Raw genomic sequence first — 72,089 nt, 5'->3', positions numbered from 1 at the left:
ACGTAAACAAATTTTCACTGGATAACACAAGACTGCTCTGTTACGACATACACTCCCCCATTATTACACACTTGATCTTTAAAGACATAATCCACTCACTTACATATACACACAAACACTGTCTGGATCTGTGTGTCATATCTCTAAAATGAAATCTCCTTGAGGCTTAACACAATTGTATTTGGAGTATGTGGGACCCACAGGGCTGAAGATGAATTGACTCTTAAAGACCAAAAACGACTCCCCATCAGATCTGCCCAATGCAGACAGTGAGTCAGCTTCAGTATTGTCTGTGTCTTTGTGTCTTGAGGGCATGGAGAGATGTTTTCATGTAATGAATGAAATGAACGTGCCTTCTAGCCAGATTCAACGCTGCCCTTCATAGATATCACAATAGATAGCGTGCGCAGAGGTTTATGCTGGCTGGAGGAAAGATGCCCAACATTTGCTATTTTTTAAAGATGTAAATGAAATCTTGCATCGATCAAATAGTAAAAAAATACTACAAAAGCATTGAAATTAAATGGAGACCCATGGAGGTGTGCTTAAAGCTCGTGCTCCTTAGAAAAAACCCTTAGAAATCTCTTCTAGAGTTTCAAAAGAGACATTAACGTTGTCTCAGATCTGCCGAGATCCAAAAGACAGAGATTTCAATATACACATTAACATTTCTTGTCAGCCTTTTCAAGACCAGATTATCTGAGTTGTATTTTAATCCTTTCATTGTATGACAACACTGTCGCATCTTATAAGGACTTTTAGGAAAATGTCAAAGTTAATTCTCTGAAAAATGCACAACTGAGAACTCAATGTCTTTGTAGATATGAAAGAGCAAGCGTCATGTTTTTTACAAAGCTACAGTTTTCTAATGATACTATATATCTATCATTATCTCTATTTGAAAGCAAACTGTATTGTGTGTTATAATCACTGCATGTTCATTGCTTTGGCTGTTTGTTTCACAGAGAAGTGGAGACTTTCAGATAGCTTTAGGAGGATTATGGCTATCACATGTTTATGTGATTTATTTGCATTATATACAAAAACCTTAGTGTTGTGACATGCCATAGGTAAATTTGTAAAATATGTTTACAGGGACTCACGTTAAGTGATATAATATTGTATACATGCATACATTTGTTTTATTGAAGTATAACAATGAGGAAAACTATAACTATAAAGAAACATTTAAATAATAAAAAAAGGTTAAAACACCAGGAAGAGACTTTCTAAAATCCTCTTGAGTTGTCCATTTAGACATACCGGTAGTAGGCTCTTGAACTGACCTTTGGTCAATGTGTGAAGACTTTCATTAAATCCCTTTAAATTAGGTGCCTGAATAGCAGTGCTAAATGAAAAGCTGGTGTCAGGTGGGTCATGGACCAATGCCGGATATTGAAGGTCTTCATTTTGGCTCTAAAGGATTCACAATACTGCTCTCTTGTGTTTCATCAGAAAAGGCTGTGGACTCAAAAGGCGTCGGATGCCCAGTTTGGCTGGTGATTAAAACGCTGGTTTAAAAACTAATTATGTGAAAAGGGTTTAGACAACAAATGAACTGAGGTTAGAGAAAGTATTATAATGAGCTTTTTGGAAATTCTAATGTAAAGCTAATGGCTATAATTAAATGCACATTTTACAAATGCCATATGTGACCCTGGAACGAAACCATGTCATAAGTCATACGGGTATATTTGTAGCAATAGCCAACAATACATTGTGTGGGGAAAATGTATCAATTTCTTTAATGACAAAAATCATTATCATGTTTAATGAAGATATGTTGTAAGTTTTCTACCATAAATTTATCAAAAATGTATGTATAATTTAATAATTTAATAATATACATACATACATATATATATATATATATATATATATATATATATATATATATATATATATATATATATATATATATATATATATATATATATATATATATATATATATATATATATATATAATTTTTGGACAACTTTAAAGGCAATTTTCTCAACATTTAAATTTTTTCTCACCTTCAGATTCCATATTTTCAAATCGTTGTCTCTCAGCCAAATATTGTCCTATCCTAACAAATCATACATCAATGCAAAGTATTGCACATCAATGCAAAGAATGCAAAGCTCAATTAAAAAAAGATTACCCTAATGACTGGTTTTGTGGTCCAGGGTCATATATAACACAAAATAAGTTAATTTATGCATAACTGAATTTTGTGACATGTTGTTTCTTTAAAAAAAAAAAAAAATAAGTATGCAAGATAAAACAGATCATAATGCCAGTAGTACGACTTATTACTGGTTTATACAACCTAATCTCAGGGGAACGTGTGACTATTTTACTACTGTAGGTTTACTAGGTCACTAGTTTCGTATGAATTCATGTATTACCGGAAGCAAGTTATTTTCGTTTATAAAGTTTTAAATGTGGATATTTCTACAACAGCACCACGCGGATTACCCTCAGAAGGCCTTTGTTTATCATCGTGGAGCCGTTTTGATTTATGTTGTGAAGGATGGATGCACATTTTTTGGACTTGAAGGACGTGGAACCCATAACTTCACATTTAATTAACTGAAAGATCTAAAACATTTTCTAAAATAACTGAAAATGTGTTCGCCTGAAAAATGATGGACATATGCATCTCGGAAGGCTTTGGGGTGAGCAAATCACGGGTTTAATACATAGACCGTAAAAAAATATGGACGTAGTTTTGTGAAGATCGTTTTTGAAGCTTAAAGTGGGCGTTGCCTGCCGTTGCCATCTTGTCCGCGCGTCACCGCGAATCACTTGCGGAAAACAGAAAATGGGTAAAGAGACGGGACATGGGTGAAGCTGAGGTAAAACCACGCCCGCCTAGCGCGAGTCTAGTGACAGCAGTGGCTGTTCAACCGTCACTCAAGCGGCCACGCCCTTAATTATACAGAAGTTTAAGTCTTAATATAATTTAAACGGATGAGTTACAAAAAAATTCACCCCCCTCACAGTTGTCATGAAGGGCAAAATTAGCTATTTAGACCAAAAACACTTTTTGTACCACGCTGTAAACATATTATTTTCTACTGTAAAGTTGGCCATTTTTAACATGGGAGTCTATGGGAATTGACTCCCTTTTGGAGCCAGCCTCAAGCGGCCAGTCGATGAATTGCAGTTTAAGTCACTTCCGTATTGGCTTCATCAGAGAGATCAGAAGGTTGCCCCTCGGTTTAATATCATTTTTGAACGAACTATCCCTTTAAAAAAAATATTGTGACTGCATCCTGATATTCACTTGCCAGGCATTTTGCAGTACAAAAAAAAGATAATTTCTAAAATATGCAAAAATTTTATGCAATTAGTATTGAATTGCAAAGATTTGAAAAAAGTTATCGTTTGCACAGACAAAATTAATCTATATTGTTCCCATATTTTTATGGCATCGTCCCATTATGCTGTATAGAAAATAGCACTTACAAAACAGCATTATAAGGATATTTCTAAAACAGCATATTCTCTGTCCCAAGCTACTGTGCCTGCTGTCATGTATCAGAAAAACATATCTGATAATATGAGGGGGTAAAGAGTGTAGTCAAACCAGAGCTCTGATGTCTAATGGGTTTGATCTGTTAGCTGACGTTCCCCAAAGCTATCCTGTTGACAGGCCGTTTATCAGATAGAGACTCTGTACTGCTGACAGACAGAAGAGATGACCTGCACAAAGCACACAAAAGTCTCTGTGTCAGGTATCCATTGTGCCCGATCTGGCTGCTAGAAACCTTTCCTCCAGGACAGAAGAACAAATAGCAAAAAGGACGGCAGAAAGACACAGTATAGTGTCTCCAGACTTTCATGAGTCTTATTATAAGCATATTAAACATTGTTTAACCTTGCAAGTCTGGAAACCAGACCTGGTATTTTTTCTGGTTACTTTTTTGCTCAGTTGGTGCAGAGTCTCCTATACTACAGAAATTATCTACAGTAATAGTCAACTCTTTAAGATAATATTATGCCTAAATAATTTACTTAAACAAGTCCTTGCATGTTAGCATTCTCTAGTTCAGCTGTCTAAGTCATAGTTGTACTAAAATGCCAATTAATTAGTACATTAGTAAAGTCATTTCAGAGAAGTGTTACTTAACACATAGATGCTAGAAATTCACAAGACTGTGAACTATGAACTGAATTAAAACGTTAAACTGTTTTTTTTTTTCACATTTCTGTGTTCAGGATTATTTGGGCGGGGCTAAAACAGTGTTTCAATGACGCACTGGAGCCACCGAGCATGGCCCCGCCCCTAACACAATCACGAGCATCCTTTCAGGGGCGCGTTTCCCGAACTACGACCTGATTCGTTGCTGAACCACCATAGTGTGATGCATAAGTGGAAAAACTAACTACTTTTTCAAGACTAACTTTGTCGCACTTTCATCTTTTGAACCATGTTGGTTGAACAACATAGTTGATGATGTCACATGGGAGGTGGAGTACGAATTAATTTATTTAAATCAATTTAATGTCAGATTGTTGCTGTAAATAACGTAAATTGCATCGGAAGACTGATTTTGTTGTCATCATTTAGTCCTCTGTTGTTTTAGTTCAAGATATGTCATTAATTTCATTCAAGCTGCGGTTGGCAACTATTTTGATCATATTTTTTTATCATATTCATTGAAACCAACACTATGCTCCGATAGAACAACATAAATTAGACTGTTTAAGAAAAAAAGCCGCACTTCTAGCTCCACCTAGAGCCTGTTATTTGTTTTGCAAAAATCCACCGCTCCCGGTTCATTTGGTCCAATCAGCGCAGGCCGGTTCATTTGGTTTAATCAGCACAGGGCTGTGTAAAATCTGCCTGTCAATCACAGTACCTGCACCCTCGCGCGCGTTACAATATCACGTGGATCCGCCTGGAGTTCACAAGTGTGATGGATAGAACGCAGCGTGATGGCGGAGAAAACATTCACTAATAAACTTCCGATCCTCGGTTAACAACTGGTAGGTTTGACCACTTTGTTTTTGTTGCAGCAGTTTGTGAAGCCTGGGCTGTCTACAGAGACCGCGTTTTTTTACAGTGTGTTCAGGGGACAGGCAGCTAGCAGATAGTGAGGAGATGTTTACTGTATAAAACAAAAAATGTTTTATGGCTTAAAACGCGTGAATTCGCTTAAAGCACCTTTAAAAGAGATGGCAGCTTTCCCACGAGTGGGTGTGGTTTCAGCACAGACAGTGGACATGCCCCCAGCATTTGTGAGAAGAGACTCCTGCCTGTTTTTCAAAGAATTGATTACTTATTTCATTTTTGTGGCAGTTTTAGTCATTCAGATTGGCTGGGTGGTTAATATCACATTTTTCTGTGGTGTCACAAACTGAAAAAATCAATGAAGAATGAATTTTTAACGTGCAAAAATTAGTTTTGCGTAACTTATTTTTTGTGTTCTTGCCATGCAAATTTGAAAACTAGATTTTTAATTTCTCTATAAACGTTCAATCATTGTAGGACAAATATTAAATTGATAAACCGTGAGATGAGTATATTACACCCGCTACTGTCTCTCAAAGAACTCGCTAGACCGGACCCAACGAGTTTTACAAAATTAAATTGTTGTCATTCTATGATTGATTATGATTATAATAATGACATCAACGATTTGAACTCAAATGTCTTCAAATGTAAAAAGAAAGACATGTTATGGCCTTGTATACGAAACGGGTTTGTTCACTTAAATAAATACAATGCATTACATTTAATAAAAAATACAATCACGTTCAAATGTATTACTCAGTTTCTTTACTGAATAGTTATGTTGCATACTGTAAGTAACCTGCTATTCTTTACAATACTTTATAATCTGATAAAGTAGAAAATCAGTAGAAAGAAAGGTTTACGTCATACACACTGGACTAAACTAATGCACCCCACTAGAATTTCAAAGAAAGCTCTAGATGTGCCCTACAGCCAATGTACTGCTTTCTTTATGAGAGATTTGGCTAAAGTTGTCTGTGAAGAAGCACAATTTGGTTGTCTAGTCACAATCTGAGATTGCAAAGACCAAGCCATACGCTTGTACAAACAAAGCTAATGGGAATCTATCACAACACAAATGCACTCTAAGACCTATAAGCTGGACAAATGTCAAAGTCAACAACCTTGGTGCTCTGATGTATTGTGTGAGGCTGTGGTTATTTATTCTTATTTATAGCTGTGGGTTTGACATCAGAATCTCTATAAATCAGTCAAAGCAGTCAGTTGACATTCTTAATGCTTTTAGCATTTGTTTGTTTTGTATGGGTGTTACCTTGTAAAACGCACAGTGAAAAACCACACTTTTCCCTTACAGCATTCTTAACATATGTTATAAACAAAAAATGTCCTTATACATGTTTTCATGGCCTGGCACGTTGACATTTTAAAAGATGGTTTGAATTTCAAAGCAGCCGACAGTAACTTTTGATCACATAATTTGACCTATACATTTGGACCTATATACGACTGCATGGTAAACCACATTTCAAACATACAGTAGGGGGTTGTATCTGATTTGCTTTTAATGTTGTAGCTTCCACTTTTTGGTAAAGCTTTCTATCCCGTCAACGCTTTGCTTTTCAGCATCAATGAGTTGAGATACTGAATTTTGGTTTAGTGTTTCAGTTTTTCCCAGAGGTTCAGGGCTGGGCCATTTGCAGCCATACTGTACTAAGTAAACCGTCTTTAATGACGTCTTTCTTGTGCATACGAGCATTGTCATGTTGGAAGAAGATATGTACTGCTGCCTATACAGTTAAAATGTTTGCCAAAGGAGATGCATGGATGTATGTTTAGTTTCATTGACCTGTCAGCACTGGGTGTAGGTGAAACATCCAAACCCTTTAATTAGAATTGGGGTGTTCACATAGTTTTGGCCAGGTATTATATAGGTCTATACACTTTATAAATGCTGGGTAATTGTGACCCTTTCTGTGAAACTAGGCTAAAGTTTCAAAGTCTAATTCTGAGATAACGAGTATCAAAGTTTGATTACAACCATTAATTTCACAAATATTAAAATTTTTGACACAGCCTTACTCAGTCAATTTTTTAAAAATCAAGGTAATATTTTTAAAGAATGTTTTTAACATTATTTAGGACTTTATGATTTAATTAATCTAAAAAAATAAATGGTTTTCACAAGCAAGGTCACAAATATTGAACAGAACACACAGCAGGTTTAAAAATTACTCAACTGCTGGGTTACTACAACCAATGGTTAGGTAAAAAACAACCTAAAAAACTTAGACAAGTTAAAGCAGAAATTCATTCATCTTATTTGCAATATCACCTTCGCCAGTTCATGAGAGAATGTGCATGTCCCATTCTTGAGAGAACGATTCACTTGAGTCAAATCGTTTTTAATGAATCATTCAGAGCAGTTCTGCATGGTTACTTCTGACTCGGTTCAGTAATGCAGGCGCAGTTGATCAGATTTGAGGATTTTTTTAATCCAAGCTAATGAAAAAATACATCCAGATGTTTATTAACAAGTGATAGTCTATTTCTATCATGAGAAACCAATGCTTCTGTTTTTATTTCTGGTAGTAATCTTAACTGAAAATATTGATAAATAATTATAATGCAATACAATACAATACAATACAAACTGAAGCGACAATGGTAAGAAAATAGGACAAAACAAATACATGACAGTGACACGTAAACAGAAATGCGTGACCTGTTCACGCAAAAAGGCAGAAAACTGTGTCAGTGTCAGGCTTGAGACTCACAAATTTACGTGACTTTAGGTACATCATTTTGTGATACTGGGTTGTAATATAATATAATATAATATAATATAATATAATATAATATAATATAATATAATATAATATAATATAATATAATATAATATAATATAATATAATATAATATAATATTTTCAGTACTCCTTAAATACATGTTATATTCTGACACAGACTACTAACATTCTTTAGTCTTTAAAATTAAACTCATACAGGTTTTGAAAAAAAAAGATTAAATGAGACATTTTTTCATTTTTTTTGTTAAATTACTACAGAACTTCAACAAATTTTGAATTTTTAAACTTCGACATTTACACTAAATGCACAGGCACATGTATGTGATGTCTATAAACAATCAGCTATTGCTAAATGATCTCAGAAGGGGTCATGCACTCCCACAGATACTGTGATGTTATTGCTGTTATCTGAGGAGGGGGACATAAACCTTTTTTACAGGATACTAAGAAGAGATTTATACAGAAAAGTGCAATATCCTGTGCAAACCATGTGTATGGTAGATAATGTGATAGTATGATGCAGATAACATGAGAGTCTCCACAAGAAAAAAATGCAAATAAAGGTTATTCTATAAAATAAACAAAAACAATTTATATTTCCAAGTCATAAATTAAAAATATCAAAACAAGGAAGGTCTGATGCCCCGTTCAGACTGTCAGCAACTATAGTAGTAGCAGAGCGACATGATCTCATTCATTTCAATAAAAGCTTGCCTTCTTCCGGCAACATAAGCGAAAGTGATTATTGGTGACCGGATGAGGTGTGTCCAGTGATGCGATAACGTTAAGAAAAGTTTAACACAAAATGAGATTTTAGACAAATAGCATAAAAATAGATGATTATGTCAAGCACAATGACACTATAACCTTATCATAACTTTGATAAATCATTTACATTGATTTATGTTTGGCAGATGTGCAAGCGACTTACTGTGCATCACAAGGTGCATGCATTTGATCAAACCCACAATCTTTTGTGCTGCTATGCAATGCTGTAAAGCTATAGCTTTATACGGTCTCTCTATTCAGGCTATTCTTTCACAAACAAATGGCTAGATTTTGATATTTTGACCTTTTTGTAAAACTGAAATATGGTCTTCACCCCTCCATACTTCCTTGATATTATTTATCTTAACATATATAAGTATAAAGCTCTTAGTAGGGCGACTGCAGTTGTGCTTTGGGTGACAAATTACCAAGTGACAAGAAGCCGATGTTAGCTGGAAGATGGAATTTCACATATGTTACCTAAAACCATGTCATTAAGCTAATGCTTCTTGTAAAGAAGTCCTTTATCATGTATAGAGCGTTGCAGACATAAATCTTCGCTGTTATGATTGACCTGTGAACGTTTCACGCACCAAATTGTAGTTTAAACTGTCTGTGCTGTGTCTTTTCTTCATGGTTAAAGCCCTCACAGCATCTGTTCTTTCTTCTTCACTTCCTCCCAGTGGAAATCTTGGGGTCTTCCTGTGTGGTGGTGTCACCGTCAGCGGGGGTTTACTGTATGTGCTTCATTAAGTTCTGCCAGGGAGAGACAGATGAATGACATGCTTTCCGCTATCCATATCAAAATCTCAGCAAGAGTCTTGACTGCGTTTTAGCATAAAGAAACTTAAATTAACTCAAAGCAAACAGATTGGCCACAGGTTTGCAGGATGTTTTGGTACCCATGCATCTCGGATTGTGCTCATGTTATCCAAACTTGAAGGTTGTTAAAGCGGCATTTGGCTTTTTTGAAACACACATTTAGATTTTTATTACTGAGTTCTTACTAAACATTTTCGGTTTCTACCCATGATTGGGTAAAACCCAAACCCAACTATTGATAGAAAATTAAATAGAAAATGTCAATATTTAACCCAGTCATGGTTTGAAAGAAGCCAATATTTTTTATGTATGCACTAATCCGTCCATCTATCACATAACACATGGGTCTTTAACAGGGGGTCCGGGGACCCTTGGGGGTCCATGGCAGGGGATAATGAATGCAAAATATTATACATAAAAAATTAAATATGGCATAAAACAAAAATGCATTAATAGGCCAATAAGAATTTTTTTAAAAACTTAATTAAAATGAAGAGCATTCCTACAATAAAACATATTCAGTTCAATTAACTCATTCCCCACCAGCCTTTTTTTAAGTTGCCCCCCAGCATTTCTTTGTGATTTTCACAAAAGTTTCACAAAAATGCCTTTCAGGAAAATTTTCTTATAAATATATAAACATACAAATATATTAAATGAAAGAACAGACCCTCTGCTTTCAAACAAACGACAAACAAACAAAACGGGAGAAAAGCGTTTCATCCTATCTATATTTTTTCTCCGCTTATAAAATCTTAAATATATTTTTTTATCAAAAAGCTGAAATAATTGCATTTTTGTGAAGGAATTTTGTTAGAGATCAGATTCAGAACGATTATCAAAACATACAGGGACGTGCACAGGGGGGTTGCTCAGGTTGCCCGGGCAACTGCCCATATGCCCTTCTCGACTCAAGTTGCCCTTCCGAGATGGAACATTTTTTTTTTACTTTTACTTCGTTTACACTATGCAGCGTTCCTTCGTTACTGTATTTTAATTAATTACGAAATTTGTATTTTATTTTTAAATTGCTATTTCTGGCGCATTCGCGAATTAATGACTCGTTTGAGTCGATTCCTTACAAAGTTTTGCAAATAAACGAGTCTTTTGAATCGACTCTTTACAAAGCGAATGGGCCAAACGTTTAAATTGGTTCGCGAATCAGTTTGAATGAATTGTTCAGATCGCTGCAAAAACGGAATCGTCCGAAGCTGTTTTACTCGTAACCTATGTAGAAACACGCAGAATATAACCAGTGTTGGGTGACGTGGAAATGAATTTACCAATCTTTTAACTAAAAGCAAAACTTCACACATGTACCCACGCGACCTGTTCGTCGTCAGTCACAGTTAAACGCGTGCAACCTCCAGAAGCATTGTAGCACAGATTGAAGAAAATCCATCGATGATTGACGTCTGATTCGCTGTATACTGTACTGTATGATGTAAGTGATTCTCACAAAACACACGTGACATGACAACGTAAGAAAACATGAGTTTTGTCTAAAATCAGTTTTATGTAAGTGTAAACTGTCAATGTCCTCAGACCATCTTAGGAGATTTCTAACTTTATACATATGCAAAACTGTTATCAGTTTACTTGTCTGATATTTCAGCTATAAGCTACATCATCATTGAGACTAGAGTTAATTTGTTAATTTGAAATGCCTGTCTATTCTGTGTTTGTATTCTTTTTTCTGTACTGTTTGTGTATGTTGCAGTTTTACACATACTGTAGAAGTGCCCTTCATAAGTATTCTTCTGTTTGTTGTGGAGTCAAGAAATGTCTAAACATTAAAAGATGAACATGAGACAAAAGTACAGAATCTGTCACATCATTATTTTTTAATGGTCACTGAGCTGTGTCCTGATTGTTTACACATGAAAAGCATAAAATGTGTAGGATCAGTTTGATTCACGTATGTGCATTTGTGTACAACATACATAAGTCAGCATTTAATGCTGTTGTTCTTTGTTGTTAAAGCATGTGTGTGTTGAAACATAAACAAAGGTTAATAAAATGTGACATTCTAAACTTCTGACATATTGATACTTATCTTACCAATTTCTGGTCTCCACAGCAAACAGAAAAATCTTGTCTTTACAGTTCTGATACTTATGGAGGGCACTGTATTGTGTGTGTGTGTGTGTGTGTGTGTGTGTGTGTGTGTGTGTTTGCGCGTGTATATCTAGATTTATTTTTTCATGAGTAACTAGTAACTCGCTACTTGAGTATTATTTTCATTGCATACTTTTTACTTCTACTTGAGTAATTATTTATTTAGTTACTTGTACTTTTACTTGAGTAAAGTTTTTGGCTACTCTTTCCACCTCTGTTAAAATCTTCATGAATCTAGGCTGAGTTTGCCACGTTTAAGCCTAAATAATCAGACAGATAGCAGCTAGCTACAGCTTGCAGACAAGCAGCCTAGGCTACAATTTTTTTGGTAGGCATTAGGCAAACATGTTTTTGATTTTAATAAAGACCCTGTTATTCTCAATCCTTCATATAGGCCGTGTTTAAAAAAATATTTAGGGGGGGGGGGGTGCCCTTTATTTAGGTCAGAGCAACTGCCCCTAAAAATTCCTGTGCACGTCCCTGAAAACATACACAGAGTTTAAAATTTTTAGATTATTTTTTGCTTCAGTTTTTTTTTAATAAATTGTATAAATTGGGTAAATGCAATAATCGCGGTATTACAGATAACCATATAAATTTATCAAGAACACGTTTTGCAAAAGTTTTCTCTTAATGGACACGATAACTCGTGAATGTCGGGGAAATAGTTATGCCAAAAAAATATTTTAATATCTTTAATATCTGTAACGTAACCATCATAAAAGTAAATCCAGTCTTAATTTGTTACATGTACTGGGGGTCCCGCTCCCCCTGTCTATCCTTGGCCCGAAAAAGGTTAAAGACCTCTGACATAGCATGTGCGCTTTAACATAGAAGTACCGTATTTGCATTAACTTCCAACTAGTTTTCATTCTTAATTTTGACCTGTTTTTGAATTAAATCAACTCAGTCCATAGAAAGCCTATAACTGAGACATTGATGTATAATTTAATTCTTGTGTCAGAAACCACTGATTTCATTATTTTAAGCGAGCATGCTCAGGCCATGCTTAAAGAGAATGCAATGTAGGGGCAAAGGTCAATCCCGCAAAACCAAACTGGACCCCACAGTAGACCCTGGTCTCAGAGATCTGAGAGTTTTGTGCATATTTACCACATGACCTCAAGAAGTCTGACAGTGCAAACAAATGTCACAAATACTTATTGGGTCGCTCTTTCAGAGATACTGAACAGTGGGGAAGCTGAAGATGACACGCGTGTCACATTTTCTGTATGACATCACAGCGGTGGCGTCTCTCTGGCCATCTGACTCCAAAATCCACATTGTGCTGTGAAAGACTCCAGAAATGCGCTCCAGGAGGGAGGGAAGCGGATGGTCATACAAACTCCATACACTTCAGTTCAGATGTTTTCTCATGGCCCTAAAACTGCTCTCAATGGGATCTCTTTATGTCGGTCTGGTTTGTCATCTGTAAATACTATTTTGCATGCCTTTGTCAACAGAGAAGCCAAGCCATCTGTGGGAAGCTGCGCGACATGATTTACTTCTTTTGTTACTCTGAGTACGTGGTTAGTTCAAGCGTGGGAATTCCCCATTGAGTGGGATTTACTTTCTTTTTTTTAAGGGTGAAATAATACATGAGCCAAAATTAGAGAACTACAGATTTTTTTGACAACTACATTGACATGGACAGAATACACTTATATTGTTGTTACAAATAACAATATATAGTCAAGATCCGTAATTGTCTGTGTTCTGTACAATGATAAACTTTTTAAAATGCTTCTTTACAGACTATAGATCACATTGCACACTCTTAAAAATAAAGGTGCTTCATGATGCCACAGAAGAACCGTTTTGTCTGAATGGTTCTTTGAGGAACCAAAAATGGTTCTTCTGTGGCATCTCTGTGAAGGACTTTTAAGCACCTTTATTTTTTAAGAGAGCAGAACACACCAAAAAATTTTACTTCTGTGCTTTCTTCAAATTTAAGACAGAGTTTTAAAAGTTCTTGACATGGTTTTTGCCACAAACCTTGAACCAAGCATGTTTATTTATTTTCGTTTGTAAGTAAAGTCATGAGCCGAAGAAGGGTGAAGTATATTCGATATATAAGGGTTCATGTATAGCCCAGATCCTGTTCACATTAAAGCATTCTTAGCATTTTGCGTCTAAAACCGTGCAGGAAACTATCGGTTGGTTTTTGTCACATGACCTGTGGTGCACTTGCGGCATTCTGAAAGTTGAGATGTTTTTAACTCGATGTGGTGCGGACGCGCCTGAAAACAAAAACGAGTCCAACTGTGTCGTGACTGCGTTGCTTCCATTATGAGCGTGCATACGCGCGCCAACACATGAAATAACTTGAGCGCGCAAAATACGCGAAATGTAAATCGTTCCTTAGTTGACATATCTGGCTGAATTTTACGTGTGAACTTAAAGGACCATAGTCTAGTTTTTAGTGGCATCTAGTGGTGATATTGTGAATTGCAACCAATGGCTCAGTCCACAGCTCACACATGTCTTTCGAAACACATTGTGAAGCTATGATAGCCACCACAGGACAAACACGTCATCATCTTATGTACACACCAAACCCAGGGCATCGTGTTACTCGTTCTAGATTACTCGCGGGATTTAACTTCGTGTCATGCTAAGTTTTCGCTCGAGGTCAATATTTTCAACTTGGGCGAAGACGCGTTTTAGGCGAATAGCGTGTGTTTTTGGGGCAATCGCGCCGCCCATATCGTGTCATTCGCATTGCCCCTCGTCTGGTGAGAACCCACAGTAGACAACATAGTGACAAAATGCGCTCTATAGAAACGTTTGTCAGTTTACAGCTAGTGTAGAAACATAGCGAAGAAACCTAACAAAACTTTTAAAGGGCCGCTAACCTAGGTGTTTTCAGCAATTAAAAAAAGTCCCTGGTATCCCCAGAATGTGTCTGTAAAGTTTCAGGTCAAAATACACCACAAATCTTTCATTATATGATGTTGAACATGGCCATTTGTAGCTGCATTAAAAAGCGCGCTGTTTTTGTCTGTGTTTTTTAAGCTTCTGTTCCCATCCCCGTATGCAATGAGCGCTTACACATGTGCTTTGCACAACATCAAAACATGTGTCTCTGGCAGAAGGTTATTACGCCATCATAAGGCGGAGTCTGTGACCGGTTATGGGTGGGGCGTAACCAATGTGACATCACATTGATAGGGGATCCCCAACAGCCTGTTTTGTGTTACTGTTGCAGTTTAAAGGAGATTATACAAAGAAGAAAAGTTGGAGAATGTTTCTGCACTTTTTAAAAAAGTGAAATTTTAAGTTAAAAAAAACCTTAAATTTTCTAGGTGTTACCGATTAAAGTTGCATCTTTTCACTTTTTACAGTGTTATCCTTTATAGCCATTTGTGTTAAAATTTTAAAACCGGGTTTGCAGCATTTACAAAAGGATCAAAATCTCCAGAGTAGTGTGTATGCCAGTAGTGCACTAAAGAAAATGCACTAATGCAAACGTAATCTCAGGCTGTTGGGATATTGTTAAATAAACTAGCAAAGCATTTAATCACCAGGTGTGTTTTTAACAGCTGATTTAGTCATCATTAGTGAACTGTGGGACGGTCAGAGGTCAAAGGTCAGAGATGCTCTTCGAGGTCAAGCATGTCTGCAGGAAGGTAAAACTAAGTTCACTCTAATCATGTTATTTGCTTTTTGTCCTCAAGTGTAAATGACGACCACAAAGAACCTTTTATAGTCCAATTCAAAGAACTCGGGAAAGATGAAAACCATGCAAAAAATGTGGAGTATTTTCAGACTCATTTCTAATTATCTGCTTCGTGGTATGGAAAGTGTTAAATTCCTTTTGTCCTGGGAAACGTGCACCATGTCAATGTGTGTGGAAAAGCGAAAGCAACGTTTGTTTATGGGTGTTCCCTTTATGTGGTTTCATGGGTTGATTTTAATTAAACGCATTAAGTTTAAACTTGTTTTTAAAAGGTCATTACTGCCTGAACAAGAACAAGTGTCCCAGATCAAACCTTTCAATTGTTAAAAATTAATAGGCTTAACTTTAAACACAAATCTTTATTGTGTAATAATTTGCCGTATATATTACAATTATTGTTGGCATCTTATACAAACTATTAAATGCTCTAATTTATAATTACCTTTAGATAAAAGTGTCTGTTTAAATGAATAATTGTAATGTCAATTTATAATATAATCTACATTAATCTAGCAGACTCATTTATAACTATTGCATATGCACAGGGCTTAAAAGATGCGTAAGCCACTTCCTGCACAAAAGGTGGGATTTATAAAGTGAAAACTGTGAGCAATTCTCAGGTTTCTGGCCTACTTCAATTTTAGTAGGGATTCTACGCATACTTTTATAAATGAGGCCCCTGATCCGTACTGGATCCGTTTTGGACCTGCCGACTTTGGCCCAGATCCGGTGCGGAATAGCAGCCATTATAATAAACTATAACACACTGTAGTTTATTTTGTAAGCGCACAAGTCCAAAAGTGTTCATGCAGTGAGAAACACCCACATAGAGGCACAATGTCAACACCATTACTTTATTATTTTAAATCTTCCTGCATACAAAGCCCCTCTGTCTTTATGTATCTGCCTGTGGATCTTTGTTTTGGTTTTAAACCAGTATGTTATGCATCTGGCGCAGGTACATTTCCTCTGGAGTTATGCTTGAGTCAACTGATAGTGACCCAATGTCAGATTATTGTGAGAAAGCGATGAATACGCAAACATCTTTTAAGTGTAGTGAAAATAAATAGCGTTTTTAGGGAATTCCCTCTGAAAGCTGCGTGAAATATCATCGGGTTATAAGTCTTTGAAGATCCAAACTACTATGAAACCTTTAAGCAACTTTAATATCATAATTCATTGTTTGCATTTCTTTTCTCTAAGCAAGGTTGATTTTATTACTTCATAGCACACCTGTGGGAACTTGCCGCTGGCTGTCACCTGCCTAAAAATCACGGTACCGTATACAGTATTGTTTTCTGCAACCGTAGCTTTGTAGAGAGATTAAAATGAGTAGTTGCATTATTGTTTCCAAATATTTATTAACTCTATATATTTTTGTTCATTTTTTACAATTCTTTGTTTCTGTATTTTGTGCGATCATATTGTACACTAAAAAAAATGTGTCCCACAAAATGCTGAAATTTAATACGAATCTATTGTGAGAGAAAACAAACTTACTCTCATGTAAGGCACTGGGGCTGCAGCAATTGTTTGGAGGCGAGATACTATGGGTTTATGCCCAGGGGCTTATCCGTTCACTTTTTATGGAGGTAAAGATAATTAAAGGAGTTCCAGCAACACCCATACATTCTCATGTTGTCTCTTTAGAAGTGACACCAGAAGTAATGTGCGGATACCTCTGTGTGTGATAAAAAATAGGCTATAGGCAAAGATAATAACCCATACAGTATATGTTCAGCTGTAAAAGCTTTTCTGACAGTGGGTGTGGTATTGAATCTAGTCGGTCACTGGAAAGGCGTTGAACATTATCTTGTCTTTAAAGGGGACAGAGAATGAAAAAACCATTTTTACCTAGTCTTTGTTGAATAATGGTAGTCCACCCATATTCGCAAACATACAAAAAGTGCTAGACATGCTAAACATCTCAGTCTCATAGAAATTCCTCTTTTAGAAATGTCAGCCAGAAAACGGCCCAATCTGAAAAACTGATGCTTATGACATCACAGGCATCTCACTGCCCCTCCACTTTAAAATAATTGGCTACATTTTTTGAGTGGCAGCAAAGTCAGCCAATCAGTAATGAGATTGCTAGTTAAGCCAGTAGGGGGAGCCAAATAGGTGCAAAACCACTTGTTTAAAATCCCCCACCCTAAAAGAGCTATCTGAGAGAGGTTTTTAGGAAGCTTCTAAGGCATTACAGACCCAAACAAAAAATTATTTTTTGTCTACATGTCACATCACAGAACAAGGATAAATACTCTGTTCAATCATTCTATGTCACCTTTAAATGCCCTTGGTATCACCTTGAATAAGTGATGTTTATAGATGTTTACATTTATGAACAGAATGCAAAATGTTGCAAATGCAACAGGTCCCTAGCTGTCATTGGGGTGGCACCCTTTCAAAATGTACCTTTGCACCTAAATAGCTCATATTAGTACCTCAAAGGTAGATATTGGTATCAAATGTATATTATAGTTTTTATAGTGATGTAGTACTCGAGGCCGGTCTTAGACTGTTTAGGAGATTTCTGCTTTCTCGGACTTGTTTTGGACTTGTTCCTTTAAAGACTCGGTCTTGACTCCGTCTCGGACAACAGTGGGAGGAGAAGGACTCGTAATTTCAGATTGAGTGCTTGAGACCAACGCATTTTTTTAATGTTCATATAAAAAACCACATAACAATAATAATAAAACACAATGTTGACGGCAGTGTTGGGGAAAGTTACTTTTAAAAGTAATGCATTACAATATTAAGTTACTCCCAAAAAAGTAACTAATTGCGTTACTTAGTTACGTTTCATGGAAAGTAATGCCTACGTTACTTTTGCGTTACTTTTTCTTATTTGGCTGAGGCTTGATCTCTTTCGAGCCTTGCAGGTGCCTTTTACGACTACGGCTCTGGCGCTCATGCAAAGAGTACATAAATCTACGTAAATACATTCCGTTTAATGCAGTACATTGTTTTTTTTACATAGAATTAATTAAACTGAAAAGTAACTCGCATTACTTTTTTTTTTTAAAGTAACTCAAATATTAATGTGTACATTTATAAAGTAATGCGTTACTTTACTCGTTACTTCAGAAAAGTTATATTATTATGTAATGCACGTTACTTGTAATGCGCTACCCCCAACGCTGGTTGATGGGCATTATTTGAAAATGACATCCCATAGTGCAATGAACAGATACTGCCATCAGAGCCGAATAGTTATCTCTAGAAAAATAGGCAGAAGATGATGCATATGGTAGGGATTTTTTAATGATAGTAAAAGCATAGTCCATATTAAGACGTTAAGACTGCTCCTCTAAACAATTCCCAAATCTAGCTTAGTCTGTAGGCCTAACTGTTGATTATTAACTGGGGTGATATTAAATCATGAATATGAAAACGTACATGTTTTTATGGTCTTGGTCTCGACTCCTAAAGGACTCTGATGGATTAATGACATCATCGAATCACAAAATATACAGATTGGCTGTAACCACGAAACCGCAAGGGTGTCGTTTTCAGATTTAACCACTTTGGGTCTTGCTAAAAGTAGCGGATTCAGGCTCCCAAAATGCCAGATCTGTCTGGACGAAACGCCAATACAATAAAAAATTATTTGTGAATGAAAACCAAACTTTTTACTCCTGTTAGGCTAGGGTGAAGATTTGCAGAAACTCCAGTTGCAGTCGTGTAGTCAAGTTTTAGGCATGCAACGTTGTTCGAGTCTGCAATGGCTACTGATTGGCCAACATGGCTTTACGGTTAGGAATATATTGCCATCTGTTGGTTTGGCATGCTCTTGACAGTGCTTCACACTGGGTTTTTGCGTGTGAAAGCGAAAAAAATTTTAACAAAGGAGGGGAAAACTTTGTTTTTAAAAAAACCCATGTACGTGTGGACTAGAGGTCTTCTCAGGTCCAGAGAAATGTACCCGAAATTGACGGGTTACCTAGCCATTGACGGGTTAACTTGTAAATTAAAGGAACAGTATGTAAGAAATTTCTATCAATGAATCATAAAATGGGCCTGATATGTCACTAGACATTTAGAAATGATTTTCATTTCAAATACTTATATCACTGACAACAGTGGTCCGGCCAGGATATTGTCATTTAAAAGTGGAGTTGCAGCCCTCAACTGATGTTTATGTTGTCATGTTGTGTATTGGCCACCAGTTGTGTGATTGCAGTACCTGTTTTAGCCACAAGTTTTGTGATTCCAGTTTTGGCCACAATCCTACATACTGTTCCTTTAAGAGAAAACGCTTCCCTGCCAATGACGAGTTTTTCCGGCTTTCCGCAATACCGCTATTACTCTTCCGCAACTTAAACAACCTGGAAGTATTGCCCTAGGGCAAACAGCTGTATGTCCCTGTATGTTTTGAGTATCACTCTGAATCTGATCTCGATAGAAAGTCCTTCACAAAAGAGTTGAAAAAAGGACATACGCGAGAGAGTTTGTGTCTTCTTGGGTCTGTTTGGCAAAAACACATTAATTTTAAATTACCCGAGTCCACTAATATTACTCCTGAGCTGTGTCCGAGTCACATGTCAAACTTTTGGGGGCGTGCACACCAAAGCTTTTATGCCCGCGTTCGGCTCATGATTTCAATTGTTTCCGATGGAAGCTCTCCGTTTTTCAAATTAGCCAGCAGCTAGCGTTTTTTCCGCACTGAAAGCCGGCGCTTGGTGTTTTTTCAAGAGTTGAAAGAGATTCAACTTTGGCTGAAAAGTTCCGCTCATCAATGACAGTTCTCACACGACCGTCCAATCACAGTGAAGGAGGGGCGGGACAAGTATCACAACAACCAACTGGCTCACAGCTCAACAGCTACCAAAGCACTCAGCTGAAGAAAGCTGGAGCTCAGCTGAAAGAACAGCTGGCATTTGGTGTCCTCCAGGCATTTTCAAAAGTTTTGGTGTGCACACCCCCTTAGATCCGAACCCGCTCGGGTCTTAGGTTGGACCTCGGGTCGGACCTAACCCTAATTTTCTGATCTAAGTGGACCAGTAAGGACCTCTAGTGTGGACTCGTGTGTGTTGTCCCTAAAATAACACAGGTTTTGTTGTTTTTACCCCAACCGGTTTTGCAATGCTGATACATTAAAAATATTGTGTGTAAAACAATCACACTGTACAAATACAGAACTTGCAAACTTTAGTTTTTAAAGATTTTAAAATCCAAGGGATCAAATATTATCTCAAAATGGATAATTGTCCATGTTTCATGTTTCCTAGTATTACATAAAGTAATGAAAAATGTATTCTTTAACATTTCAAAGACCAAATACCGTAAGTTAAATCTGCACATGCATAGGTTTAATCGAGTCTGATTAATTTGAATGTGTAAAGTCGATTGTGTTGCCTTCAAGGGCACAACCTCTTTCAGTCACACATCTGTAGACACAGACAAAACACCCCACCGAGAAACTTCCGAAACGCGTTCATACCTGACATTCCTCTCTTGTCCCATGTCAGTGCATGCAGGGGTTGACATTTCCAGAATGAGAACCGGGTCATTGGGGTCAGCGAAAGGATTATTCCAATTCAACACAAATTTGGCAAAGGTTGAGCTCCTCATTCAACGCCAGGTTTCAGTCTCATGTTTACCGTTCTGAAAAGGGTCCAGGCAATCACCCAGTTGCCAACAGATTTGATCAGCGAGTGCTAACCACAGTGTGACTAACAGGCATTTAGATCTTTAGATCTTAGCCATTTCTTCTTAATCCTTTTTTTATTTTAAGACAGAGTGAAAATCAATCAAAACTGCTGAAGATCTCAATGACAGATGATGCATAGCTTACTTTACAAAAACAATTCTGACTACCTGATATAAATACCTAGAGGCAAGATATAGTTTAATCAGCTTTGCCCACCCAAGATGGCACCTTATTATGATATCTATTTCTTTTTCCAAACTTTTTTTTGGGATTTTTTAATTGGGCCACCTACATGTACATTTATGCATTTGCCAGATGCTTTTATATAAGGTAACTTACAGTGCATACATTTGTGTGTTCCTGGGATTTGAACCCATGACCTTTGCATTGCTAATTCTCATGTTGGTTAACATTTAAACTGAAAGCTGCAAGCATAAAACCGATCATTTGTGACAATAAACTTTGTGTGTTTTGACTTGGATCTGTTTCTGTTGTGGCTTGCATGCTGGTTCTTGATTGTGGGCAAGCACAACATCTACTTTTGGCATAAATGTTTTAATGTATGGATGAAATGTAAGAGCAGAATTAAACCAGGTCAACTTAATGGGGCAATGATTGAAGATGATTTTATCGGGAGGTCTATCAATTGTTTGCTTTAATGACCAAAGCTTACAGGCACTGTTAAGAAAAAGACGGCAGACAGAAAATAAACATAAAAAAATCTTAAAAGTAAAGGTGCTACACCAGGGGTCTTCCTATACTCTTCTTCTGCTCTTCTAATTTTATATTATATAATATAAAAGTAAAAAATATATAAGAGAAATATATAATATATAAAGTTTTACTTTTACCTATTATATATTATTATCTGTTATAAATGATTTTGTTTTGGTTACTTTTTGTTATAAGTCATATATTAAAAAACATGCATTTTCAAATAAAGTTGCACACATCCAGTATTTTGCTTTTTCAAACTCATATTTTCTTTTAAAATTTTTAAAAAACAATTGCAGCTTAACATTGCAAGAACCAGATGTTTATAGTTAAACTATGAACATTGCACAAAAAAGTGCGTGTGTAAATAATCAACACATGTATTTTTGTATAGCACTAACTGTAATGCAAAGCTCTTAAAAATCTTTTGTTTATAACTTTTTAAATTTCATAAATTGTTACATTTCAAGTATTCACAACATATAGGCAGTCTTCTCCTAATAACTTAAATTGCACTTCATGTTTTCTTTTTTAATATTTTAATGATATATAGTCTAAACCGTCTTTCCATTGTACATTACATTAGGACACAATTGTCGGGGTTCGCCCCCTAGTGGCAGTCGTAATGAAATTTCAGTTTAATTGTAAATCCTTGTCAAAATAGAAGAGAAGCTCATTCCAGCGCAAGAGCCTTTAATCTCCAAATATATTTTAGTTAATAATTTTCTTATCAGTAATCAATTGTTTTTAAATTATTAGTGAAGTAAAACAAAAAAGGATTAATAATTTTCACCTTGCACACAGTGTTTTGATTGAAACACACCGAAATACATCACTTGTAGTCACACAAGTTAATTTTTATGACCCGCAAATTATGTACCCACAGATGGTGGGAACCCATGCAGCCCCTTTTTGACTCTCCTGCCGGTTTATTGGCCATCATAATATACAGGGAAAGGCGACTTTATAGTAAACATACTGATTTTAAATCAGACAAAATGGCATAAAGATGATAGGAGTGCCGCATTCAGCCTGCCAGTTGACTAGCCATGTGCTACACGATGCCATAGAATAACCATTTTTGGCTGTATGGTCGAACCTTAACATCCGAAGATGCTTGTAAAGCACCTTTATTTTTAATGGTGAGTGTTGTTGCTTTCTGACTTACTTTGTTTGATATCGGCACATTTTCACAAATCCGTCTGCTGCATGTGAGTCAAACGTCAGCCAATGTCAATAAGACATTAGCCCCGTTTGTACTTGTGAACTTGTTTAATCGTCTATTGTGCTTCTTTTTCTGACCCTGCCCCATCCAAAGGCCTCCCTTCCAAGGTGAAAATCTCCTGTGGTGTAAACTTTGCTGTCCCACACTGTGAATGAGGTCAAAGTCTACAGCAGGGCCCCACAGTCTCAGTACACCTGTCATTACTCTCATACAGCGTCGTCTAATGAGGTGGAGCCCATCGTAATTCCTAAGGACACTTTGCTGTATCTCCACAGTGGGCCCCTGATCTCTCGGCTTTCAGAAACAAAGCGTACGGAAAGCCTCCTTCTTCGAACGGCCCTGTAACACTCATGGATTTAGGTGAAGTGTACTTGAGCAGGTCGGTCCATTGCCATTGCTGATTGGCCCCCTGTAGAACTACGGTGGTTTGGGTAGGGTGTGAATGAAAAGCAGTTCTCTTCAGTGCCTGGCCGTATTAGTGACACAGCGTCACACGGTCAGAAACACGACACAACAACGCCAAGTGACACATTCCACAAATTCGAAAAGAGTTTTATAGTGTCAGAAGTGCACTGATATTCCTTGTCAAGGATAATCCAATTGCATTGAGTGGCTTATGCTGGGTCCAAAATCAATGTAAGCTACTGTGACAGTATGTACCAAAATAGATGAAGTACTACCTACCTACTGCTTTATCATTAAAACAGTACGTTCTGTGTAGTATTTGTGGGTGCAGTAGGAATTCGGACCTACTGCATCCGCCATGTTTTCATTGTTGTGACCCATATTTGTCCTTTGATCCATGATGTAATCAAAACAACCGTGACCATAATTTATGTATGCATTGTTTAATAAGTACAATTAAAGGTGCAGTGTGTAGATTTTAGCATCTAGCGGTGAGATTGCAGCCAACGGCTCAGTCTACAGCTCACCCCTCAATTTTCGAAACGCAAAGAGAAGCTACGGTGGCTGCCACACAAACATAGTGATAAATGTGCTCTGTAAAGCAGTTTGTCCGTTTAGGGCTACTGTAGAAACATGGCGATTCAAAATGGCGACTTCCATGTAAGGGGCCCTGCAGTGTGTAGACAGGCTCTTTATAAGGTAATAAAAGCATGTCTTTATACACCACCAAAAATATAGTCATGTATATTATTAGGGCTGGGCCGATCCACTTTTTCTATTACCGATACGATTTCGATCCCTGTATTCTGAGTATCGACCGATACCGATCCCGATCCAATACTAGTATTTTTCTTGATCCATTTAGAATTGTGTGTGTATAAACACATAAATATATATACGCACACATATACACACAAAACATGTTGCACAAAATCAGGAGAATATCATGTCAAGTGAATTTTTATTTAATGAGATACAAGTTAAAAGAATGTAAGTGTTCTTAAATATTTATTAATTGTTTTTGAGTGGACATACGACTGAGCAAATAAATAGTTCAAGTATGTTTTTACTTAATTGCGCAAACTGTCACAACATGAAAGACTTTTTAATCAGATGTTTAAAATACGGCTTTTGTGTGTGTGTGTGTGTGTGTGTGTGTGTATGTATGACATATTTAATTCACGCTACTCCAGTGTATTAACTCTGCGAGCACCAAACCATTCAGTTTTTGTGACCTTAAATATCTTCATATATGCATTTGTTTTTCGCATAGGGCTGTTGAATATATTAGGAAGATTTTGAATATAGTGTATAATAACATTTCTGGTGCTTTTATAATAGTTTGACTTTTCTGTAGCATGACAGTAACAACCACAAATAACGCACAGTATCGGATTTGGATCGGCCCCGTTTTTCCGATACCCGATCCAGCAAAAAAGGTCCGGATCGACCCGATATCCGATCCAAAGTACTGGATCGGCCCACCCCTATATATTATATTGCATTTCTGTCAAGAGACCCTTCTAAAAGTTTCAGAGTGCACCTTTAAATCACAAGGAATACATTTCTTGGTACCTGCAATGCTTTAAGAGCAGTTCATAGATTTTGGATATTTTAGTTCCCTCTTTTGAATTTGGTGGCTTCTCAGCTCGCGTGGCTTCTTGGGATAGAAAAGTATCTATCGAATGCACTCAAAAACAGTCCCTCCAGAAAAACGTGATTATGCGATTGCATGATTCAAAGCATAATCAGCCAAAGTCCGCATATTTAAATACACAGCACTTTCGCCGCATAAATTGCAGATTTCTGCTCACAAAATATTCGGGGCTTGCATGATTTCATAATCCCTGCTTTTTGTATATATCTTAACACAAAGTTGAAAAATTATGCATTTACTTCACACATCCGCAGCCATTTCACCTGTTGTCATGAGAATGTTAGGAATTGACATAATTACGCGACGTAAACATCAATGAAAAGCCGCAAACAGTTTTTGCAAGTTCACACAGTTTTTGCAAGTTCTCGCAATTTTGACAAGTTCTCGCAATTTTTGCAAGTTCTTGCAATTTTTGCAAGTTCTCGCAATTTTGGAAAGTTCCCGCAATTTTTGCAAGTTCTCGAAATTTTTTCAAGTTCTCGCAATTTTGGCAAGTTCTCGCAATTTTTTATTTTAACTTCTCGCAATTTTTTCAAGTTCTCGTAATTTTTTCAAGTTCTCGCAATTTTTTCAAGTTCTCGCAATTTTTGCAAGTTCTCGCAATTTTTGCAAGTTCTCGCATTTTTTGCAAGTTCTCGCAATTCTTTTTTGAAGTTCTCGCAATTTTGGCAAGTTCCCGCAGTTTTGGCAAGTTCTCGCAATTTTTGCAAGTTCTCGCAATTTTTGCAAGTTCTCGCAATTTTTGCAAGTTCTCGCAATTTTTTCAAGTTCTCGCAATTTTGGCAAGTTCCCGCAATTTTTTCAAGTTCTCGCAATTTTGGCAAGTTCTCGCAGTTTTTGCAAGTTCTCGCTATTTTTGCAAGTTCTCGCAATTTTTTCAAGTTCTCGCAATTTTTTCAAGTTCTCGCAATTTTGGAAAGTTCCCGCAATTTTTGCAAGTTCTCGCAATTTTTTCAATTTCTCTCAATTTTGGCAAGTTCCCGCAATTTTTTCAAGTTCTCGCAATTTTGGCAAGTTCTCGCAGTTTTTGCAAGTTCTCGCTATTTTTGCAAGTTCTCGCAATTTTTGCAAGTTCTCGCAATTTTTGCAAGTTCTCGCAATTTTGGAAAGTTCCCGCAATTTTTGCAAGTTCTCGCAATTTTTTCAATTTCTCGCAATTTTGGCAAGTTCTCGCAATTGTATTGCATAAAATTGCATAAATATTCCATTGCATTTTTTAAGAAATTGTGCCATAAGATTTTGCCTGCAACAATCACAAAAAATTGCAAAAAATCTTGCTGGAAGTATTAGATTGTCCGAGGACTTAGTTCTGCCTACTGTTTTTCAAATGATGTAAATTCGGACTGCACACCTTGCATGCTGATTTCACCTACTATATAGCACAGAAGTAGGCAATTTTGGATGTAGTGTTACTATAGGACCAGTGATGGCAGGGGACTTCTTTAAGGGGCGCAAATTCAAAATATATGTTCGGGGAGTCATGTGTATTGCTTGTCATTTCAAAATATGTGTTGGTTGCATCATGTTAACCATGTGCATCATGCATCTTGTCAAAATACTAGCCTGCTGCACATGAAAGAGACGCTCGCATTCACAAAATACTCTTAAGAAACCTACTTAACAGTTAACTATAATTGCACATGAGATTAAGCAGGTATCTGGCAAACACAAGCGTCTCTTTTATCATAAACCTTTTAGATGCGTCTGCAGCAGGCTTGTATTTTGACATGACACGTGATGCACATAAGTTCACATGACACGCCGAACCTGCATCATGCGCCCTCAAAAAGAAATCACCGGCCGTCACTGTAGGACTATGAGGAAAATGACTTTTTATTAATATCCCAACAACACCTTAGCCACCACCCTGAACATCCCATTATCACAAAGCAATGTGTTGTGCAACACATTAACATTTACCTGTTTGGTTTACACTCACACACAGGCTTAAGGACACTAAAAGTTCAGTTAACATGTACTGGTTTATGGGTAGGGAAACAGTTACTGGCTAACCTTCTCATACAGGACTATTCAATACTGAGAAGCACTCATTAAAAAAGCCAATGGGAAATTTCATGAAAGAGGACCCTTAAAATTCCAGCTGACCCCCTCTGAACAACTTCATCTGCTTCACAAACTACCTGATGTGCATGGGAAAGTTGCTTTAAAACGGATAGACACAATATTGTGTGTGTGTGTGTGTGTGTGTGTGTGTGTGTGTGTGTGTGTGTGTGTGTGTGTGTGTGTGTGTGTGTGTGTGTGTGTGTGTGTGTGTGTGTGTGTGTGTTACACCCAGGGTAGCTGTTTGCTTTTTTCTGCTTTGTTTAAAATTACTTTGTGCCTGTATCTTCTAACAAGGTCACAAAACGTGATACTGTCCTTCCTCCAAAGCAAAAATGATATTGGTCTCTGTAATTTCTATTATATCCCAATTTGTAGAGATTAAATTTCTTGGCTGAAAAAGAATATGTCTGGACTCTATTCTGTGATATGGCAATTACAAACAGCAATGCAAAAAGCTATTTATAATTATGTAATACAAGTTGCACGTCCTATATTGCAAAAATAAAAATAAAAAGATTTTGGTAAGACTTTACAATAATATTGTACGTGTTAACAATTAGTTTAAAACAAATAAATGAAACCAAACACCTTGTAATCACTGTTAACCTTTACAGTAAATCCTACATCTCACAAGCTATTTTGGCAAAAACGTCATGTAACTAAATTCAAGTTTATTTTGGCTAGATGTGGGTTACTCATGGCTAGATGATAAAAGACCTAGACAGTGACATGACCCAACGGTTTTTCATGTATAAGATCTATATGCAGTTACACCCAAATGCAAATGCTCAATGAGTCATGTCAAAAGGCTTTACACATGCAGTGAAAATCTCATTCACAACAAGGCTCGGATGTTTGCCATCCTGGACACATTCCTATGGATCATTCCTCATCCACTTCCCTTGCTGTGAGTTTGTCTGCATCAAAGTAGAGTCAATAGTGGTCTTCGCCTTTAATAGTGAGTCACAATGTACATACGAGAGATGCTTTTACACAAGAAACCGTGACATATTAGCCAAGAATTGCTTTATTTTATTGCAGCTTAATGTTTCATTGTTTACATGTGATGTGTAAATCACCTGAACTTCACGTGGGTTTCATGTCACACATCATCCAGTGAAATGCGTTCATTCAAACACAGCTTTGTCATTCTGCCTCTCTCTATTCCATCTGCATGCCTGGCAAGAAATGCAATGTTTGCACACCAATCACTTTTCTTTTCTATCCCTTGAAAAGAAGCTGTCGCTGACCCCATCACGCGCTGTGCCAAGCAAACAACACCAAACAGAAAGAGTGATTTCAAAACAGCAGTGAATTTGGTTTAAACAAGTGCAAAAGTTTTTTACTTGATATGCACAAATGCATTTTTTAGTTACTTTTATTGGTGTTTGCAATTTAAAACATTTTTGAATTTGGCATAAACACAAGCCTGAATTCACTTAAAATTTGCTTTAGAAATCTCTTAAAGCGGACATATCATGAAAATCTGTTTTTTTCCATGTTTAAATGCTATATGGGGCCGCAGTGCTTTTATCAACCTAGAAAATGTAAAAAAGATCAATCCAGTAACCAAGCATGTGAAAAATTAGGTCATTGAAATTTGGCTCCATTTGTGATGTCAGAAGGGGATAATACCACCCCTTAATCTGCACTATCCAACCACGCACTGCCATATAGTGCAAAGATCAACTCACTTGCATTTAAAAGGACACACCCGGCACATTTTTCACACACACGCCTACAAAGTGGCAATTTTAACATGCTATAATAAATTCTTTTTTTGGGTATTTGGAAGTAAAACTGCATACTCTGTCTCTGTGGACACCAAAGATTTATTTGACCTCTTTAAAAAAATCTTGTGAAATGTCCTCTTTAAGCTTTGTCATTATGCGGACCCCCTTATGTATAATGCATAATTTCGCACCCCTGAAAATATAAAAACGTAAAAAAAAATTTAAACTTACAATTTTAATTAAACAAAACATATTAAACGATACAAACGACGTATTGCTGTTGGTTAGTAGCCTTACTTTGCTGAGGTTTAATTACACAGAATTTATGATAAATTCATTTATTTTATAAAATGTCATAATACGCCCCCAGTTTGAGAACCACTGCTCTAAACACATCTGAAATGTCCCATGATGTATTTTCCATCCTTAATGGGTAAAAAAAGCTAAAATAAGGGTGTACGGAGGCCATCTACAAGTACAGTCAGCGACTTTGTGACATTAATAACTTACAATTGTCCTTGTCAGGAAATAAAAAATATATAAGGAAAGTCAGTATCTGCAATGATCAGTTTAAAATTGATTACAGCTAAAACATTTCATGTGTACTCGCACCCTTAACAGTTGAGATGTTGTCCTTTGGCGCCCCCATGTGGACAGATTTTGGTATCGATAAGCACCGTTTGACAGAGTTTTTTTTAATCCCTTGGCTTGTGCTAAATAAATGAAAGTGGTTTCGCTTTGATTGCTGCAAATTTATCATTTTCCAATGATCTCGTCACTTTATTTAGGAAATAATCTTCAGCACGTTAAAAGTTTTTATTTTTATTTTGTTACCATGGGCAGCAGACGTGTAAACACTTTAATTCTCATTTATATCCCCTTTATGACCTTAAAAATTCTCTAACAGTCAACAGGAAAACATACATTATTTCCATGCTAAATCAAACAGATCTTCTATGATAAATACAAAAATACACCTTACGCTTTCTTTTCTAAATCCACCGCTAGACCTTACTAGACCTGTAAATGCAATGGTGCAATAAATGGAGAATGCTTATTGGCTGAGCTCTTGCTGTGTGTTTTCTCATTCGCTATTTGAAAATCAAGGCGCTTTCTGATTGGATAAAAATGTCAGCGCTTAGTCAACGCAGAAACGTGATTGGTTCATTAAGTAGGTTAGTGGTCCGCTTAGTTATGCCAGCCACAGGAAAGTAGGTCATAGCGAGTAATAACTAATACTAGTGCCGTCCACATACGACTGATCATACATGTGCTTTTCTGCCTTCTCCATGTAAGTATATTATTAATGTGTTTGCTAAACGTGTTCAGTTGTGTAATGTTTATTTTATATCTTAAAACGATGCACTGCTTTTTTATATTGTCACCTCTAGTGAAGTCCTTTAACTTTTAATAAAGCGGTAGACTAGTAATGACTATTTTCAGTATTATTTTATTATGTAGCTATTTCTATGCAACCCAAGCTGTCATACAGATTACAAGTCTCTGTGTCACTACTGATGACATTTGTACAAGTCAACATGTTTAAACTCTTGGTCTGATCGCATTAAAGTCTGTCTCTCAAATAATGATAGAGCGCTTTTATCTATAACTGTATGCACAACATGTCCCGGTGCGGTGTTTCAGGATACTGTATTTGGGGCATCATGGGGTATTCAGCATTTTTGGACATGGGAGATTTAGTATTTTGGGGCATCATAGGGACATTTAGTATTTATGGGCATCAAAGGGAGATTCAGTATGTCTGGCAGGGGCATTCGGTATTTTTCGTATTCAGCATTTCTGGGTATCAGGGTATTTTTGAGCATCTTTAGGGCATTCAGAAAATTTAGGCATAACAGAGGTATTCTGTATTTTTTTGGACAGCAGCATCATAGGGGTATTCAGCATTTTTGAGCATCATAGAGGCATTCAGTTTTTAGGGCATTCTTGGGGCATTCGATATGTTGGGGCAAAATAGGGTTATTCAACATTTTTGGTGGTCGTAGAGGTGTTCAGTATTTTTGGGCATCATAAGGGCATTCAGCACATTTTAGCATCACAGAGGTATTCAGTATTTTGGGGTATCATATGGGTATGCAGCAGTTTTGGGTTTCATAGGGGTATTCAGCACATTTGGGCATCACAGAGGCATTCAGTATTTTTGGACATTTTATGGGTATGCAGCATTTTTGGATGTCATAGGGGCATTCAGCACATTTGGGCATCACAGAGGCATTCAGTATTTTTGGACATCATATGGGTATGCAGCAGTTTTGAGCATCATAGAGGCATTCAGTTTTTGGGAGCATGTTTGGGGTATTCTGCAAATTTGGGCATCACAGAGAGTATTACAGTATCACAGTGAGTATTCAGTATTACAGTATTATTCAGTATTAATCAACATTATAGGGTATTCAGTATTTTTGAGCATCATAGAGGCATTCAGTTTTTTGGGCATCTTTGGGGCATTCAGTATGTTGGGGCATCAAACAGACATTCAGCATGTCTGGGCTTCATATGGATATCAGTATTTTTGGGCATCTTTGGGGCATTCTGTATGTTGGGTCATCATACAGACATTCAGTATTTTTGGACATCATAAGGACATTCAGTATTTTTGGGCATCATAGGAGGATTCAGTATTTTTGAGTATCATAGAGGCATTCAGCATATTTGGGCATCACAGAGGCATTCAGTATTTTTGGACATCATATTGGTATGCAGCATTTTGAGCATTTTAGAGGCATTCTGGTTTTTTTTGGGGGGGGGGGGGTATCTTTGGGGCATTGAGCATATGTGGGCATCACAGAGAATTTTTTTGGGACATTATATGGGTGTGCAGCATTTTGAGCAGCATAGAGGCATTAAGTTTTTGGGCATCTTTGGGGCATTCAGCGAATCAATTTGGGCATCATAGAGATTATTTCAGTATCACAGAGAAAATCTAGTATTTTTGGACATCAACATGATAGGGATATTCAGGGATATTTTTGACCATCATAGAGGCATTGTTTTTTGGGGCATTTTTGGGGCATTCTGTGTGTTGGTGCATCATACAGACATTCAGTATTTTTGGGCATCAGGTGAGTATTCAGCATTTCTGGGCTTCATATGGATACCAGTAATTTTGGGCATCATAGAGGGATTCTTTTTTTGGGCATCCTTGGGGCCTTTGATATGTTTAGGCAAAATAGAGGTATTCAATATTTTTGGTGATCATATAGGGATTCAGTATTTTGGGGTATCATAGAGGCATTCAGCATATTTGGACATCACAGAGACATTCAGGATTTTTGGACATCATATGGGTATCAGCATTAGGGCTGTCACTTTTGAGAAAAATCAAATTCGAACGGATTTCGAATATCATGCAATGTATCCGGATATATTCGAATATCTGCCCCCCCCCCCCCCGGCGCGCATCAAAAACCCACCGTAATGGAGATTCAATCACAAAATTATTAACAGTGACAGTCATAAACTGGGCTGTCTGGATTACCTTTTTACTTAATGTTTGAAACAGCAGGTAATCAACTTATGAATACAAAACTTATATATGAAAAACCGATTCAGAACAGTTACAGACAATAACGTGACAACTTAAACAGCAGCAGGAGCCAAACGGAATTCGCGCCCGCAGATTTCGGCAGAAAACTCTGCGGATTTCTGCAGATTTAATGCCCGTCATTTACAAGCTCACATATCCCGCGCTTGAGCGTGTTTGTGAGAAGTAATCATTGACAACAAGGACACATACATAGCCGTTTGTGAGCCGCGTTTGTGAGCCGTCAGTGGAGAGTACATTAACCCTGCGCGTGCTGTTTGCTCGCCCGTTTTCAATGATAGAGAGCACAAACCCTTTGATACTTGAGATGAAATCAAACTTACCGCTGAGTTAAGCAGATCTCACTTGACTCTGTCGTCTATGTGACGCGTGACAGTCAGCACATGATCATTTAAAATCCGTTTACAAGACAAATGCTGTTGTTGTTTAATATAAAGTTTACATTGCGTTGTAAAAATAATAAAATTATCTTCATTCATGCTAATTTCATAATGCGAACGTATTAACACAAGCTTTTATTCTGCTATAATATTTAACACTATAAACATTAATATGTCATTTTATATACAAACTATAATTCTATCTTCACATGCACATTAGGTTCATGTTAGTCAAATTTGATTCCCTCTCTTGCGCACAGTTGCCGTCGTCGGTCTCACTCTCAGCCTCCTTCCTATTACGAGGTGTTACTGTAAAAAATGCATTACATATGGCATTTAAAAAACCGGATGGTTTATTTGAAGTTCGAATACGGATATTTCACGTCATGTTCGAATGCATATTCGAATATCGAATAAAAAGTGACAGCCCTAATCAGCATTTTTGAGCCTCATAGATGCATTCCGTTTTTGGGCATCCTTCGGGCATTTAATATGTTGGGCAAAGGGGTATTCAGAATATTTGGGCATCACAGAGGAATTATTATTTTTTGGACATCATATGGGTGTCCACTTCTTGAGCATCATAGAGGCATTCTTCTGTTTTTTGGGGGCATCTTTGGGGTATTTAGCAAATTTGGGCATCACAGAGAGTATTCAGTATTATTTGGACATCAACATCATAGGGTATTCGGCATTTTGAGCATCATAGATGCATTCTGTTATTTGGGCATCTTTGGGGCATTCAGTGAATTTGGACATTGAGTATATCACTATTTTTTGGACATCAACATCATAGGGGTATTCAGCATTTTTGAGCATCATAGAGGCATTTAGTTCTTTGGGCATCTTTGGGGCATTCTGTATGTTGGGGCTCATATTTCTGGGGATCATATGGATTGCAGGATTTTTGGTCATCATAGGGGCATTTAGCAAATTTAGGCATCACAGAGGTATTCTGTATTTTTTGGACAGCAGAATCATAGGGGTTTTCAGCATTTTTGAGCATAGAGGCATTCAGTTTTTTTTTGGCAGCATCATATGAGCATCAGCATATTTGGGCATAACAGAGGAATAATTATTATTTTTTTGGACATCATATGGGTGAGCATCAAAGAGGTTTTTTTGGGGGGGGGCATCTTTGCGGTATTCTGCTAATTTGGGCATCAAAGAGAGTCTTTTAGTATCCAGGAGAGTATTCAGTATTATTTAGACGTCAACATCATAGGGCATTCATAATTTTTGAGCATCATAGAGCCATTTCCATACTTTGGGCATCTTTGGGGCATTCTTTATGTTGGGTCATCATAGGAACATTGACATTACAGAATAAATAGAGAATTGTCTCATCAGCCTTGAAGGAATGTACTCTACATCCATAAGAAAAATACAGTATGTTTCTTGTTATCCTCAGTGATAAATTATATTCATCTTTAGTAAATAGGTGCTGTTCGACAATAATGTCTGTTGTGTAACCTGTTTGGGCATCATGCTGTCCAGGTGAAGTTGATAGATCATGTCAGGGATTGCGGTCAGTCAGTCTTTTAAGGAGCTTGCTTTCCACACTCCAGTCAGTACGTTGAAGTCAGACCTTCTGTCCTCCCATGATCCTTTGCTTCAGTACACCATCTGCTGCCCCAGTCATAGAAATTACTCACCCCAGTCTTCACCACTGCTGATAAATTTGCATACACTTACCGGTATAGAGGACAAGTACTACTGTTATTCTCAATTTGTGTTTCGTCTACGGCTTGTTCTCCCTCAGGTCCGGTGCCTGTTTGTGCGTTTCAACAGAAGTCAGAGGTGCGAGGAGACGGCTGCTCTCTGAGGTAAAGATGTGCTTTAGGATATTTTGAAACGGAGAGTCTCATACAAATTTAAAGGAATGGTTCAATTTTAGATATCATATGGCTTTAGCTTAACAGCACCTGTCTTCATTTGCTTTTACTGTACGGAAAATAAATGTGGTCTTTTTGCATTTCATGGAGGAAAAGTCATTCAGGGTATGGAAATGATGACAGTATATTGAAGCAATTACTCTCTGTAAAGAGTAACCAGAATGCTTTCAAACCAGTATTGTAATAAATGTGTTGTGAATATGTAGGAATGCAAAAACTGTGCATCATGATCAGCTTATAATTGTTTTTATAGGTTTTTGTATGAATCAATTGAAGTAGGGTGCCTGGAGTAAATGGATCAGACTTGCTTTTTAAACACTGAATTATTTATCATTTAAACTTTTCATTTTGTCCATTAAGTCATTGATGAAATTCAGATAAATGATGTCCGCTCTTTTCCTTCTTTATTAACATCTTGTAAATGAACAGACTTACACAAGTGACCTACATTCACCAGCGCTGCTTTTGTGAACCGCCTGACAATCACACAGATGGTCTTTTCTTTACTTTCTTCTGATGTAACCTACTGTACATTATTTTGATGTCATCTTGATGTGGTTAATTTGTAACAAAGGCACGCTCTCAACGTTTAGACCACTATAATGCCAACGTTACATTTTTAACAGTTATTGTTCCTTTATTAATATAAAGTGTGCAAAAAAGTAACAGACATTATTTAGATAAGAGAGAAGAGCCCATCCATAATTCTCTATAATACCCTGTTCCCGAAAAAAAAAAAAAAAAAAAAAAACGGTTCAAAGGTGTCACTGTGGCAGTATCCTTAGATGTACCATTTAGGTACAGATATGTACCAATATGTACCTTTGATGTACTAATATGATCTCTTTAGGTGCAAAGGTGTAATTTTGAAGGGTGCCGCCACCCCAGTGTTACCTAGGGAGCATTTTTTATTGACCATTTTATCTGCCAGTGTAGAAACCTAACATGATTTGACTTCTCATTCATGTTTGTTGCAGAAAGCTGCAATCATGCATGGTAACGTCATGGTGAAGATTAATAATTGAATTCCAAGTAAATAGAGTACTGTAAGACTGCTTGCATTTAGTTTTTCACATTTCAAATGACAGGTGAATAAAGACAGATGGTTAACTTGTTAGAGTAAATGATTTTCCCTTCAGTAATGGATAGGGTGACCCTGGGGCTGCGGGTGGCGTGGGGATCTTGTGGTGTTAATCAGAGCTCTAGTCGAATTGTGTGTCATGTCACCCTGAGTTTGCCAGGTCATCTGGATCAGGTGTACAGTAAGCTGGTGACAAATAGGTCAGAGATAATGATTATATAAAAGAGAACAGTGTTACATGGGTTCGGGCACATGTCTCAGTGTGTGATTTGCAAGTTACCAAAGTCTGCAATAAAAGTTAAAACAAACATTATTGTTCACCCTTAAAAAAAAGGTGCCACCATTTTTAGAAAATTTAGTCTTAGAAGAACCATTTCTTTAAAGCCTTTTTATAATCTAAACAACCATTTTTACTACAAAAACTTATTATTTAGCCAAAAATGGTTCTTCTATAGCTATGTTTCCATCACCATGATTTAATGTGCACTTTGAAGTTATCCCATCAGAAACGATTGATGGAAATGCCAAATTTCAAATAAAAATTCACAAAAAAAAACGTTTTTAAGCTCGCTTCAGGTGGTTTTTGACATGCGAAAAAGAGCAAATACAAACAATGGGAGATGGAAACACATTTGCAGAGTAAATTTTGACATAACGAACATTAAACCCACGGGACTGACCGTCTAGCTGTTTTTGCTGACGTTGTCTTTACCATATATGGGGCTCGACATTATCGTAATGCCCTTGCTGCTAGTGCCTGCATTAAAAATGCAGCATTCCTTCTTCTTTTATAACTTGCCCAATCATATATAAATGCAGTTCTGTCTTCATTTTCTAAGAGTGCCTTGTTTTATTTACTATTGGGTGCTAGTTTACCATCATTCGCTTGAACAACTTCAAGGAAACGCACCAAATTTGCATATGTTAGTTTTTCTTTTTTCTTTGCAAATTTTGAAAATATATGCTTCACGTTTTGATGGAAACCCAGCAATGTGAAGCACCTTTATTTTAAGCTGTATAGCTTTAAAATAAACTGAGTGTATAGCTGCACAAAATATTAAGGCAACCAGGTAACTTAACCAACAAACCCTTTTTTACAGGATGTAAGTAACTATATGTTGAGGTGTTTGCCACAGAACCGTTTTTTATTTTTGAAATTTTAGGAGAAACAAGAACCAATCAAGATAATCTGCAAAAATATTGCTTTGAATTGCATGCTTCCTTACTAATAACTAATACTAATAATAATTAGTTTCGCTTGCATGAATATTAAATAGGGATGCACGATATGATTTTTTTTTTTGTTGCCAATATCGTTTAAAACAGACAACTATTGGCCAATGCCGATATAACACACTTGTAAACAATCCTAAACAGACCTATTAGCTAGTATATTTTTGCATCAAATTATTTTTACTGCATGATTCAACGCATAATCAGCCAAAGTCTGCATATTTATGCGGGGGCCGCATTTTTTAAAATATGCCGCACTTTTGCAGCAAAAATTGCAGATTTCCGTGCGCAAACTATGCAGGGCTTGCATGATTTCATAATTCTTACGTTTTCATAGCAAAAATCACATATATCTTAGCAGAAAGTAAAAAAAAAATGCATTTACTTCACACAAGCGCAGCCATGTCCCCTGTTGCCATGGGACCGTTATGAAGTGACGTGATTATGTGACATGAACATCATTGAAAAGCTGCAAAAGCTGCAAACAGTTTTTGCAAATTCACACAATTTTTGCAAGTTCACGCAATTTCATCGCATAAAATTGCATAAATATCCCGCATATTCCATCATATTTTTAAGAAAACATGCCGCAACAAGAAGTATTTTTGCCTGCAACAATTACAAAAAAACTCTGCGTTTTTCTGGAATGACTGTATATAACATTCAATTGACCAACATAATAAGAGAGGCACAAAGTAAGATACATTTTTGGTAATTTTTGATCTTCATCCGAGATTTTGAAAAAAAACCCAGACCGCAGACATTTTCCTGAAATGCTCTTACTCATGGCTCACGTGAATGAATAATCTTTCACATGATTAATTACGTGATTTACTATTTCCCCCATCGCACCTCTGACAATCTATATTTCGTACGGATTTTATCTTTTTTTGGGAAGAATTTAATTATTTTTGATAATAATTGATTATGCAACAGACATGCAACTTATTGCCTTCATGCAGTTAATTAATAAATAATCGGTATCGGTGGACAATACATCGGTGCATCACTAATATTAAACATAATTTGGCTAACAGTCAAAGCTTTTCCACATGAACATCTTTTTAGTGCTTTTAAAACCAGTGTCAAGAAGTATTTCTTGTCTTTATCCTTTGAGAGAGTGGGCTATGTTGTTTTATTATGTGTTTGGCTGTGATTTTTTTTTATTTCTTTTAATAAATGCATTTTTATGTTTTCTGTATATCTTGATTGTACAGCACTTTGGTTTGCTGGTGCTTTATACTGTAAATAAAGGAAGTGAAAGCAAACCAGTCGATATCTGACCCCTTTTATTTTTTTTATTCTATATGGGGTTATGAAAAGGTAGCTGAAGGTTTAGTCTATGTGGTTTGATATCCTGATCGTATCTAACAGAGTGCGGTTGTTGCCCATCTGTCACATTCAGGAGGGGCATCCTTCTCTTGTACCCAGTTTATAAAATGCTCAGTTTCCTTTTAGGGTTTGTTATACTGCTAACTTCTTACCTTGCAGAGCAGAATTGTTGCAGAAAGCCTCATGAGATGGTGAAGTAAGAGTGGCCTTTGTCAATCTCTGTGGTAAGTCTACAGTAAAGTTACCTGTGTATGTCTGCCTCCACTTTTCTTTAAAATACTGACAGATTTTTTTGGTATACAGACGATCTGATGGCAGACCAAAGAATGGACATCTCCTCCACGATGAACGAGTTCCTGTCCGCCGATTCCACAGACCTGATTTGCAGCTCAATGGGTTTGGATTACACTCGCAAGAGAAAGAGCAGCTCCACTGACTTTGAGTAAGAGCTACATCATTTACATTCATATGGATTCATGTCAGTTTATGTTTATTATTACTTTTAATTTAATAAAGGTTTTAATACTTTTATGGCTATTTCATATTGATGAAAGCCAACAAATGACATTATAATTAAAAATAAAAGTTTTATCTGCGTTGGTGTCGGATCAGTGTCAATTAGCCTTTAAAATATTAAACGTATTTCAACTATTAAATATTAATAAATATAATTAAAAAAAAATATTTGAAAATTTAAATTGAATATTTCAAATTTATTTGGAAATATCAAATAAATACCAATTTTTTTAAGAAGATAAATGAGTCTAGATTTAGACAAAACATTTCAAATTTAAGTGAATGTGTGCTTAAAACAAGCAAAAGTATCTGCCAGTCGGGTGAGCAAATTTTTCTTGAATTAAGTGTCTAAGAAAAAAGTAAACTTTTTTTTTTCAAGATTTTTTCTCACTTAAATTGTATATTTTTTGTCTAAAAACTAGACAAATTTTTGTTTTGTCATTTTGCTCATTAAGAAAAATTATCTTCATTTAATTTTTTTTTATATTTCTACTGTAAACAAGACAAAAATACTAAGTAAGAAAGTCATTTTTTGCCGTGTGTATAGCTCAGTATCATTTTAGACACTTTTAGCTAGCCAAAGTCTGGCATTTTCATTTCAAAATTGTTTAAAATTTAATTTTTAACAGTGAATGATATCAAATAAAATGCATTAATTTAAATGTGGTGAAAGTAAAACTATGAATGTTTGTCTTTTCACAGCATTGATGGATTTTCTTTTGAGTGAGTATCAAAAACATTTATTTCTTTTACTGGTGTTCACCCCATACCTTAAAGACATGCAGTACCATAAAATGAATGTTAATGTCATTTGTGAGCACTACCATGATGGGAACATCATGGTATTGTTTAATTCACACAACCATGATGTCTTGACTACTATAATCATTGTTATATATCATGGAATCACCATCTGAGTACCCTTGTGTGTTTTGAAAGCCCCCTTTGAGCACAGGCATATTAAATCGAGTTAAAATATATACAACCCCTCTTGTTTGTGAGAAATATACCAATTTTATCCTCTCAGATCTGAAGCTTCATGGATGAGGTTCCTCATCCCAAACTTACATCACTCACAATTTCCTGAGATTGAATGGTCAGTGAGTATTGACGAGGAGACAAAGAAATGGTTAAATCATAATTTAATGACAAATATACTCCAGCGCTTTGTACATGCAGGAGATGTCTTAACACTTAAGAGCAAAATCCTTGCTGTGCTAACTACGGTAACTAAATCAGTAGTTAAGCGGGTTCAGCATCCAGTTTACAGCAGCATAAGATAGACAGATGTCATCAGATTTTACTGTTAGTTTGTATGTGAATATCATGAACAACAGAGGTGTAAAGTACTTGAGTACTTTTACTTGATTACTGTACTTAAGTATTATTTTTGGGGATTTTTACTTTACTTGAGTACAATTAAAAATCAGTACTTTTACTTAATTACATTTTTTAAAGAAAAAAAGTACTTTTTACTCCTTACAATTTTATTTACAGTCAAAAAGTACTTCTATTTTAGAGATCTAGTTTTGCTTGCTCTGTCAAACCAATTGAATTGCGCTGATGGTCAGTTTAATTGAAATGTTATTTATTCTGGAGCCTTTGGACCACACTAAGGAATTGGCCAACAGATCATCTGATGATGAAGATTTTTTGCTTCTTTGAAATCGACAACACATGAAGTGTGACACGTTTCCTGCTGTTTGCTGCCTCTCTATCAAGACTAATACCTTGTTCACACTGTCAGTCCAAATTTTGGTGCATATCTAATTTGACAGACTCACTGTCCACATTGTGTTTCACAACTGTTCAGATCCGATCTGTTCATCCTGTAGCCATTTTCCGGATTATCTGCACTGTTTCTATGGCAATGACGTCGCACTGGCATGACAATCTGCCTCGACGTCTGATGTGTTTTATGTGACGTGACAGCATGACGTAACCGAAAAGCTACACAAATGCGATCAGGATGGTAAGACTGAAATGGATTACAAACCACCTCTGGATGTAGCCTGAAACGGATTAGAAAAACAGATTTCATGTGGTTTTTAGCCCTTCACCGTTCTAAATGTGATTGGACTCCTATCGGATATGCAACAAAATGGGATTTGGACTTACAGTGTGAAAAAGGTCTAATACACCTTATCCTGCATCGGCTCCCTGTGAGAGGCTGGATAGAGCTTGAAATTTAAGTTAAGTTCGAGGTTTTACAATTTTGAGTAGCATGTTGCATACTAAAATTCATTGTCACGGATCTCTGCATTTTTCTGTGTCTGTACCACAGACTTTCTTTTCCGTGTCAGTTTCACGTATTGGTTACTCAATTGTTTCTCCTATTTTCTTACTATTTTCCCGTTGGTTTGGGGTTAGAACGACTTTCTGTAACATAAAATGACATCCAAACCCAACTCCTAACCCTAACTTCAGGTGACAATTGTTTAAAAGTATGGAAAAAATAGTATAAACCAATAGTTAAAGTGACATCCTAACCCAAAGCCCAAATCTAACCCCAAACCCATGTGAAAATGGTTTAAAAATAGGAAAAACAATTGAGTAATCAATATGTGAAACTGACACGTAAAAGAAAGTCCATGGGACAGACACGGAAAAATGCGGAGATCCGTGACAATGACACGGATAAATGAGCAAAAAATTCTGTGACTATACCACTGAACTTTGTGAGATCATGTTGGAAATTATGCACTAGTCTTATAGTTTGATAATGAAATACAATTAAATACAAACAGTTGTAAAGGATAAAACCTTGTATGTGGTTCATTCACTTCATGTTTTTAGAGAAAGCTTAAACATGAATCTCTCGTTTTCCTTCTTCCGGTTACTTTTACTTTTTTAATACTCAAGTACAATTTTAATGTGCTACTTTTTACTTTTACTCAAGTATAATTCTGGCCAGACACTTTTACTTTTAATTGAGTAAAATTTACACCCGCTTGAACATTTGAGTTCACTCGCTTCATTGCCGCGCGTGAAATTCTAGTCATTCGAGAAATTCACGTGGAAATTCGCGTCATGGGAGGGGCTTCTGCGACTCCGCTGAGACACAGCAAGCGCTGTGATTGGTTCACTAGAACCCCTCTCGTCAGTTAAAAAATAATTGCGTGCATTTCTTCATAGGCATTTCCACTTGTGACAGTAAGAACAAAGATGGGCCAAGCTGAGGAGTGATTTAACTTAAACTGCCACAAAAGTCACTGTCTATTTACCTTCATTACTGCTGGTCTTACACGAATCATACACGACAAGCTGCTGCTTTTTTTTTGTTTGTGGGTTTATCAGTGGCGGCTCGTGACTGCTCATCCGAGGGGTGCTAATTCAAAATAAGTGTTTGGAGTGTCATGTGTGTTGCTTCCGTTTTCAAAATATGTGTTTGTTTCTTTTTTATGAATTATGTGCATCACGTGTTTTGTCAAAATAAGTGCCTGCTGCACATGCGTCAAAACAGTTTATGATAAAAGAGACGATCACGTTAACAAAATACACGCAAGAGATTTCCTTAACACTAAACTCTGATTATGCATGAGATTATGCGAGTATCTGGCAAACGCGAGCGTCTCTTTTATTTTAACAAAAAATGGCATCTGTAAACAAATATTTTTTTTTAATACTTGCCAACTGGTTTTACTGTCATTGAAAACTTAGCAGTTTTTTATTTATTCTCTATACTATTAACCAGTTACTTTCTTCTGTGAATAGGGACTGTGTTGATGACCAGGGTCGGATGAAGAATGCAAGGTGGTGTAATCCAGACGTTTTTATATTTTATCACTGTACAGACATACTTCATGACTTCCAGCTGTAACATTTCCAATATTGCCTGCTTTTGTTTTATCCCACAGGGAAGCTCACAGTCAGATAGAGAAGAGACGCAGAGATAAGATGAACAGTTTTATTGATGAGCTGGCTTCTTTAGTGCCTACCTGCAACGCCATGTCACGTAAACTGGACAAACTCACTGTACTGCGTATGGCCGTGCAACATATGAAAACACTACGAGGTGAGATTCACACTATTCTCATTTTAACAGTCCAATACCGTCAAAGTCCATATAAATCAAGCTGTAACTTCTGTTTATTTAAGGTGCAGCCAACCCCTACACTGAAGCTAACTACAAGCCTGCCTTCTTATCAGATGATGAACTAAAGGACTTAATATTAAGAGTAGGTGACTTAAATGTTAGATATTTTGTAATAGTTAAATCTGATTGGTCAGTCATGTCATTCTGTGTTCAAAAAGTTTTTACATTGACCACTAAACTGTATTTTTTATGGTGCGTTTCTGTCGTAACACTCTGTGGTCTTTATCTTCTTACCAAATCAGATAATTAAAAGTCTCATCACTATTTCATGTCCATTTATTTATTTGGTAATTACACATTAGCTGTTATAATATTTATAAATAAATATTTCCGGATTTTAGGCAGCTGATGGTTTTCTTTTCGTTGTGGGCTGTGATCGGGGAAAGATTCTGTTTGTGTCTGAGTCTGTGGACAAGATTTTGAATTACAGCCAGGTAAGGCATTTTATTGTTAATACACAGTAGCTGTGTCCCAATTCGAAGGCTGCATTCTAAGACCGATTGTGTCACAGCAACCAATTTGAAGGCTGTTTAACTATATCCCCGCAATTAACGAGTTATCTCGTCAATTAAGAGAAAAAGCATCCATTCCAATAACGAGTTTTTACGGCAATCCATATTTCTCCTATTAAGCACAAGGTGGCGCTGCTACCCAACTTATAAAACAATAAAGCATCCACTGATCAAGAAATAGTAAAAACTCATGAAGAACAATATGATGATATGATAAAAGTTTTTTGTTTAAAAGCAAAGGGTCTGGGGCCTCATTTATAAAACTTTGCGTAGGATTTGCGTCAGAAGTGGCGTACGGATGAAACATAGGACGCGGGTACGCACAGAAATATTCGGATTTATAAAACCGTGCGCACGCACATCCTACGCATTTTTCCCTTAATAAATCACAATCAATTCTAAATGTAGCTCAGCTTTTGCGGCTTCATGACACGCCCATAGTTGCCCATAAATAGTCCGTGAAACGCCCACAAGTTAATATGCATTGATTGCGAAATCATGGCAAACACAGAGAGGAAATCAAAAAAACGTAACTTCACTCAATGTGAAGTAGAAGTTATCGTTGGCGAGGTGAAAATGTTGTTTGGAGGGCACAGTGTTGGCATTACTAAGGCATTGAGAGTGTGTCTGCCATGGGTGGGGGAAATGGGACATTGTTCAGCGCAAATGTAATTTCTTGTTGCTTACTGAATGGTTGAGACATACTCCATACATTGTTTTATCAAAAATAAAACACACTAAAGGCATATGCATGAATACCATAATTCCGTAGATTATGAAGATATGGTTTACTATGAAAACAACTTTCCCCAGTGGACAATTAATACATCTATCTATTTATTTATCTATCTATATATCTCCTTAATTATCTATCTATCTGTCTATGTAATTGCATCTATATCTGCTCCGCCAGACGGCTACATTGACGAGAATATCAGTTTTGTACATTATTTCGTTCTGTGAACTATATTCTTTATGAGGATGAATTGCACAACATGCCAATATTATTGCAGAACATATTTCACTTTTCTTTTAGCAAATATGTGTTCATTTGAATTTCTGCTGTAATTTTCGATTGATTTTTTTTGTTTCACTGCTGATCGATCAAACGGGTGTTCGTGTAGGCTGTTAATTGTAAGACTTGCTTTGTGAAGTCTTCATGTTATTTATGAGAGGCAGTGTTGTCATTTTCACTTTCACTTTCACGTGTTTCTTCCATCTGCCGACGGTGTCGCCTTTTCTCATTTCACCCGTTTTTGTGCGTACGCCTGGGTCAGAGCTTGCGTGACGGACAGCACATTTTCCCGTCAAGTTTGCTTTTTATAAATAACAAGTATTGCGTAGAGAGTGGCGTACGCCTTCTTTTGTGCATTCGCAACGTTTATAAATGAGGCCCCTGATCTTTTATTTGATATATTGTATGTTTATATATTTAAAGAAGAACATTTTTTGGAAGGCATTTAACTTTTGTGAAAATCATAAAAATGCTAGTGGTGGCTGGTAAACTTCTTTTAAAAACACTGGTTGGTAAAAATGCGAACTTCTTTCTCTGATTTATTGCGCGCCAGTATTGGCTGGATATTTCTAAGGTTGATTAATTTGATATTCTGTTTGTTAGCTTAATCTATATCAGCGTATCATATATTCTAAAATAAAATTAATATTTATATATATCAATATTTATATATATATCAATATATATCAGAAAAGTCTACGATGTGTCCCACTGACAGGCTCGGTGGGTGCGTACAGCAGGTGACACAACTTATGGATCCTGCGAAGGCTAGATTGCCTTATTTCAGTTCTCTTCGCAGACTTCAGATGGCTGCGACCTTCAGGGAACGAGTCCTCACTTTTGAGGATGCGTCCTTCGAAGAACCCAGCCTTCGAATTGGGACACAGTTTATGTATAGAAACCTCATGATTTCATCAGACTGTAATGTCACCGCTCTCTTTATCTTTCAGAACGATCTGATTGGCCAGAGTTTGTTCGATTATTTGCATCCTAAAGATATTGCGAAAGTGAAAGAGCAACTCTCCTCGTCTGACACGGTGCCACGTGAGAGACTCATCGATGCTAAGAGTGAGTTAGCTGAACTCCTGTATCATAAGAGCTTTACACATTTTTATGCAAAACATTGTCCTCACTTGCTAAAATATGTGAACCTGCTGGTGAAAATGTAATTTATTGTTTTACTACATAAAATCCTCCTACATTTTGTGAAAAACTCAGAGATTGATTAGGGTGATTTCAAAAATTAAATTAAATCGAAATAAAACTGGGATGCTGCTTATCTTAAAATTAGATTTTAAGACTTTAGTCTGGATTTTACAGACAGGGTCACAAATACTTTGTATCAATTTACTTCTTTACTTGTCACAGTGCATTCATTCTGGGATTGCATTATCTATGAAGGAATAATCATAAGCATGTTTTGTTTTCCCAGCCGGGTTACCAGTTAGGGCAGACATCGCCCTCGGCCCCTCTAGACCTCGTTCTGGGTCCCGCCGCTCCTTCTTCTGCAGAATGAAGTGCAACAGGCCCCTTGTCAAAATGGAGGACAAAGACTTTGCCTCCACGTGCTCCAAAAAGAAAGGTACATCATTTCTTCAGGAATAACAAGTAAGATTATAAAATTTGAATGCACTAAATGTATTCTCTCTGCAGCCGATCGCAAAAGCTTCTGTACCATCCATAGCACCGGCTATCTGAAGAGCTGGCCGCCCACAAAGATGGGCTTAGATGAAGACAATGAACCTGATAATGAAGGCTGTAATCTTAGCTGCTTGGTGGCCATCGGCCGATTGCATTCTCACATTGTCCCTCAACCCACGAACGGAGACATCCGAGTGAAGCCCACGGAGTTTGTCTCACGCCATGCCATTGATGGGAAGTTTGTCTTTGTGGACCAAAGGCAAGTGCTTAGATTTGTATTTAACAATGAAACGCATTTAGGGTAAATAATGTGACCATACATAAAATAATACCATTGCTCTCAAACTAGAACTGGTTGCGTTTTTTTGGTTTTGACCAACTTTTAATTTAGCGTGACAGCTAATTACATTTGCAATCAGTAACTTTTGCCTCTCTATCGCCACCTCTGTTTGAAACATGAATTGCGTTACATTTGCAATCCGTAACTTTTGCCTCTCTATCGCCACCTCTGTTTGAAACATGAATTGCGTTACATTTGCAACCCGTAACTTTTGCCTCTCTATCGCCACCTCTGTTTGAAACATGAATTGCGTTACATTTGCAATTCGTAACTTTTGCCTCTCCATCGCCACCTCTGTTTGAAACACGAATCGCGTTACATTTGCAATTGGTAACTTTTGCCTCTCCATCGCCACCTCTGTTTGAAACAAGAATCGCGTTACATTTGCAATTTGTAACTTTTGCCTTTCCATCGCCACCTCTGTTTGAAACATGAATCGCGTTACATTTGCAATTTGTAACTTTTGCCTTTCCATCGCCACCTCTGTTTGAAACATGAATCGCGTTACATTTGCAATTCGTAACTTTTGCCTCTCCATCGCCACCTCTGTTTGAAACATGAATCGCGTTACATTTGCAATCCGTAACTTTTGCCTCTCCATCGCCACCTCTGTTTGAAACATGAATCGCGTTACATTTGCAATCCGTAACTTTTGCCTCTCCATCGCCACCTCTGTTTGAAACATGAATCGCGTTACATTTGCAACCCGTAACTTTTGCCTCTCTATCGCCACCTCTGTTTGAAACATGAATTGCGTTACATTTGCAACCCGTAACTTTTGCCTCTCTATCGCCACCTCTGTTTGAAACATGAATTGCGTTACATTTGGAATCCGTAACTTTTGGCTCTCCATTGCCACCTCTATTTGAAACAAGAATTGCGTTACATTTGCAATTCGTAACTTTTGCCTCTCCATCGCCACCTCTGTTTAAAACATGAATTGCGTTACATTTGCAATCAGTAACTTTTGCCTCTCCATCGCCACCTCTGTTTGAAACATGAATCGCGTTACATTTGCAATTCGTAACTTTTGCCTCTCCATCGCCACCTCTGTTTGAAACGAATCGCGTTACATTTGCAATTCGTAACTTTTGCCTCTCCATCGCCACCTCTGTTTGAAACGAATCGCGTTACATTTGCAATTCATAACTTTTGCCTCTCCATCGCCACCTCTGTTTGAAACATGAATTGCGTTACATTTGCAATCCGTAACTTTTGCCTCTCTATCGCCACCTCTGTTTGAAACATGAATTGCGTTAAATTTACAACCCGTAACTTTTGCCTCTCCATCGCCACCTCTGTTTGAAACATGAATTGCGTTACATTTGGAATCCGTAACTTTTGCCTCTCTATCGCCACCTCTGTTTGAAACACGAATCGCGTTACATTTGCAACCCGTAACTTTTGGCTCTCCATCGTCACCTCTGTTTGAAACACGAATGGCATTAAATTTGTAATCCGTAACTTTTGCCTCTCCATCGCCACCTCTGTTTGAAACATGAATCACGTTAAATTTACAACCCGTAACTTTTTACCTCTCCATCGCCACCTCTGTTTGAAACATGAATTGCGTTACATTTGGAATCCGTAACTTTTGGCTCTCCATCGCCACCTCTGTTTGAAACGCGAATCGCGTTACATTTGCAATCCGTAACTTTTACCTCTCTATCTATATTTTTGCAGCATAAATTACTACATAAAATAAACATTTTGTGTTTGAGGAGATCAATGGTTTACTGTGCTGCCTTGTTAGAACTGTAAAAGCATTTGTGCTTTGTGAATGACAAATGCTTCTTTTCATTTTAGGGCTACGGCCATTCTTGCTTATCTACCTCAAGAGCTGCTGGGCACGTCGTTCTACGAGTATTTTCACCAGGATGACATCGGACATCTTGCTGAATGTCACAGACAGGGTAACCAAAGGAAAATGTCTCCATATATATTCACAGACCAGATGTGTCTGCATTTCATTATCTCACCATTTTCTTTCACAGTACTCCAGATGAGAGAGAAGATCAAAACTAACAGTTACAAGTTCAAGATTAAAGATGGATCTGTCATAACTTTAAGAAGTTGTTGGTTCAGTTTCATGAACCCTTGGACCAAAGAAGTAGAATACATTGTTTCGACTAATACGGTTGTCTCGTAAGTGAACAATTCATGGGTTATCCTATCACTCTTTTAATTAGTTGTGAATTAGTTGACTTAAGTCAGGTGTTGTTTGTTTGTAGGAGCAGTTCTCCTGAAGGTTCAGATCCTGGCTATTCTCAGCTCACTTCCTCCCCCCAGAGTATGGACAGTGTCATTACAGCTGGTAATATTATTTTTCACTCTTCTCATCATAAACAAATAAACAGTGGTGCACATAATGATCACCATGAATGAGTTTGTAATCTATATTGTTTATTTGTTTACATGTTTTCTGATTGGCTGCAGGCTCAGGGAAGCGTGCTCTTCAGACTGTGCCAGGGATCCCTGGGGGCACAAGACCCGGGGCAGGAAAGATCGGCCGCATGATTGCAGAGGAGGTGATGGAGATCCAAAGGTGAGTTTATTTGATTTGATGCACTGTGTAGATTTTAGCTGCATCTTGTGGTGACGTTACGAATTGCAACCAAACAGCTCAGTCCACCGTTCACACATTCTATGGTATTAAAAACATAACGGTTCATTATGTAAGGTCTTTATACAACACTGACAGCTGGATGTATATTATATTGTATATTATATTGCATTTCTGTCAATAGATCCTCCTATGTACACATTGCGATAAAAATTTTGACTTTGACTAATATGATTAACAGGATAAGAGGCTCCTCCCCTTCCAGTTGTGGCTCAAGCCCCCTCAATATCACCAATGGCACACCTCCTCCTGACACATCCTCACCTGGAAGCAGGAAGGTAAGGACACCATTGTAGAGGTTTAGTTGATTAAACTTTATTGTCACACATATATGTAGGCAATAAAAGAGTTTGGTTCCAAAAAGCAATAAATCCATTTAGACTAATTTCGGTAAAAATGTGTTTTCTATACGAAGTGACGAGATGAAAACCACAATTTTCTGTTACAAACTTTCACATAGCATCTTCAGGTTATAATAACATTAAAAATTCAAATCCATAATTTGATTTTCAAAGATTTATTATAAAAACTGATTATTTTTTCCACAAAATGCAATAAATCCAAGTTTTTTTTCCCCAAAATGCTATAAATCTATTGAATCAATATATAAATGTGCATTCATCTTTGCCATTTTATATTCATTTAGTTGACTAGTAAGTAACTTCCAGAAAATTTCTCATCTCATAAAAAAACCTCCTCTTATTTCAGTCTTAAATAGCTTGATTGTAGTTGACTTGACTTTTTGTAGCGTACCTACTTTATAAAAAAAAAATGCATAGGTAGATTAATTGTATATGCACTTTCAAAATAGATCAAATTTAAGTCTCTTCAGAATGTATACATTAATCTCATTTTATTAACATTCTTCAGAGGTATAGAAAATAAGTTATGTTTTTGCCCGGTCAGATTGCAAATGTTGGAACTCCAGACATTCCTTCTGCAGGACTGATGTCCAGCCAGGACTCCATAGGATACCCTTACTCCAACAGCTCTATTTTAAGTATGTTTTTAATGCGATTAAGGCACTTCATCTGATCTGTCAGCAGTGCTTTTTAAACAATTTACAATGCTCTCTTCAATCTACAGGTAATAATTCACACATCGGTATTGGTGATATCATGGATGAGCCAGGCTCCAGCAGTCCCAGCCATGATGAGGCTGCCATGGCGATCATTATGAGCCTGCTGGAGGCGGATGCGGGTCTAGGAGGTCCAGTGGACTTTAGTGACCTGCCCTGGCCACTATAAGAGGCCTACAGGAGACTTTCACAGATGCAGTGCGATATATTCAACGAGTAACCATGGCCAATTATTTTGGTCATGACCATCTATGACAGTACAAGACGTTTTGTCAGTCCTATGATTGGCTCTGCCAAAAGTGGCATTTCATTGGTTTAAAATCCTACTATATTTAGCTGTTATATTGATTGTTTGGCACAGAATTGCACTTTCTGGACAGAAAAATGATCTGACACTTTAATTTCACAATCCAACAAAAAACAAACTTCAAGCCTATACAACAAACAAAATACGGAAACAAAAGTTTCTTGTTCCCTGGATAATGTTTTTATTGCCATCTCTCGGTTTCTGTTTTTTAAAAGCATATGCTTTTTAAAATGTTTGATCTGAATGTATACTGAAAGGACTGTGACTTTTTTTTAAATAAAAATAGCTCTTCATGATCTGAATAAAGTAAACTTGAATACACTAAAACTAAACCCAAATACTAGCAAGTACATTGTAGTTGTTGTATTTTTTGCACTAAATAATTGAAGGTTATACATTACAAATATACTCATTTAAAGTATAGTTTTACTTCAGTCGTACTTCAGTGCACTTAAGTATGCCAAACACCAGTAATACTTAAATCGTTTTTTAGTGTATTAAAAATGTTGTCTCAAAATAGCACAGTTGAGTACACTACGTTCTCAAGTTTATCTTTAGACAGATATAGTCCCCGAAAATAGTATGATTACAAAGTGTCCGTCTATTTTAGTGCCGTTTTTTCACCAGGGTAAGCGCACAGTTCTACATCCAAAATTTTTATTTATATTATTATTTTTAAATCAATGTCTTGTCTTTGAAATTATGCACACAAGACTAAACGTGACTCTGGACCACAAAACCATTAGTCATTAGGGATGGGTATATTTGAACCAATAACCATACATAGTTTGGGTCAAAATTAGAATTTTTATGCCATTAAAATTTTTTAATCATTGCGATATAAAGTAAAGATATTTTGTAAATTTCCTATAATAAATATAATTTTTTTTTTTAATGGATTTATCATTAGTAATATGTGTTGCTAAGGACTATATTTGGACGACTTTTGAGATTTTATCAATTTTTTTGCACCCTCAGATTCACATTTTTCAACTAGTTGTATTTAGCCAAATATTGTCCAATCCTAATGCTGCGTTTACACCAGCTGCGGTAGAGGCGGGAAGCGCGTGTGATTTACATGTTAAGTCAATGCAAAGACGCGATTACACGCGGATTATTATCCTGAGGCGCGTAATGCGCGAATAGAGCGTTGCCTCGGGAAACGCGAGAGTTGAAAAATCTGAACTTTGGTGAATTTCCGCGCCGCTTTAACAATCAGGACCTTGCTGTAGTAGTGACGTGATTACAGGAAGCGAGCGGAGTCTCCGCGGAGTCGCAGAAGCCCCTCCCATGACGCAAATTTCCGCGTGAATTTCCCTAACTAGAATTTCACGCGCGAATGAACTCAAATGTTCAAGCGTCCAACTACACACAAATAGCGCGTTTTTGCCACCCCTATCGCGGCTGGTGTAAACGCAGCATTTTGTTGCGTTTACACCAGTGAAATTTGCGTGTGAAATTCTAGTGAAATGCCGCAAGCGTGGGTGATGTACATGTTTAGTCAAATGTTCAAACATCTAACGACGTGTGAAAAGCGCGTTTTTGCCGCCCATACCATAGCTGGTGTAAACGCAACATTTTAACAAACTGTAAATCAATGGAATGCTTATTTATTCATAAATCTCAGTGAAAAAAATTACCCTTGTTACTGATTTTGTGGTCGAGTGTCAAGAATGGACTAAGCATCTAAATTATTATTTGTATTTGAAACTGCACATTTTTCAAAAACGTGTGTAGTTTGGATCACTGCACTTTATAAATTCTTAAAATGTCCATATTTTGATCCATCATTACCTGATGAGCCATGATGGACATTTAAATTAAGGACAAACAATTGCTAACATAAGTTTAAATTTATTTATATTTTGTGCACAGCCTCTGACCAATCAAATTGTAAACAATTTGAAAGACATTAGCACTGAATTATTTCCAAACCCAGATTTAACACGAGTTTCTATTATAATTCTTGGCACACCAGCCACTGCTGGCCTTACAACAGGCAGACCAATAATTCAACTTTACACATGGTATACATTATATTATATAGCTTTATTAATACAATGATTTTCAAGCGCTGAACAGACAAATCTTGAGCAGATAAATTAACGTCCACTTAAGGAAACACTGCATTCATTCGCCAGGCAAATGGATCTCCTGAAGAGTCGTGCAGCACAGGAGCTCGGCGGAGGTCACGGAGAGCTTTAAAAAAAAACAGTGGCACTGAACCCGAACGCGTTAAGTGAAACTAGAAATAATAATAATAATAATTATACTCATTGCGGTTACAAATATAATAAAATGGAAAAGAACGTCCCAATTACACAAAAGGTGAGGTTGCTAACTTCATTTCAAACGACAAACAAACAAATTTCCTTTGGTCGAATAAAAAAAGAGAACACAAAACAGAACACTGCCCATGCCGATATCCCAAGTTCATATTGGGTTTGTTCTTTATTTTTTAAATTTCAATACAGTAACTAGAGTGTTGAGGCTCTAAGGCTGTGGAGAAGGTGCGGAAGGCAATCTGGTTATAGTGTCACTGGTTCATGCTGTAGCATGCTGTTGGAAGAGCGTCTGCTCTCAGACCGCGGGCGACGGGCCGTCTGTGTCTGGCTCGTTGTTAAAGTTGTTGCTGTAGTGGTGACCGGGTGGAGGGTGGTTGGGAAAAATGTCCAGTTCATCCACCTGCGGTCCAGGGTGCATCACCAGCTGATCTTGGGGAATGTCCGCGGCGGCTGCTGCCAGGTTCGTGATGGACTTGCTCTTCACGCACTGGAAGTCCACATGTCGGCTCTTGCCCTCTTCTTTCTCCCAGGACATGCGGATGAAGGGTCTTTGGACGTAGTTGTAAATGACTTCGGGTCGACCGCCTGGTCGCTTTTTCACTTTCTCTTTGTATGTTGGATAGCCTACAGATGCAGGATGGAAGATCAATATGGTTTCATCCTCTAAAGCTTTTCCTTTAAATAGATTGGCTAAAAGGTTTATAATTATGTCATACAGTATCTTACCTTCAATACCCAGTCTGATTTTCTTGAGACCTCGCTCTTTTAAAACTGATTTGGCTACATCACGGTTCTCAATGTACTTGAAGAAACGATACAGTTTTGTACTGTAAATAACTGAAATAATAATACAACAGAAAAAAATTATTATTACAATCAACAAATACACTTTAACCTACGTAGGATCAGACAGGAAGGTGTGTGCTCACTCTGTGCATACTCCTCTCCCATCTGGGGTGGGTACTCTTCATCCCAGTCAACCACGTCATCGTCTGTGAGCACGACAATGTGACACTCCCTCTCACCGCTCTGAGCGCTTGTCACCATCAGAGGAAGCACCATCTCTTCCAGGTAAAACTCAAACTGCCTTCGAGCGCCGTCATTGGACAGCTCGTGCATCAGGGCGCCTACAAAGAGTAATTAGGCCATGAACAACAAACCAACATGTATAATAATTTCTAATTATGAAGATGTTAAACCATAAGTTCAAAATGCAGGGTACTAAGGTAACACTATTGTTGTTAGATCACAAAACTTGGTGTTGATAACAGATTAGCAGAATCTCATGTATCATGGAGGGGATTTCTTAAGCAAAGGAATTACTCACTCAGGTCCCGGCACTTGATAGTACTGTAGTCAAAAGAGATGCAGAGATAGTCGCATGCTTCCCTCAGCTCAGGTATCGAGATTCCATCGGGGCAACGGATTATCCCGGTTTTATAGTAATCCTGCCAGTTAGAGAAAAAACAGACAACACAAACGCTGCCATTACAGAAGCCAAACCAAATAAAGACAGCCCTCTAAGGGAAAATGGATGAAAGCCAATGTTATCTGAGCAATGCTGCCGATTCACGCAGCTCACACAAACCCGGGGACCCAATTCAATTCAATTTTATTTTATTTATATAGCGCTTTTCACAACTGTTTAATTGTTCCAAAGCAGCTTTACATTAATAAAAACAAAAAGAAAACAGAAAAATAAAATCATAGGACAACAAAGTAGCTAAGTACAGCGGCTAATATTAATCTGTACTAGTAAGCAGCGTATATGTAACGCAGTTCTAAGTTAAGCTAATGTCAGCTGACTCCCGAGGGGTTGAAAAATGAAAAAACTCCTAGGAGAAAAACCCCATGGGGACAAAAGTCCTTGGGAGAAAAAACCCTCGAAAGAGAGCCAGACCTGGCTGATCATATAGAAGATAAACTATACACTCACCTAAAGGATTATTAGGAACACCTGTTCAATTTCTCATTAATGCAATTATTTAATCAACCAATCACATGGCAGTTGCTTTAATGCATTTAGGGGTGTGGTCCTGGTCAAGGCAATCTCTGAACTCCAAACTGAATGTCAGAATGTGAAAGAAATGGGATTTAAGCAACTTTGAGCGTGGCATGGTTGTTGGTGCCAGACGGGCCAGTCCGAGTATTTCACAGTCTGCTCATTTACTGGGATTTTCACGGACAACCATTTCTAGGGTTTACAAAGAATGGTGTGAAAAGGGAAAAAACATCCAGTATGCGGCAATCCAGTGGGCGAAAATGCCTTGTTGATGCTAGAGGTCGGAGAAGAATGGGCCGACTGATTCAGGCTGATAGAAGAGCAACTTTGACTGAAATAACCACTCTTTACAACCAAGGTATGCAGCAAAGCATTTGTGAAGCCACAACACGCACAACCTTAAGGCGGAGGGGCTCCAGAAGCAGAAGACCCCACCGGGTACCACTCATCTCCACTACAAATAAGAAAAAGTGGCTACAATTTGCACAAGCTCACCAAAATTGGACAGTTGAAGACTGGAAAAATGTTGCCTGGTCTGATGAGTCTCGATTTCTGTTGAGACATTCAGATGGTAGAGTCAGAATTTGGCGTAAACAGAATGAGAACATGGATCCATCATGCCTTCTTACCACTGTGAAGGCTGGTGGTGTTATGGTGTGGGGGATGTTTTCTTGGGACACTTTAGGCCCCTTAGTGCATTGTTTAAATGCCACGGCCTACCTGAGCATGGTTTCTGATCATGTCCATCCCTTTATGACCACCATGTACCCATCCTCTGATGGCTACTTCCAGCAGGATAATGCACCATGTCACAAAGCTCGAATCATTTCAAATTGGTTTCTTGAACATGACAATGAGTTCACTGTACTAAAATGGCCCCCACAGTCACCAAATCTCAACCCAATAGAGCATCTTTGGGATGTGGTGGAACGGGAGCTTCGTGCCCTGGATGTGCATCCCACAAATCTCCATCAACTGCAAGATGCTATCCTATCAATATGGGCCAACATTTCTAAAGAATGCTTTCAGCAACTTGTTAAATCAATGCCACGTAGAATTAAGGCAGTTCTGAAGGCGAAAGGGGGTCAAACACAGTATTAGGATGGTGGTCCTAATAATCCTTTAGGTGAGTGTATATTGAATACTATATACTAATTAAAAGTTTTAATAATTTAAATTAAAAGTTAAAGGAAGCAGTTGATTGTCACTGGGCAGACTCGGCGGGGCATCATGATAAAGGGAAGCGGACCCAGGACTGACGTGTCATAACACCATTGCAAAGTAGGTTTTTATCCCCTCTCCACTACAATATCTAAATAATATTCAAATTAAAACATAATAAAAGTACAATAATATCATTCCGTCAGAAAAGCAATGCCAAGTAATATTTCAGTGACCATTTGCAAACAGAAAAAACTAAGGCTGTGTGGGCTTTAGACGCTACACATCTCTCAGTGGATTGGTTGTCAGTGACACTTTAAATGCATTCATCTGCGGGTTTATCGATCTTCTACATGGCTCTGAGCTACAGAGGCATACTAAACACTAACCTTACTTCAACTCCACATAACACTGTGCTGAAAGATCATTACAGCAGGTTACACAGCAAAGCTCATGACAAGCTTAATGCTGCACTTCACTTTATTATTTAACAGATTAATATGACGGATGAATCTTAATCCAAAATTTCCCAGATTGTACTTCTCAATAGAAACAGACTATATCGGACAATTCTACAGCATTTACATTTTTTTATTGTCATTGCTTCTGCTAACTGTACAAAGGGTTTCTGCAGGTTTCACAAATACAAACTTAATTATTTAAAAAACTTTTTAAAACTATTATGAATGACATTTAAGACCTATATCACGACAATGAAATTCAATTTTATGACTCATCAACTTTTGATGACAAAAACAACACGCATTTTCTCAAGGTGTGGCGAGACACCCCGCATGACGAAATGAGACACAAGAGTGGGTTTACGACAATAAGATGAGACAAGATTTTTATACTTATTTAATATTACAAGAATTTTTCACTTTTAGACTTTAAGATGAAGTTTTAAGAAATTCTCAATGATGAAATATATAAATAGAAAATGTATTATTTAACTAAAATCAGAAATTGTGTAAATGTTTTAACCAATCAAGGGTTTTCACTAAAAATTATTTTGGATTTATGATGATCAAGTAATCTGATAATTTTTGGTAATAAAAATAGACCTAAGTGGGCAAAGCATTTAAAACAACAATTGTGATGAGACAATAGAACTTGGTTCAAATAAAGTATGAAAAACATGTTTTCTTGAACAACAAAATATTAAATAGGGCTCAAGCTTAGATGACAACGTATCAATATTAATAAAACGGTGTCATTAATATGCTGTCTTGTCGCTTCTCTTCATTCATACGTCTCGCCATTAAGTTCAGTGGACCAGATTAAGGGTTATTGGCAACCCTTTTAAACACCATACACACTATGTGCTTCAAGGTTTTTTTTACAGTAGTTGCTTGTTGTAAAAAAAGGCCCCCGAATTGTCTGCTTTACCTGGAATTTGATGGCAAACTGTGCAAAACATTACATAGTTTTTTCGGCATGTTTAAAATGTGCCTCAATGGATACATTGCATAAGAATACATAAAGACTGAGGGTGAAGCAATACTGTTTACTGGCCTGAGTGTCTCTCACGCTGGCCCTGGGCCATCCTTCATGTTGAGGCATGTTAAAATATATATGGGTGGTTTCCCAGACAGTGTTTAGATTATTACAACACTATTTTTTATTTATATTAGGACATTTAAAAAGTTTCTTAGAGACATTCATTACAAAATACATTACTGGTGTGCATCTTGGGACTAAACAATGGCAGTGATATATTTTATGGCAAAAATAGAAATAATTAAATTGAGGAGACATTGGCAGCGTCTAATGCACAGGATGCATGGAGCAGTGGGCTTTTATTCATGGAACAGTGAGAGACTATATTCAATTTTATATATCATATAATGCTCTTAGAAATTTACAAAGACAGAGTAAAGAATTAATTAAAAGCTTTGGTTAATTCCGTTTTAATTCAGAACTGTTAGAATGAATCAGCAAATTATTACTTTTTGTGCAAACCGGAAATTCTTCATTTAGTCAATGGGCAGATTTGTGTTTGATGGGTTGTGACACACGCATCTTCAAGGAGAGCGCACTAGCAAACGTGAGAGGAGGGACAACCCTCATTTGTCATCTATAAGCTGGTGGCAGTAAGTATATTACCATAGTAACGCAAATGGCGTCTCATCGCATACGCTGGCACAAGGAAAAGAAAAAGTCTTAAATTTGCTGTTATAGGTCTTAAATAATTTTAACCAGGTCTTAAAGGGACATCGCACTTTTTTTGAAAAGATGCTTATTTTCCAGCTACCCTAGAGTTAAACATTTGATTCTTAACGTCTTGTAATCCATTCAGCTGATCTCCGAGTCTGGTCCTAGCACTTTTAGCATAGCTTAGCACAATCCATTGAATCTGATCAGACCATTAGCATGGCGCTAAAAAAATAACCAAAGAGTTTTAATATTTTTCCCATTTAAAACTTGAAAGTAACCAAGGGGACTATTTTCGTGCAGTGCGTAAAATCACTACGCCTGCTGCAGCCATGTTACAGCAGCAAAGTCCTTGATTATTACGCCAGAATGAGAGTATAGTTCCTAACCATATCTGCCTAGCTCAGGGGTAGGCAAGTTCGGTCCTAGAGAGCCGCAGTCCTGCATATTTTAGCCTAAGCACTGATAATCTAACCTGATGTCTAAATCCTAAAGACATTGATTAGCTTGTTCAGGTGTGTTTGATTAGGGTTGGAACTAAACTCTGCAGGACTGCGGCTCTGTAGGACCGAACTTGCCTACACCCGGCCTAGATAATGGCAACTTTTAATTTTCTGTCTGTCTTAGTACACGTTGTAACTACAGAAGAGTCAAGTTTTAAATAGGAAAAATATCAAAACTCTTTGGTTATTTTTTAGTACAATGCTAATGGTCTAATCAGATTCCATTGTGCTAAGCTATGCTAAAAGTGCTAGCGCCAGACCCGGAGATCAGCTGAATGGATTCCAAAACGTTAAGAATCAAATGTTAAACTCTAGGGGAGCTGGAAAATTAGCATATTTTCAAAAAAAGTGGAATATCCCTTTAAGACCTGGTTAAAATTATTTAAGACCTATAACAGACTTTTTAAGGCAGGGGTCACCAATCCTGGTCCTGGGGGGCCGGTGTCTTTGCAGAGTTTAGCTCCAACCCTAATCAAACACACCTGACGCAAATAATTAAGGTGCTTCAGGTGTGTTTAATTAGGGTTGGAGCTAAACTCAGCAGAGGCACCAACCCTCCAGGACCAGGATTGGTGACCCCTGTTTTAAGGCCTTACATTTTGATTTTGAAATGTAAGACTTTTTAAGACCCCATGGAAACCCTGGTACAACAAGGACAGTTAGGATTATATTTAACAGGAGTCATCACGGTCCTACATGAGATATTTCTGTGTAAAACTAGTGGCTTTATCCTTGCAAGTGGGGCAAGTAAATGTGTGGGATATCCAGTAACAAAGACTTACCAGAATAGATCTGAACACAGTGGAGCTGATGCCCTCGGCCACCTCATACTCTCCTTTGTCATTAGGTCGAGTGAAATTGTGCTCCCTCCCAGATCCAAACATTCTACAATACATAAATACATTCAAAAACTTAATTGCATTCTGTCCATCTTCTCAACCTTCATGTTATTCAATAACTAAAGCAGATATTTAAAAGTCATATATATAGCACATCTCCCATTCTCCCATTTATCTTCCTTTCAAGGAAAAGAAAAACCTGTAAGTGTGAACAAGTTCTGATCCCTTTAACAGATAAACAAGTCCTAACCTGCCCAGCATGGTGTTGGGCTGTGCTGTGAAAATCGAGGGGTCAACCACGAAGCGTGTGTTGTCCACGATGAGTGTGACCTTCTCTGATGTGCGCACGCTGCGGGCTCCGTCTTTGACATTCTCGTATACGAAGACCATCTCACTGGGGCCAATGCACTTGTAGGTGCCTTCTGAACTGGACAGGCTACTGTTGCGACTGCTAGCAATCCCACTGCTACTGCTGGGAGAAATCCTCTGAGGCCTGGGGCTGCTGGGCCGGGATGAGCCACCTTCACGATCTGTTAACAGAAAACATAACATTTAGGCATTTGTCATATGCTTTCATCTAAAACAACATACAGTGCATTCAATCTTTACATGTTTTATCACTATGTATGTTCCCTTGTGACTGAACCCATGACCTTTACATTGCCAAAGCACTACTCTGCCAATAAAGCTACATAACAATGGCAAATCATCGGTCTATCTATCTAGACGTAAATGGCATGATTTTTTCTCACCGCTGTTCTGTTGGCGGGTTGGTGACGTCACATTGCGAATGCAGGGCGTGAGCTGTCCTTCGCCACGCTCATGTGAGGAGTCCCGTGAGCGGTCGCTGGAACGGCGGCGATCTCTGGATCGGTCACAGCCTCCAGTGGCGCCATGCATGTTCATTTTCACCTGGTCAGTTTCAAGTCCAGACTAACACATAGTCTGCTGATGTGGAGAGCGAAAGAAGGAGAGATTTGAAAAAGTAACCTCTGAATAAGGTCTGTGACTCCTCATAGGCATAAGCTCCCATTATAATTTAAGGTAATATAACTCCCATGACACCACAAAGAGCTAATGTCAGGATCGTTCACATCTCTGCATAGTAAAAACTAAGACACTCAAATGTGCTTACAGTCATTGTTAGCTTGTGATACATCAGCGGTCTTAGACTTTATACTGAAACCACCTGCAGCATCATGAGGAATTGAAATCATTTTTTTAACCATCAATGTTATTGTATAAATAAATACTCTATGATTCATTTCAAGCTGAGATTAAATAGACACAACTATCATCAAAACATTTACATGATAGTTCTCGGCACCTCTCTCTCTCTCTCTCTATAAAATCTAGTATATTTACAGTAAGTACTGTCCTCTATAAATAAATAACATTTATAAGGCACTAGAGGAGACGGCTGATAAAGTAATAAGAGAGGGTGTGTGCTAACGTTTTCTGTTTTAGTTGATCAGGAAGTGCCTGGGGTAAAAACAGCTTGGTGTCATGAATGTTATGCATAAAAGAAATAGGCTTGGGCCCTGCTGTTTGTCATACGACTGTACTGACTCATTGGGTGGCTTTATACTTGTACACTGTAACAAAAGAAACTACCAGATTAGTAGCAGTACCATGTTATTTTTGGAGTATGGTATTCTTGGGGTAGTACTAGTATGTATGGGTATGTAAACACCAAGGTTTGTAAATATAATAATTAAAACACAAATCGAAGTAAATAAACCAAAACGTATTACCAACACATAAATTATTCTTTGGATATGATAAACGGTTTGTGACTTAAACATTTTGTCTACCATAACAACTCCCTTGGTGCATTGAAGCTGCACAGCACAGTTTTTTTGGAAAGCTCAGGAAATTCCTAAGATAGTTGTCCATTTAGACCAACACCCTAAAATAACACAACAAATACACAATGAGCCCACCCCTTTCTTCCCAACACAATAAGCCAATAAAACAGCTCTAGGTAGGGGTGTAACGGTACGTGTATTCGAACCGGACCGTTTCGGTTCAGGGCTTTCGGCACGGTGCACACGTGCACCGAAAGGCCGAATGCATTTTGTGTGCGCCTGTGCGGAACATAATAGGTGTGTTTCCGCACGAACATATTAAGCGGCGGAAGTCTCCTCGTTCAGCGCAAGTCTTCTGTCAAACATATAACATAATTAGGCCCGCAGAAAAATTTTTATTTACTTAGTTGTATATCCGTTTGATTATTGATGTAAACGTTTACGTGTCGTATCTAAAAGCGCATGTTAAACGCGTGTCAACGCGCATCTTTGTTCTTTCAAAAGTGCATGAGAGGTTGCGTGTCTTTCGTTGCTACGCAATCATGAGACACGCTTTCTGTGACAGCGAGAATAAGGAATACGTGATCAGATTTTTCATCTGCACCTCATGTCAATCATATCATTGTCACAATGCGATCAGCTGGTCGGGACACGGAGGAGCTGTAACCCGGGCTTACTCAGTTGTTACTCAGCTGCGGAGGGGTTCGTTAGTAAAGTCACAGCTTACATTGACAACACAAGCAAAGATTAGGAGAAACATGCAAAAGATCAAAGATGGCTAGGTATGCAACTCACTAATCTCAAAATGAGTGTATAATAAGTATATCATCATGTTGCTTGCTATGCAGTTACACATAGAGCAGTAATATTATTTTTATACAGAGATGGTACATAGCCAATTCAATACTGTGAGTTAAACAATCCAAAATAAATCAAAACAGAACATTTTTGGTGTCAAAAATGTAGGCTAATAGTTCATAAATGTATTCAGGAATTGAATTTGTTAGTTCAAGGTTTTAGTAGAAAAAGTTTAAGAAAAGGTTAAGAAAAGAGTTACCTTCTGTTATAAAATAATGTAAAAAAGAACTTTGCAGTAGTATTTTATTTATTATTTTTCATTTTATATATATTTTATATGTTATATTTTAATAAAAAGTGTTTAAAAAAGTGTAAACAAATTGTAAAAAAAGTTTATAGTAATAAACAACCTGCAGTTTAATGTTTGCATTTTCCCCTTACTGAACCGAAAATGAACCGAACCGTGGCTTCAAAACCGGGGTTCGCACCGAACCGTGATTTTTGCGTACCGTTACACCCCTAGCTCTAGGAGCTTCGGGTAAAACTTTGCCTGGTTTTGACTATGTAAACTTATCTCCCATGCAAACATCCAACTGCCAAAATGTTAAAAAGGCTGAAAAAATCTTTCCAATGTAATCTGTAATATGTCAAGTGACGTTTTTTTTAACCATACCCATGCTGTACAGTAGAGATTAATATATATATATACATCCCTACTTATAAGCTTGCATAAACTTTTTAGTTGATGTCGTCTTTGTTAAAGTTAAAATCAGGATGGTTAACCTTTGGAATGAGTCACAGGGTGACAAACTGGTTCATTTGGTAAACACGAGGAAGTGTGAATTGCTCAATTTCTCATCCTGTCTAATATTTGATAAACCTGCAGTGTTTACACAGGAACCTTTACGAAAAGTATTTTTATAATGCCTTAATAACCTGCTACAATATCATAAAGCAACCTATATATATAACTTTACTTTTTTAACACATCCAATTAATGACGTAAAAAAAGAAAGCATTTAGAAAAATTGAGGTACAATATCAAACCAAGTGACATCTACAAAAACAAATGATGCCAAGATGCTACAAATGAATCCTTTATTACTTATAATTTAGCCCGTACATATTTATTTACTAGTAAAATGTGCTTTACATGCGTCACTTGGTTGGTTTATTACTGTCACTGCAATTACATTGCATTGTAGTAATGCTATTATAAAATTATAAGGTTTCATAAAGCTAAAATTTAAAATGCATCGGTACAAAAAACCTCACTTGATCTGATAAACAGTGATAGGGTTTGACATCAATGACTGTTGGTGTGTGTGATCCTGCCAGACTCGATGCAAGACAACAAAGAAAGAGAGAAATACAATTCTGCACGCCTCACATATGAATTATTAATGTTGTAATTAAAAAGGAACTTGTAATTAAATGTTTATCTGGGTATCTGGTGTGTGAAGTAAACACACAAACATCAGCGAGCGACACAGAAATGGTAGCTAGCCACCGAAGCTAAACAACAAAACAACAAACGTTTAAATTTAACTTGACCAAATTCTTACCTTTTTACAGTGTCGTGGTAAGCATAGTTTGTAGAATAAGTAGTTATGTGTACTGACCCGAGAGGAAAACGAAAAACGAGACTCGAGAAGCTGAAGAAAACACCTCAGCTTTTTTTGAAAAACCGAATTTGACTACTAACTGCCACAGTGCTGACAGGAAACGAGACTTTCGCGTCCCGGTCGAAGTATCGCGAGAATTGCGGCGTCACATTAAGCCGACGCGTTTAGCAATGATTGAGAATAAAATATGAATATAAAAATACGAGAAGTTAATGAAAGATATAAAGTAAGAAAGAAAAAAGAAAGAAAGAAAGAAAGAAATAAAGGAAGAAAGAAAGAAAGATTAACACGTACTTTTCTAAACACTGTGAAACAGGTTGGTCCACATTTTAGTGCAATCGTTGGTTGTCCAAAAAGTTATTTAAAAAATACATTTAAAAAAAGTTTCTGAAAATAAACTTGTGAAAATACATTTTAAAATTCCTCTTACACAGAAAAGAGAACAGTGACAAGGCAACTACAAGTTTAAGACATGTGTACAGTATTCCCTACACATGATTTGAACATTCTATATTTTAATATTTAAATAAATAAATATATGTTAAAATAAAAAAATGCTCTGCAAAACAGCACTTCTTTTAATAGACACTTACTGTGTCCTCTTCCTGCATTCTCGTTGAACACTTTTCATTATTTACTTAATCAGTTTTTCAAAGGGGTCAGTTTTGTCAGTTCAAGATCCATGTTGCACGTTCCCCTTTTTTTAAACGCTTACTGGATGAAACATCATTTTTTCCTCTTTGCTCCTTTTGGGAGTCATTTGATGAAGGTGTGAGGATATTGTTGAGTTTCAGCTGAAGCCAGTCTTGTCTGTTTAGCACCTGCTTGTGCTCACGAACGTTGTGCATGAGCTGAACTTCACTGATCGACCTCTTGCTGTTACAGAGAGAGAAATAAAGTGATAAAATTTTCACGTACACAATAAAAGTAACCAAAAGTAACAACCTATTCTCTCTTACCTGACTGGTAAAGCCTCCAGATACAGCAAACTGCAAAGGCCCCACAGCACAATGACCAAAATAGTTTTCTCCAATGAATGTATGGATGACATAATGATACCTGTAGGATAAGTTACTGTAGTGAATAGAGTGGTTTTTAATATCTTTCAATGATTATTATAGACAGGTTACACTTACTATCCAATGCCTTAACTTACCAAGACTTGTTAACTTTTAGTTGACTAGTTTGATATTTTGTAGCTGCTGTATAGCGAATGGGTCCATGTGTTGTATTTTTGCATTGGGGCTAAACCTCCTCTCTTTATACGCACAAGCCCCCTCCTGTTGGCCATTGATGAGCTATCTTCATTATTGATGGTGATGTCATCCATGCTTTGATGGAGACTGGCATGCACATAATGACACATGACTACCAACACCCCCCACAAACTGTTTTCAACACCTTGGTCAAGACCCCCATGATCACAGCACTGTCAAACCAGTGCCATGTACGGCCATGATGTTTAACAGCTTTAATATGTCAAAAAGCACTTCATTATATTATGACCAGAGACACAGTACATAGTCTTGCAAAATAACAAATACTTATATCACAATATACTTCTTTATTATACCAAAAACTGATGAAAATGTTTTAGAAACATTAAAAACATAAAATGTTTTATTTATTTTGGGAGAGAACAGACAGTAAATAAAAAAATATTGAATGAATGAATAAATAAATAGCCTACAGAAGATCTAAAATGTACACATCAAAACTGATGTGTCGAGGTGGCAAAAGTTAACAAGGATAGACAAAAACGTACAAACAGACGAAAAAAATTAACTGTCCAAAACAAAAAATATAACTTCTTTTGATTTATTTTAGCCTAAATTTTAGGCAACAGGAGACTGCAACTCCTAATGCCCACCTGGGATGACAGATTACATCTTGTTTTATTCTGTAACCATATCCAAGATTTGATCTTGCAGTTTATCAGGTCAGACTGTGGCACAAGGAGGGCAGTGCCAAACATCATGTTGCAAACAAAGTCCACCTGAAGCTTTTGTGATCTACGGGAGTTGTATAACCTTGTCATTGTCTCATGGGACACATTAGGTTACCATGAGAGAAGTTTTCTAAATGTGGAAGAGGAATGGCTGTCATGACACATGCAGTAAGTCCTAGTAAGGAACCAAAATGAGGTGCGTGGAGTAACAAATCTCTGTTGCAGCAAAGAAAAGCTTATTTTGCTATATAGAAACCGCTTTTTTGAAATTATAAACTCACTGCAGCTATCTGGAGTTCAATACCTTACTGAAAGTCAAAAGAGTTGCGATGCAATTTACCCATCAGTATTCATAATCTGAAATTAAATTCAGAACTGAAATATTAATATCGATAATACTAATAATCAATTTGAATAAGACATTTTACAACATGCTTTAAAAACATACAGACAGGCTAAAATTAAACTATTAGCCATAAATTGTAATCAAAGTGTTGTTTTAAAATATTAGATAATGGAACAATTTTAAAAAGCAAATGAAACTAAATATATTAACTGGATGTAATATCTCAGGGCACACTATGTTCCCAAACGTGATCTAGGCTTTTTCTCTGTCAGTTACACATGATGCATGGTACAGAGAACAGCACCGAGGAGTCGAAGAGGTCCAACTGTTTGGTGAGGTTGTAGAAATTATGTAATATTCTTGCAATTCCTTTTATATTTTATAAAACATATTTTAATAAATTTGGTTACACTTTACAATAAGGTTGTATTAGTAAACATTAGTGAATGCATTAACCAACATGAACAAGCAATGAACAAAATAGTTATTCTTGTTAATGTTAGTTAATGTCGATACAGTTATTCATGTTGCGTTTATTAATGTTAACAGTTACAACGCTTGATTTTTTAAAATGTATTAGTAAATGCAGAAGTTAACATTAACTAAGATAAATAAATGCTATAGAAGAATTGTTCATTGTTCTTGTTAGCAATTGCATTAACTATAATATGATCTTATTGTAAAGGGTTACCATTAATTCTTATATTAATTACTAATATATAATAATAATATATATTTTTAATTTACTCATTCACTACAGAGATGCTCAGATCGGAGTATTGTGACTTAAAAGCTTTGTAGAGGCATAACATTTTTAATACTCTATACTGTATTTAATGACATTTTAACCTAAACAATATTATTTTTAAAAAATTATGTAGTTTATCTATATCATTTACTACTGTACATAGCTTGGCTAATAAAAATAGACTGAAGTAGCTTGTAAAAGGGTGGTTAATAAAATAGTCCTCATAATATTCTGCCACCTGCTGAATTTATTTAAATATGCATTTTATACACTTTTTTATTCAGACTAACTTTTTATATGCTTTGTAACAATTTGTCCCTTTAGGGAAATTTGTCTTGGGCATACACAAGTGAAAAGTTGGTTCAACTTAAAAGATACTTTCACAACACCTAAAAAGTTTATTCAACTTCAATTTTCACAAGTGAAACTTGAGTGAAATGTAAGTTGAATAAACATACATTTTTTAGGTGTTACCAATTAAAGTAACTTTCTAAGTTGATCCAACTTTTCACTTTTTACAATGCACAGGCTGTCACATAAAAGAACATATAGTACAAGAACAGACACAAAAATAGTTAGACATAAATGCATTCAATACATACAACACCACCCCTTATTCCACTATATCCTGAGTTTATGAAAACATTGTTTAGCTGAAGAAATATCATTTTTTTTATACAATACAATACAAATTGTAAAACACATTAAGATTTTTAAACAAATATTTAAAAACAACTGTTGCCATGTTCTTTTTAAACATTGCATTTCTTATCTCCAAATGTATTTTTTTTTTATTTTTTTTGTAAATAAATGTATCAGTAAATAAGAAATATTTGCGGTAAATAGTGTTCTCAGTTAGGGTATTGCATTAGCAATGCAAATGTCATGGGTATGATTGGAACTCACATAGTGATAAAATACTGATGTATAGCTTGAATGCACTGTGTAGGTTTGCATCGAATAAAAACGTCTGCCAAATGTAAATCAAAACCACATCAATGGTGAAGCTTGGTATTCTGCAGACAAAGCTCAGGACCTCTCTGAGAGTGAACAGGTGTGATGAATGTAATTTACGGTTGCTATAAAGTACTGTATCTTTAGTGTTTATCACAGATTTAAGCTAATTCTGTATGTCTTAAAATTGTATTTATTTTGATTTTGTCTTTTTGTTAAATTAGGTATTACACAGAAAAGAAAAAAAGACAAAACTTACCATATGAAGTTGTTTTTACTTAACAAAACTAAGCACAAATGTGCACCAGATTTTTGTTTACTATTTAAAATAAATTGTATTATGTATTTCTTGGTACCCCATAAATTCTATTTAGATATCTAGAGAGTTTTTATTGCATTAACAAATGTGTTGCATGCAAATACATTTGCCTCAGCACATTGAAATGACAACAAGCATAAACAACTTACCTCATGTCATGTCAAACATTAATAAGTTATGTGTTTGTGCACCTGAGAGAGGATCGGAATGAAGCACAGCCTTAACTCAGCAATGCACATGTTGAGTCAACCCAAGCAAGCTGTTCTCATTACCTCATGTGGTCACAATGTTTGTCATGTCGCCGATGGCATGCTGCAGCAGTGGTCTGCGGGGGAACCGCTTAGAATTAAGGCGAAGAATTGCTTACAAACCATTAACAGGGGTCACCCCCATGTAACAATGTGAGACATGCCCCATGAGAACCACGCAGGTCTTCTTTAAAGTGGGGTTTAGTCAGACGTTTAACCTTTGGCTGGAGCCAGTGCTTTGTTGAACCTGTCAATAATTGGGGAGTTATTTTTAGCTTGGCATGTGTGAGAAATTGAAATGATGAATATGCAACCTCAAATGCATTTCAGCTATTCTTTGAAAGACATAAATAATGAATGGCTGGAGATGAACGTATTGCTCTGTGTATGTTGCATGCAGCTTGAAGAGAAATTACGACCTTGTGCCGCTTCACGGGAGTTGCATAGTTTGCTCTGCATCTGGTTGTTTATGAACTATATCATGGGAAGATAACTGGATATTTTGATAAAATAATTGTATTAGTAAACTAAAATATAATAAAGCCCAGCTTTAATTCATTACTTCTTGTAAATTAGTGGTTTAGCTGATAAAAAGTGTCATAGATGAACATCACTTGAACAAGAACTGTATGCATGCAAATAAACAAGCAGACAAATAACTAAAACAAGGAAAAATAGTATAGTAAATAATACTTTAAGGTTTTTGTTGTCATGCCAAAAGGTGCAATACTTCTTAACGTTCCTGCTTTTGCACAGAACATAATTCAATATAACCTTGACAATTTGATGTTACTGTACAGTATAAACATGTGCAAATGCAGTTTATTTTGACATCACTACTGTTGACTATTGATTTCATTAACCATAATGGATCAAAAGTAATTTGATCTCCCTTGGTCAAGGTCAAGCACACTTAATGACTTTTGACTTGACATAAACACTTTATTCATTTAATGTAGGGGTGTGCTGGGCAAAAACTAACGCGGGGTTAGTTGTAACACGGACTGTTTACATTGTTGCACAAGGTTGAGCGTTTTATTTTTCCGCTGCCAAAAGACGATCTCCCGCAAATTATTGGAAATGTATAATGTTTTTCCTGAGAGTTATTGATGAACAAGTGTTTTGGTGGCATGTAAGTAAATTTTTTCATCATATGTTTTTTACGGTTTCTAAGTTGGGTGTGTAAGATACCAAATCCAATGCTATGTCATATTAATCTGTGTCTTTTTAAATATGTCTGCAGATCTTTGCAACTTTTTTTGGTGGCCTTAAAAATATTTTCACCCAGCGGGGTTAATTGTAACGCTGTGTTACAACTAACCCCTCAGCAACAACGATATGAAAACCGCTAACATTAGCGTAATTCTTGCTGTTGTTTTAAATCGACTACACACGAATGATTGCTGGATGCCAACAAAATAAATGTGCCTGTCTTATCAAAAAATCGTGTTACATTTATTTTTGTTAATTTCTTTCATTTTAATTGAATATATGGTCACGTCAAAGATTGAAATCATAATGAAATGAATGGCTAAAACCAGACTTTGATGCTTATTATCTCAGAATTTGATTTTTGAAACTGTTGTATGGTTATTACAGACTGGGTCACATACTCATACACAAAATTGTCATAATTGTCTCACATATTTAGACATTTGTATCCATTTATAATTTAACTATTGTTAGAAAAGAGCTGGATGAATGAATACAGTGTGGATATCTGTTTATTATAGACAGTTACATAAACTTTAATATCCACTTTAAGCATATAGACAAAATAGTATTGAAATATTTGCCTGCAAACTTAATTTTTAGCAAGTGTTACAACTAACCCCCTGCCTGTTACAATTAACCCCACCTATGGGGTAAGTTGTAACGTTTTGCACTTCTGTCACGTTTGGTGTAATTGTCCAAGAATGGTAAGTACTAGAAACAAACTTCAACAGTTTATTTGTAGCAGAGATGTGTGTGTTGCTTGTGTAAAAATATAATTAATCAAACTCAAATATTTTTTGAATGATTGAGCCAAAACCAAAAAGCGTTAGGTTGTGCCCCGCTCTCTCCTACTTATGCATTTACTGTATACTGTTTCAATATTGCCACAAGACGCCTTGGTAATATTTGATATAAAATGCCCACAAGGTGTCACTGTGATAATATGTAAAGATGCTGGTGAGCTAATGAACACCAATTAATTATTTCAACATATCATTTTGTTATCCTGTAGCTCAAAGCATGGTGCTAGAAACGTCAAGATCATGGGTTCATTTAATGCAGAATGCACAAACTAAAAAAAGATACTTTGAGTCACTTGGATTAAAGAGTCACTTACAAATGTTCAAGGAAATTCACACAAAGCTCACTACAAAAATGTTAACCATGAAAGCAGAATACAGGTGCTTGAGTTTCTTTTAAAATATTTAGTGCACCAAAGAAAGACAAACAAAAAGTTAAAAAGTCTGGGGTCTTTCATTCTAAAACAGGAACCTGTCAGACGCAGAATCACAAAATCTTTCAGTCACATTTTTCTGGGTGCTGAGCATGACCTGTTCTGCTCCACAGAGCCGGGCTGTGTCCATGCATAGGGTATTAAAAAGATTCCTGAGGCAGTCAAGCTTCATGCTGACACTCTCTCCACTAATCCTCTTGCAGAAATGGAGACTGTCTACAACCCTTCATGCTTTATCCCACTCAAAGAACGCAGTGTCTGCATAGTAATACTTAGATTTCACATACTGTAACGAGCCATTGCAAAAAGCTTTAAAACTTTTAAAAGAGTCCTGGCAACTAACTGGATTATACTCAACACATCCACTCGGAGCACTATAAGAATTGGAAACTAGCAATGCATGCACCAACACAAAATTGATACTGATATTTGATTACTAAGAATGACATCTACCAATAAATACAGATAGTTTTGCTTATTACTTCTTTTACACTGTAAAAAATTGTTGTTTCAACTTAAAAAAGTAAGTTACCTGTCTGCCTTAAATTGTTAAGTTAATTTAACTTAAAAATATTAGTTAATTGAAAAAAGTTTGTAAAATTCTTTAATAATAATTTATAATAATATTTTTAAGTTTAATTAACTAAAATAAATTTAGGCAACCAGGTAACTTACTTTTTAAGTTGAAACAACTTTTTCAGTGTATGTTAGGGCTAGTCAACTGTCGGCCTGCGGGCCAAATGCGACCCTCCAATCATCTTTATCCGTTATGCTGGTCATCTTTGTCTGATTTAAATTCAGCTTGATTACTTCAAATCTGCGTTTCCACTGTTCATGACAAATGAGGGCCGATAAAACGGAAGTAGAGTTGGAAAGGGGCTGCGTGGTGTGCCAACCATCTGCGGACGCATCATTTTCGGATCCAATTTGATCTTTTTGTGCGACTACACCACATGTGACACGCTGACCAGAAGTGTGTATTTCAGTGTGTTCCAATCAAAACACTGTTTGCAAGGTGAAAATTATTAATTGTTTTTTGTTTCACTTTAACATTAGCACTTGAATCCTTTAAAAACGATTGATTACTGATAAGTAAATTATTAATTATAAATATATTCGTAGATTAAAGAATCTTGCACTGGAATGAGCTTCTCTCCCATGTTGACACAGATTTAGGATAAAACTGAAATTTCATCATGACTGCCACTAGGGGGCGAACTCCGACAGTCGTGTCCGAATGTAATGGAAAGGCGGTTTAGCCTATGTATCTTTTAAATATTAAAAATGAAACATGAAATGCAATTCTAGTCATTAGTAGAAGACTGGCTATATGTTGTGAATACTTGAAATGTAACAATTTATGAAAGTTATAAACAAAAGCAGTTAAAGAGCTCTGCATTATATAGTACTGTACAAAAATTCACATGTTGATTATTTACACTTGCACTTTATTTGTGCAATGTTCATGTTTACTATTAACATTTGGCTTTTGTAATGTTAAACTGCAATTGTTTTTAAAATAATAAAAAAAATTTTTTTTGTTTTTAGTAAAAAATTTGCATCCTTTTTGAAAATGCATGTTTTTTTAATATATGACCTACAACTAAAAAAGAAACAAAACAATATAAGTAGGTCAAAAAAATTGCGTAAAAGTTTGGCTAGCATTACACATTTG

At 36.7% G+C, this 72,089-nt stretch overlaps 3 protein-coding genes across 8 annotated transcripts; 1 reads left to right on the top strand and 2 right to left on the bottom strand.

Annotated features, from left to right (window-relative positions):
- Window positions 1-29,788: 29,788 nt before the first annotated feature.
- bmal1b (basic helix-loop-helix ARNT like 1b) lies at window positions 29,789-50,496 on the top strand. Of its 5 annotated transcripts, none has more exons than XM_065261527.1 (20): window positions 29,789-29,904; window positions 34,321-34,384; window positions 38,264-38,323; window positions 38,403-38,541; window positions 39,318-39,338; window positions 39,643-39,711; window positions 42,330-42,368; window positions 42,473-42,630; window positions 42,714-42,793; window positions 43,053-43,145; window positions 45,189-45,306; window positions 45,671-45,820; window positions 45,892-46,138; window positions 48,026-48,132; window positions 48,214-48,364; window positions 48,451-48,533; window positions 48,656-48,764; window positions 49,024-49,120; window positions 49,749-49,842; window positions 49,929-50,496. In XM_065261527.1, exons 4-20 carry the CDS (start codon window positions 38,411-38,413, stop codon window positions 50,087-50,089), a joined length of 1,908 nt encoding a protein of 635 aa, XP_065117599.1. In that variant the 5' UTR covers window positions 29,789-29,904; window positions 34,321-34,384; window positions 38,264-38,323; window positions 38,403-38,410; the 3' UTR covers window positions 50,090-50,496. The 5 variants fall into 5 exon arrangements, with proteins under 5 accessions (XP_065117599.1, XP_065117601.1, XP_065117597.1 ...); XM_065261529.1 differs by having other exon boundaries at window positions 38,259-38,323; window positions 42,720-42,793; XM_065261525.1 differs by having other exon boundaries at window positions 38,259-38,323.
- A 1,761-nt stretch (window positions 50,497-52,257) lies between these two features.
- Window positions 52,258-63,483, bottom strand: btbd10b (BTB (POZ) domain containing 10b). 2 transcript variants are annotated; one of them, XM_065261522.1, is made up of 8 exons: window positions 63,343-63,483; window positions 59,924-60,119; window positions 59,422-59,701; window positions 59,115-59,217; window positions 53,840-53,960; window positions 53,442-53,639; window positions 53,239-53,349; window positions 52,258-53,136 (listed from the first exon to the last, which is right to left on the bottom strand). In XM_065261522.1, exons 2-8 carry the CDS (start codon window positions 60,075-60,077, stop codon window positions 52,808-52,810), a joined length of 1,296 nt encoding a protein of 431 aa, XP_065117594.1. In that variant the 5' UTR covers window positions 60,078-60,119; window positions 63,343-63,483; the 3' UTR covers window positions 52,258-52,807. The 2 variants fall into 2 exon arrangements, with proteins under 2 accessions (XP_065117594.1, XP_065117595.1); XM_065261523.2 differs by having other exon boundaries at window positions 59,924-60,116; window positions 63,343-63,480.
- On the bottom strand, window positions 62,862-64,683 carry pth1b (parathyroid hormone 1b). The gene is made up of 3 exons (XM_065261524.1): window positions 64,559-64,683; window positions 64,362-64,461; window positions 62,862-64,278 (listed from the first exon to the last, which is right to left on the bottom strand). The coding sequence occupies exons 2-3, from the start codon at window positions 64,451-64,453 to the stop codon at window positions 64,071-64,073; spliced, it is 300 nt and encodes a 99-aa protein (XP_065117596.1). The 5' UTR covers window positions 64,454-64,461; window positions 64,559-64,683; the 3' UTR covers window positions 62,862-64,070.
- Between the last annotated feature and the right edge of the window lie 7,406 nt (window positions 64,684-72,089).

This window comes from Paramisgurnus dabryanus, chromosome 2 (assembly GCF_030506205.2).
Source record: "Paramisgurnus dabryanus chromosome 2, PD_genome_1.1, whole genome shotgun sequence".
In the NCBI taxonomy this organism is placed as follows: Eukaryota; Metazoa; Chordata; class Actinopteri; order Cypriniformes; family Cobitidae; genus Paramisgurnus; species Paramisgurnus dabryanus.
This window is presented reverse-complemented; position numbering and strand designations above follow the sequence as displayed.

Excerpts from the sequence above, each read along its gene's own strand:
- pth1b (XM_065261524.1), bottom strand. The coding sequence starts at position 64,453 with ATGTCATCCATACATTCATTGGAGAAAACTATTTTGGTCATTGTGCTG. Across the intron at positions 64,279-64,361 it reads CTGGAGGCTTTACCAGTCAG|CAAGAGGTCGATCAGTGAAG; the intron begins GTAAGAGAGAAT and ends TCTCTGTAACAG.
- bmal1b (XM_065261527.1), top strand. The coding sequence starts at position 38,411 with ATGGCAGACCAAAGAATGGACATCTCCTCCACGATGAACGAGTTCCTG. Across the intron at positions 46,139-48,025 it reads TTTGTCTTTGTGGACCAAAG|GGCTACGGCCATTCTTGCTT; the intron begins GCAAGTGCTTAG and ends TTTTCATTTTAG. Across the intron at positions 48,765-49,023 it reads GAGGTGATGGAGATCCAAAG|GATAAGAGGCTCCTCCCCTT; the intron begins GTGAGTTTATTT and ends TATGATTAACAG.
- btbd10b (XM_065261522.1), bottom strand. The coding sequence starts at position 60,077 with ATGAACATGCATGGCGCCACTGGAGGCTGTGACCGATCCAGAGATCGC. Across the intron at positions 59,218-59,421 it reads CCCAACACCATGCTGGGCAG|AATGTTTGGATCTGGGAGGG; the intron begins GTTAGGACTTGT and ends TATGTATTGTAG. Across the intron at positions 53,137-53,238 it reads AATCAGACTGGGTATTGAAG|GCTATCCAACATACAAAGAG; the intron begins GTAAGATACTGT and ends CTGCATCTGTAG.